Source organism: Sorex araneus, chromosome 5 (genome assembly GCF_027595985.1).
Source record: "Sorex araneus isolate mSorAra2 chromosome 5, mSorAra2.pri, whole genome shotgun sequence".
Lineage (NCBI taxonomy): Eukaryota > Metazoa > Chordata > Mammalia > Eulipotyphla > Soricidae > Sorex > Sorex araneus.
In genome coordinates, this window is record NC_073306.1 from 115,468,669 (window position 1) to 115,525,016 (window position 56,348).

A 56,348-nucleotide genomic window follows, 5' to 3' on the forward strand; every position below is an offset into this window, starting at 1 on the left:
GCTTTTTGGGTCACACCTGGCTGATGCACAGGGGTCACTCCTGGCTCTGCACTCAGGAATTACCCCTGGTGGTGCTCAGGGGACCATATGGGATGCTGGGAATCCAACCCGAGTTGGCCGCGTGCAAGGCAAATGCCCTACCCACTGTGCTATTGCTCCAGCCTCAAAAATTAAAATATTTTTACACTGAATACTACAGAGAAAAATTAAGAATTTCCAGGACAGTATCTTAGAGGAGAGGATTTAGAACATAATTGTGGGATTTTTTTTGTTTTGTTTTGTTTTTGGGTCACACCTGGCGATGCACAGGGATTATTCCTGGCTTTACATTCAGGAATTACTCCTGGCGGTGCCCAGGGGACCATATTCCCATGGGAATCGAACCTGGGTGGCCGCACGCAAGGCAAACGCCCTACCTGCTGTGCTATCACTCCAGCCCCAGTTTTTTTTTTTTTTTTTTTTTTAAGTAGGCAGTTTATACATCATTACAGGAGGGAGGCAAGTAAGTGGGTAAAATGATATGAAGTGTGAATTTGCTATTTTTTTGCCCCCCCTGTTGGGCAGGGGGGAGGCAACACCTGGCAGTATTTAGGATCTGCTCCCAACTCTGGGATCTGGGGATAAGGGGTGCAAGGTTTGGCTTCCTGCATGCAGAGATCTCAGACCCAAACACGAGAGCTTATAGATCCCCACAGTTTTCTTTTCTTTCCCTTTTTTTTGGGTGGTGGGGCAGTGGCACACCTGGCAGTGCTCAGACCTTACTCTTAGCTCAGTGCTCAGGGATTACTCCTGGCAGGGCTCAGGGAACCCCACACGGGGTGCCAGGGATTGAATCAGGGTGGCTTGCGTGCAAGACAAGCACAGTACCCGTGGCACTACCCCCCGGTCCTCTGATCCCAGTGGTTTTCTTCTGCATAGGAAGCAAAGTCATTAGCCAAGAGCGTGAATATATTTAAAAAAAAGAAAGAGGGGCTGGAGTGATAGCACAGCGGGTAGGGCGTTTGCCTTGCACGCGGCCGACCCGGGTTCAAATCCCAGCATCCCATATGGTCCCCTGAGCACCGCCAGGGGTGATTCCTGAGTGCATGAACCAAGAGTGACCCCTGTGCATTGCTGGGTGTGACCCAAAAAGCAAAAAAAAAAAAAAAATAAAAAAAAAAAATAAAAAAAAGAAAGGGGGGGGATAGGGATTCCAGAGAGGGATTATGAGCTGGGCAAAAGGGAGAGGGTATTTATTTATTTATTTGATGTTTTGTTTTGCTTTTTTAATTTTTTAAAAATTTTTAAATTTTTTTATAGTGAATCACCATGAGGTAGTTACAGACTTACAAACATTCGTGCTTGCATTTCAGCCATACAATGATCAAGTACTCATCCCTTCACCAGTGCCCATTCTCCACCACCAATGTTCCCCGCATCCCCCCCTCCCGCCCGCCTCCGCCTCTGTGGCAGGGCATTCCCTTTTGCTCTCTCTCTCCTTTTTGGTGCTGTGGTTTGCAACAGAGGTATTTTATGTGGCCATGGTGTTCGGTCTATAGGGGAGAGGGTATTTAAAAGCAAGTAGAGGGGCTGGAGAGATAGCACAGCGGGTAGGGTGTTTGCCTTGCACGCGGCCGACCAGGGTTCAAATCCCAGCATCCCATATGGTCCCCTGAGCACAGCCAGGGGTAATTCCTGAGTGCAGAGCCAGGAGTAACCCCTGTGCAGAGCCAGGTGTGACCCAAAAAAGCCAAAAAAAAAAAAAAAGAAAAGCAAGTAGAGAAGACAGCGAAAGTTACAGTTTGGCCCTCCAGGCGCTCGGTAGTCCGTGTCCGTTTCCTTGGAGACCCAGTCAAGAAAACAAGCTTCTAGTCTCCTTGGAAGTTTGGGGGTGGCCTAGGTGACCGCGGAGTTGACACTGCCAGGAAGCTGCAGAAGCCAAGGAGAGAGGCAGGGTTCCCTGGACTCACGACTCGAGACGCTTCTACTGTCTGCAATGCCGCACAGCATTCTGAAGTAGGTGAAAAAGGAGCATCGCGGGGTGGCAACGGCACAGGCGTGCTGCTGTCCCCGGGGCCCTTAAGATCCTCTCTGCACTGTTGTCCCCAGCGCCTCGGCCACGCCCCCTCCCGTCCAACTGTCCTGTAGGCCCGCCCCTACTGCACGCCCTCTGACTCACATCTGCATCTCTACTAGCTAGAAGGGAAAATCACTAACTTCCGTCATCCCCAATCCCCAAGGGATGCAGGTAAGAAACTGGCAACCCCAGATTCCAAGTTTCATGCAGAAGTTTATTTCCCAGTTATGGAAGTGTATGTTTGTGAATCTGTCAGGAGGTGGTAATTTTTCCCACCACTCTTCGCTTTCAAGTTCAAGACTCTAAGCCTCTTTCACGTTTCTTGTCTGCATCCCTTTGGGATTGGGGATGACAGGAGTTCTTTCTTTTCCCCAACTTTTTTTCAGAACTACCAGCTCTAAAGCTCGCTCCATAAACCTCAAGTTCCAGAATCTAGTAAGTCGGAGGGCTAGGGGGCCTTGGGTGGTGGGGGTGGTGGGGTGATACACTGCTCCTGCCCACCTTAGCTCCACCCTCACCTGTCCCGGTGAGATGTCTGGAGACCTGAATGAATACCACAGTCAGTGGAATTACACCTTTGCTGTGCATCCCGGAGCACATCTCTGAGCCTCAGTTTTCTCGACACTTTATCTATTTGGCTGCTCTCTGATCGCTGTTTAAGTTTTCTCCTGGGTCTTTTCCAGGCCTTCTGTTGCTCAGTTTCTAGCACCTCATAGCCTGACGTGCTAAGTCAATTTGGGCTGACTGATAAAAAACAGCGATAGTAACATTTTTGGGAGCCCTTATCGCATGCTTTATAAATATCTCAGGGGAGTCCCCTGCCAACACAGGAGGTGGGTTATAGTATTAAATGCAGTTTGCAGTTGAGACCATTGAGAGGTCTCAGCATTGAAAGTGCTTGTCCAGGGTAATAGATAATCAGTGCGGGAGGATATTAGGGTTTGAATCCACCAGGCTGTGTGTGACTGTGCTACGTCTGGTAGGATCGAATCCTCTGGCAACAGTTCAAGCAGAAAGCCAAACCACCTCTGACTCTGCCTCCAATCCCGCAAGCCAGCAGCCCCCGGAGGACCAGCAGGATGCCTTCCGGTGACATTCAGTCAGGTGGGCAGATGCCTCTGGGAGCTGGTGTGGGCATGAGGGACAGAATAGAGCGATCCCTCTGGGCCCCTGGTGACACCATGTGTATTTGGGTGGGGCCATGGAAAACCCCAGATTCCAAGTTTCATGCAGAACTTTCTTTCCCAGTTATGGGAGTGTATATTTGTGGATCTGTCAGGAGGAAGAAATTTTTCCCACCAGTCATTCAGGGATCCAGGCTGCTTCAATCTTGCTTCAATCTTGCTCTCTGACATTTTCTAAAATCTACTTTTAGGGATGGTGCTTAGAATATATTTCTGGCTCTGGGCTGAGGGATCATCCCCGGAGGGGCTCAGGGGGAGCTATATAGGGTGCTGGGGATCCAACCCAAGTCAGCCACATGCAAGGCAAGTATCCTATCCACTCTGACCCCTGTTAATAACAAAATTCCTGTAGAATTTATTTCATTATCCAGAAACAAAATTCATGGGTAATATAGCCTACCTATGAAATAACTACAAAAATAGTTAACTTAAGTCAGAATCTCCTGCCCCCTCGCCAGGCTGTCTTCACTGGGGGCCCCCTCAGAGGTGGGGGTAGGTTGAGTTTCCCTCCCCACCCCAAGCAGAGCCCCAGCAGCCGAAAACCTCTAGAACCCAGCCACAGCCATGCTCAAAGACATTCTTTCCTCCACACGCTCAGATAAACCCCACACATGAAGGAACCGATAGAGAAACCCAGGTATGCGGGACCTGTGGCTGAGATCTCCAAGCCTGCTGGGATCAGGACTGAACCTCCTCCACCCAGATCCCAAGTTTTCCAGTAGCCTGGCAGTCACACCCACAAACTGCCCTGCTTCCCCCCTTCCCTGCCATTTAACATTTAATCTTATCAACTGCCAAGATCCAGAGACTATAAAACAAAACTCCCGGAAGAGTTTTTCCTGGAGCATGCAACTGCGTTTGCGGCCACACAACCTCTTTTACTCTAGCCTACTGATGTACCTAAAGCAGCACACATGTATTTGGTTTTAACATACTTGCTTGTATTCTCTTATATACGGGCTTGAAGGGTCCCAGAATGAAATCAACAACCTTTGCACACTTCCCTCTTATTGTGGTGGGAAGATGCTTGCTGGTGGGGTGGGTGTTTGAATAGTATCTATAATGAACTATTGTGAAAATAAAATGTATAAAAATTGCAAAAAAAAAAGAGTCAACTTAAGGGCCAAAGGGACAGCTCAAAGGGATGGAGCTCATGCTTTAGAGGCCTGAGCTCCAGCCTGGCTTCTCAGAATCTCATGGTACCCCAGCACCAGTGGGTGCTTGCCTTGTGTGTGGCAGGCCACAGGCACTGAATATGATGCCCTGAGCATTGCTGGGGGTGGCCCCCAAATAGACAGACACACAGACAATGTAGCAATGCCTCGTTGCTACATGGTTAATGAAGTAGCATATTTTGACGTCTGTGCTCAGAAAGGGCTGGAGCGATGATAGCACAGCAGTAGGGCGTTCGCCTTTCACGCGGCCGACCTGTGTTCGATTCCTCCGCCCCTCTCGGAGAGCCCAGCAAACTATCGAGAGTATCCCGCCTGCCTGGCAGAGCCTGGCAAGCTACCCGTGGCGTATTGGATATGCCAAAAACAGTAACAATAAGTCTCTCAATGAGAGACATTACTGGTGCCCGCTCAAACAAATCGATAAGCAACGGGATGACAGTGACAGTGCTCAGAAAGGCCTATCCTAGAGAATGTGATCATCAGAAGCTCACTCCTAGGCTAGGCGCCTGGTGAGTGGGACAGTGGTAAATGCAGGGATGGCACCAGGAGACTCGGGTACATAGAGGAATTTCTCACTGTAGCCTTGGTGGGAAGTGGTGCTCACGTCTTGATCTCAACAGAACAAAGCACGGTCTTCCCATGATGGTAGCTGCTAGAAAAGTGTTCCCGTAAAACCCAACATGCCTTTGTGTTCATGGGTAAAACAGACAGATTCTGGGGGCAGGTCCTTTTTCCGGGTTGTTGTTTTTTGTGGGAATCACCCCTGACTCTGTGCCTCGGGGGCCCTATGCTGTGCTAATAGTCAAACCAGTGTTGGGGCCGCAGCCACATGCTAAACAAGTATCTTCGCCTTGTTTATTTGCTTGGCTTTGGTTTGGGTCCATACCCAGTGGTGCTCAGGGCTTCCCCTGGCCCTCAGCTCACTCCTGGTAGGACTTGGAGGACCATATGGGCTACCGGGTATCAAACCTGGGTTGACTAGATGCAAGGCAAGTGCCCTACCCACAGTCCTGTCTCTCTTGGCCCCATGCCTGTAGGTTTTTTTTTCTTTTTGGGTCACACCCGGTGATGCACAGGGGTTACTCCTGGCTCGGCACTCAGGAATTACTCCTGGCAGTGCTCAGGGGACCATATGGGATGCTGGGAATCGAACCCGGGTCGGCCGCATGCAAGGCAAATGCCTGTAGGCTTTTACTTCCCGCATCCACTTATGTCAGCAAGGCCCGGCGGGGATCAGAGCCTTTACCTTGACCCAGCTCCAAGGAGGCAGAGCAAACTTGGCTCTTTGGCATTCCGCTCCCCGTGCTGATTTGGCATGTCCGTGTTCCCTGGCAGACAGCTGTGCTTACATTCCCCACTTGGAGGTGATGAGGTGATGCAAACTAGGGCCCAGCCTTCTTGCACTGGAAGGTCTGGGCAGGGCCCCGGGCAGCGCTGAACTGCTGCCCTCTCCATCTGCAGAGACAGGCTGAGCCAACCCCCCCGCTCTTGCTGCGGGCTGAGCACGGACAGGCAGCTTCGTGCTGCATTGCAGCAGGACACTGAGTGCTAAAAAAAGAGGAAATAGGATCCAGTGAGATGTTGTAAAACCTTCAGGATACGGACACAATCACTCATCGGACAGAGAAGGAGGAGGACCGGAACACGAAGGAGAAACAGATGGATGCTAAGGCCTCCGATAAGACCTAAATAAACGGAGAGACACACTATGTTCATGGCTTGGAAGACTCAATATAGTAAATATGCTCGTTCTTCCCAACTCATCTGTATGCTTCATGTAATTCCTATAAAAATATCCCTCGGGTGGGGGGACGGTACAGTGGGCCAGACACTTGCCTTGCATAGAGCGAACTTGAGGTCAGTCCCTAGCACCCCATATCATTCCCCCAGCACTTCCATGAGTGACCCCTGAACAGAGAGCCAGGAGTAAGCTCTGAGCCCCTCTGGGTGTGACTGCCCCCCCAAACAAACAAGAATTCAGGGCTTGGGTACATACTTTACCCTGGTTCTTGCCTCAGTACTACGTGGCCCTTTCACGGTGCCATCATGTGTGACCCTGAAGTCCTCCAAGGACCGTTAGGGTGGCCCTGGGGATCCTCAGCACGACAGGGCCTGAGCAGCACCATATCTTCAGTCTCTAGCTTTGAATTTTGTCCTCGCTGGGCTAGAATCATCAGGAGTAGTCCTGGGACCCCCCCAAGCTCTGCTTAGAAGATGCCCACCCCCCAAAAAAAAATCCCAGGAAGGCTTTTAGATAGATATAGACAAGGTTATTAAAAATTTGATGTAGAGGGGCTGAAGAGATAGTATAGCAGGCAGGCTACTTGGCTTGCTTGCGGCTGACCTGGATTCGACCCCCAGCATCCCATATGGTGCCCCCAGCCCTGCCACTGCTGACCCCTGAGAGAAGATCCAGGAGTAAGGCCTGAGTACCACTGGGCGTAGCCCCCAAACAAAAAAATCCCAAACACATCACTAAAAATTTTTGGTTTTGTTTTAGGCCCACACGTGATGGTGCTCAGGGATTACTCCTGGAGGGGGTTGGGGGACCATGTAGGGTACTGGAGACCAAGCCTGGGTCTGCTGCATGCAAGACAAGTGCCTTATCCACTGTACTAGCTCTACAGCCCATGTTTTTGTTTTGGGCCACACCCAATGATGCTAAGGGCTTACTTTTGGCTCTGTGCTAAGGGATCACTCCTGGCAGGGCTTGGGGGACTATGTGGGGTACCAGGATTGAATCTGGGTTACCTGCATGCAAGGCGAGTGCCCTGCCCACTGTATTATCTCTCTGGCCCGTATTTCTTTCTTTCTTTCTTTTTTTTTTTTTTTGCTTTTTGTGTCACACCCGGCGATGCACAGGGGTTACTCCTGGCTCGGCACTCAGGAATCACTCTTGGCGGTGCTCAGGGGACCATATGGGATGCTGGGAATCGAACCCGGGTCAGCCGTGTGCAAGGCAAACGCCCTACCCGCTGTGCTATTGCTCTAGCCCCTCTTTCTTTTTCCTTTTTTTTTTAAACTTTTTGGGCCATACCCTGAGATGCACAGGAATTACTCTTGGCTGTGCTGGGGTCAGGGGCGGGGGGATGGGGGGGAGGGGGGTGGTCATATGGGATGCCGGGGATCGAACCTGGGACAGCCCCTTGCAAGGCAAGTGCCTTGCCTGCCTTACTATCGCTCCAGCTCCCTGGCCCATATTTCTTAAAACACTGTGTGAACCTGAACTTATCTCAAAATAAGTTTAATTGAAAACAAAAGAGATAATTAGCTACTATTAATAATGAAAATAAGTACTTATTATTAAAGCTACAAATAATCCTAAATTGTTTACGTTTGACTTACAAATCTTAGGATTTTTATAATCACTTGTAAGGGATATTTTGGAACTTGGTTAATTAAAGTTCCCTTAGCCTCTTAAACACATTAATACTTTTAATATAGTTTCATTTTAAAATAGTTCACTTGTCTGATTAAGAAAAACTATTCAGTATTTAAATAATTCTTGCTAATCTAATAAAGTTCTAAACCTGGGTGCTCTTAATGTTCCTTTACAAGTTTTGGAAATTCATACACATTTAATAAGAGTGGCTTCAATCTTTCCACTTATTTATGTATGTATTTACTTATTTTTGGGTTTTGAGCACTACCTGGCTGTGCTCAGGACTTGCTCCTGTCTCTGTGCTCAGGGATCACTCCTGGTGGGGCTCGGAGACATCATGCAACTTTGGGGATGGAACCTGGGTGAGGTCTCCATAGAGCAAGTACCTTAACCTCTGTATTATTTCTCCAGTCTTCAACCTTTCCATTCCAGACAAATCTAAATCAACCTCATTTTAAACATATTTAAAACTAGAATCACAGGGGCTGGAGTGATAGCACAGCGGGTAGGGCGTTTGCCTTGCACGCGGCCGACCTGGGTTCGATTCCCAGCATCCCATATGGTCCCCTGAGCACCGCCAGGAGTGATTCCTGAGTGCAGAGCCAGGAGTAACCCCTGTGCATCGCCGGGTGTGACCCCAAAAAAGCAAAACAAAACAAAACAAAAAAACCTAGAATCACAGATGAATCTATGAATCATGTCTCTTAATATAATTAATACCATATATACAGGCATTTCATCAATTTAACAGAATTATTTTGTCATCCTTATACTTAATACCAAAATTTCTCAAGGCTAAGGACATTAGTGCATTAAAAAATAATCCTTTTCTAGGGCTGGGGAGATGATTTACGTTTTATACATGCTTTGAGTATTGAATGTTCTTTTTTTGTGGGGGGGCCACACCTGGTGGTCCAGTGATGCTCAGGGGTTACTCCTGACTCTGCACTCAGGAATTACTGCTGGTGGTGCTCAGCAGACTATATGCCGGGTATCAAACCTGGGTTGTCCCTGTGCAAGGCAAGCGCCCTACCACTGAGCTATATCGCTTTGGCCCCTGCTTTGGGTATTGGAGTTCTGAGTTCCATCGCTGGCACCAATGAAACAGTTTGTTCCCTGAGTACTGCCAGGAGAGACCCTTAGGACATGGTGTGTGGAACTACTTCCCAAAAACACACACACATACACAACAGGATACACACACATACACAACAGGATACACACACAACAGGATACACACACATACACAACAGGATACACACACAACAGGATATACACACATACACAACAGGATACACACACAACAGGATACACACACATACACAACAGGATACACACACAACAGGATACACACACACGCATGCACACACACAAACAGGATACACACATGCACACACACGTGCTCACACACACACACTTAAACGGTATACACACATTTAAACAGAATAAGGATATTTTATTTTAGGCCTACATTTGGCGGTGCTCAGGGTTTACTCCTGGCTCAGCACTCAGGGGTCACTCCTTTGAGACTCACTGACCATATGGGGTGCTGGGGATCAGATCTGGGTCAGCCACGTGCAAGGCAAGCACTCTACCTGCTGTACCATCTCTTTGGTCCCCAAATGCATTGTCATATATATGTCAGGGTACAGATACCAGCAGCTTTCCAGGCCATTTGCCTTATGCAGGTACAAACATTCTAAGAATATGCCTTTCAGTGGCTTCATTTGGATCGGAATTATTTCCATTTACCTTTGTTTGCTTTTGGCCCATACCTGGTGGTGCTCAGGGCTTACCTCTGGCTCTGTGCTTAGGGATCCACTGGCATGACAGCCAAAGCGGGCCTTCCTGACTCGGGTTGAGTTGAGGCTGGGTGCCTGACCATCTTCCTTGCTGCCCCTTTCCCTCCTGCCCACACTCAAGCTCACTCTTTTTTTTTTTTTTTTTTTTTGCTTTTTGGGTCACACCCAGCGATGCTCAGGGGTTACTCCTGGCTCTGCACTCAGGAATTACTCCTGGCGGTGCTTGGGGGACCATATGGGATGCCGGGGATCGAACCCGGGTCGGCCGCATGCAAGGCAAACGCCCTACCCACTGTGCTGTGCTATCACTCCGGCCCCCTCAAGCTCACTCTTTTTCTTTTTATTAGTGAATCACCGTAAGACAAAATTACAGACTTACAGGTTTTCATACTTACATTTCATTCATACAATGATCAAGTACCCATCCCTCCACCAGTGCCCATTTTCCACCACCAATGGTCCCAGCATCCCTCCTACGCCCCCAACCCTGTCCCCTTCACCCCACCCTGCCTCTGTGGCAGGGCATTCCTACTTGCTTGCTCTCTCTTTTAGGGTGTTGTGGTTTGCTACAGAGGTATTGAGTGGCCATCATATTCGGTCTATAGTCTGTTTTCAGCCCGTATCTACCATCCCTAGTGGGCCGGCCTAGTGCCCTTTGCTTGGTGATCCCTTCTCTATCAGAACTGCTTCTTCACCTAGCGTGTGAGGTCAGCTTCCAAGCTGTGGAGTACTTCTCTTGGTACTTATCTATACTATTCTTGGGTGTTAGTCTCTCATTCTGTTACTTTATATTCCACAAATGAGTGCAATCTTTCTACTCAAGTTCACTCTTGCCCCTCTTCTCTCTCTTCTCTCAGGTGGGACTTGGTAGAGAGCGGATGGGTGTGACTTGCCTCCCAGGTTCACTGCTGTGTATTATGAGGCGTTGAATTGGTAGCCCTGAGGACAGGATGGGGTGGGGGTGTCTCTTATAAAGCATGAGTTCCCTGGGACCTTCCTCCAGGCCTGGCCTGGCTCTCACTCTCTTTGCTTCTTCCCTTCCCCTAGGGCTGCATTTCAAGCCCACTAAGTGGATAACAAAGACTCAACAGGAAGTAAACAGAGAGAAGTTGGACACGATCAAGATGCAAAGCAAATTCCGTTTAATTCGGGTACGAGGCACATCCTTTTATAGGCTCTGGGGCCCATGGGAGCAGGGAACTGGGGTGGGGCAGGGGTGGGTCGTTGTGGATCTGGCAATTTAGGATATACCAGGTGCTTCGCAAGTGTCAAATATTTCCTAGTCAGAGATGCTGTGGATCTACTCGTTGTTATCCCTAATTAGGGTGGAGGGAGAGGAATGATTTGTACCAGGTTACACAGGCAGAAAAATGATGGCACCAAAGATGGAAACCAGTTAAACAAAATGTTTGCCATTGTGTTTAAGACTCAGGAAAATGATCAGAATCACCGAAAAAAAGAAAACTCATTACATTAGGAATACAGTCTAGTGGATTGTTCATTTTTAAAACTTCCTGTAAAATAATATTTCACAGAGTACAGTGTACTGGAAGTGAGGCTTAGCAACTATTGTAGAAAATGAATTTTCTCACCATCCATTGTTTTTCTGACTTCTGTTATTATCTGAACAATGCTTCAAAGATCTGAAGGATCTTTGAAGAGAGGTCTTTAGCGTCCATTACAGATGTCTACACACACACTATAAATACCACAAGATACTACAGAAGAATTCTGGACTTCTTCAAGAAAGTTTTTAATAACCCAGTGAACAATGACTACTATATAAAGAGAAAGGGAAATGGATTTTCTTGGAAGCCTTTTTACTCCCCCTTCTGCAAACTCAGTTTTGCTAACGTGGATTAGAGACTGTCCCTGTATTCTTAAAGGAGAAACTCTCATTTCTGATGTTATTTTTGACTCTTGCTCTCCCATAGTTTCTGTGTTTTTGCTTGACACCGAATATGAGCTTGACCGTGTGACTTTGAAACCTATGCTCTTTTTCCTTCTTTTCTTTTTGGCTTTTTGGGTCACACCTGGTAGTTCTGGAGGGGCACAGTGGGAATCGTATGGGATGCTGGGGATCAAACCCGGGTCGGCTGGGTGCAAGGCAAATGCCCTACCCACTGTGCTATCCTTCTGGCCCCTAAGACCTATGCTTTTCATATTGTCTCTTTGGGGGCCGGAGCAATTGTACAGCGGGAAGGACACTTGCCTTGCATGTGGCCCACCTGGGTTCAATCCCTGGCATCCCATATGGTTCTCTGAGCACTGCCAGGAGTGATCCCTGAGTGCAAAACTAGGAGACAGTCTTGAGCCACACTGGGTATCCTTCCAAAACAAAACTAAAAGCAAAATGGGGCTGGAGCGATAGCACAGCGGGTAGGGCGTTTGCCTTGCACGCAGCTGACCGGGTTTGATTCCCAACATCCCATATTGTCTCCTGAGCACTGCCAGGAGTAATTCCTGAGTGCAGAACCAGGAGTGACCCCTGTGCATCACCAGGTGTGACCCAAAAAGCAAAAAAAAAAATACTGTTCCTTGGAATATTCATTTATTGAAGAGGTCAGCTTCTTCTTCTTCTCCCATCAACAAATACTTATAGCGTACTTGCTTTATGCCAGGCCCTGCTCTAAGCGTGAGTGTTCTCTCATGGTGAGGCCTCTGGACTTATTAGGGAGCTTTCATTCTGCTGGGGACACAGAGAAACCAGTATGTGATTTGTTCAGTGGTGGCAATGGGAGTCCTGAGGCATAAGGATTGTGTCACTGGCAAATCTGAGGAGTAGCTGGGATTAAATTTTTTTTTTTTAATTATTTTTGAGTCACTGTGAGATAGAGTTACAAAGCTGATCATGGTCAGGTTTCAGTCATACCGTATTCTAGGACTGTTTTGGATAAGGTGGTCAGGGAAGGTCACTAAGGTGGTGACCTCAGAAGGACATATGTTTGAGGCAGAGGAACTGCAAGTGCAAAGGTCCTGAGGTCAGTGTGGCTAAAGCAGTGATGAGGGGAATGGGGAATAGGTAGTGGGCAGTATTGTGATTCATGACTGGATTCTGGTTTTGTTTGTGTGTAATTTGGCCACACCCAGTGGTGCTGGGGGCTATTCCCCAGGTCCAGTGCAGGGGGGCTACTCTTGGGGACCCGTGAAGGGGGGCACATAGAACACAGGCCTCTCATATTCAAAGCCTGTGCTCCAGTGTCTAGTTTCTGTGTGTCTTTAATTTTTATTTTCTTTCTGTGCCATACGTGGCGATCAAGACTTGGTTCTCACTCTGTGCTCAAGGATCACTTATAGAGGGACCCTGTGGGGTGGCGGGGGCCAGGCTGGCTCTGCGCAAAACCAAGCTCCTGCATGCTGTTCTATGGCTCCCGCCATCGGCCTTGGTGGTTTTGTTTTGTTTTTGTTTGGGGGCCACATCCAGCAGTGCTCAGGAGTTACTCCTGGCGGTGCTCGGGGAACCCCCTGGAATGTGTAGGATTGAACCCAGGTTGGCCGCATGCCAGGCAGGTGCCCTACCTCCTACCGTACTCTCTCCCCAGCCCCATGGACTCAGGGTTTACTTCTGGCAGGCTCGGGGCCCAGTAGGGTGCCAGAGAGCGAACCCCCGTTGGCCCTCTGCAAGGCGAGCACCTTGTCGCTTTGGTTCCACCTTTGGGTTTCTCTGCTCCGCTTTTATGGGAGTCTTTGGGTTGTTGAACTGTGGGACAGGGCCAGCAGAGGTAGAGAGCAGAAACTACCAGTCAGTTCATGGGTTTTATATTTTGGGTTTTTTTTTTTTTTTGCTTTTTGGGTCACACCCGGCAATGCACAGGGGTTACTCCTGGCTCTTCACTCAGGAATTACTACTAGCGGGGCTCAGAGGACCATATGGGATGCTGGGATTCGAACCCGGTCGGCTGTGTGCAAGGCAAACACCCTACCCGTTGTGCTATTGCTCCACCCCCTGGGGGTTCTTCTAAGTGGTGCTCGGGAAGCCCCCGGGTCCTGCCTGGAGACTCCCATGCATGCCGGCCAACAGTTCAGAGTGAGGGCCCAATGGCGAGGTGCTGTTCGGGCCCTGTGGTGTTAGGGATTACCAGGGTCGCCCTGGCCCTGGCAATGCTCGAAGGCCCCCAGGGGTGCACCCAGCAATGCTTTCGGGGGGAGGGCATATGTGTGAGGGATCAAACCACCATGGACCGCAAGGCGTGAATCTTAATCCTGTGTTATCTTTCCAGCCCCAGTTGGTTTGTTTTGGGAGACCGAAGAGGATTCCCTCACTTAAGACAATGATTTTACAATTTGCAGCTCTTGAGAGAGGGCCGGCTATGTGCCAGGCACTACCCAGGCGTCAGGACGTGCCAGGAGCCTGGCATTCACCGTGTCTGCTCACACTTTGGAGGGGAAGCATAGAGTCCCATGTAGTTTATTCCCCATTCCTGTGTGTGGAGCACCAGGCCCTGGCCCTGCAGATGGGACAGGCCAGTGTCTCTGCCCTCCTGGCTGTGACATCCTAGTAAGGGAAGGAGATCAGGACCAATACAACCAGAAAAATGTCCGAGTGCCGGGAGGTTATAATAGGAGAAGAGGAAATTGGACCAAGGTGGCTGACGGGAGCAATAGTAAAACTGGTCGGGTGCTTGCCTTTGCATGCAGCTGACCCAGGTTCTACCCCCAGCATCCCCTGTGGTCCCCTGAGCACCACCAGGAGTGATTCCTGAGTGCAAAGCCAGGAGTAACTCCTGAGCATTGCTGGGTGTGTTCCCAAAACGAAAACAAAAAACAAACAAACAAAAAAGTTGGGAAATGGGGAGACCTACACTGCAGTTATGCAATGCAAACTTGAGTTCGGGTCAGGATGGACACAGCGGGCTTTCTCTGTTGGTGTCAGTGCCAGGGAAGGGCCTTTTATGGCGCACAGAGCATGTGTCCTCAGACCCTCGGGACAGTGTGCGTCGGGTAAGCAATCCAGAAAAGGACGGAGCTGTGCCAGCGCCGGCTTCCTGGGCCCACGCCTTGGAGATGGCCCTTGTCAGGCTCCCTGGCCCCTGGGCCTGTTTGGAGATACTCTGGTCTGGCGCGGTGGATGCAGGACAGTGGAGTGGTTAGCAGCCCAGATGGGCCAGGTCAGCAGTTCTGTTCTCGGTGACCTTGGCTGGGTTCTGAGTCTCCGAACCTTCTGCTTCTATAAAAGGGGGCTGGTGATAGTGTCGGGTGAGGCCGCTGATGCAGAGTTATGTTAGCACAATGCCCGGCACAGAATAATCATCTCACGTTTGCCTGTCAGCACATCTCTCAGAGTTTTTGGGCCACATCTGGCTGTGCTTAGGGCTTACTCCTGTCTCAGTGCTCAGGGATAACTTCGGGTGGGGCTAATTGGGATGCCGGGGCCTGATGAGCTCAAGTTGGCTGTGTGCAAGGCGCTTGCCTTACTCCTTGCACTAGCTCTCAAGGCCTGGGCCCATGTGTCGGTGCTCAGGGGCTACTCCTGGCTCGGTGTTTGAGGTTCGCTCCTGGCAGTGCTCAGGAGTACAGGGGGTTGAATCCGGGCCTCCTGACTGCAAAGTAAATGCTCTGCCCGTTGAACTGTCTCTCTCTTTTTTTTTAATGTGGGTTTCTCTTTATTTTATTTTAATTTTTTTTCTTTTTTGGGTCACACCCAGCAATGCACAGGGGTTACTCCTGGCTCTGCACTCAGGAATTATCCCTGGTGGTGCTCAGGGGACCATATGGGAAGCTGGGAATCGAACCCGGGTCAGCAGTGTGCAAGGCAAACTCCCTACCCGCTATGCTATCGCTCCAGCCCCTAAATGGTCTCTTTATCCCAAACTCTTTTTTTTTTTAAGTTATCAATCTTATTCTGTTTTGGGGGCCACACCCGTCTGTGCTGAGGGCTTCCTTCTTTGCCCTCAAGGGATTTCTCCTGATCACGCCTGGGTGACCGTGCGTGGGGATGCCAGAGATCAAACCCAGGTCGGCTGTTTGCAAGGGGAATGCCCTGCCTGCTGCACCGTTGCTCTAGCCCCTCAGTAGTTAATTTACCGAGGCAAAACAGTTCACTCATGTGTAAATGGGGGGAGGGGCTGGGGGTATAGCTCAGTGTAGTATAAAGCAGTGCGCTCAGAGTTCCTAGGGTTGAACTGGGTTTGCCGCGTGCAAGGCAACCCCCTCCCTGCCTTACTGTAGCTCTGGTACCAAGTACTGATGTGCGTTGGCCCGGTGTTGTGGTCCTGTAGAACACCAGGACCACATTGGTTGGTGCTGGGGCTTGAACTTGGGACCTTGCGCATGTGAGCGCATTCTCCCCCGCTTTGAGCTCTCTCCTGGACCCTGCTTTTTACTTCCTTATTTAGCTTTTGTGGGGGGGGCACACCTGGTGGTGCCAAGGGGTGACTCAGCGTGGGGCTCAGGTCACTCTCAGCCGTGCTCGGGGAGCCCTGTGATGCCCTGTGTTATATGAGCCATTTCCCGGGCCCCTGACTTGTTTTTATGCACAGGCTGTGGGACGTGGGAAAGGGTAGTTTCTGGCAGACAGGGAGGAAGTAGAGTTCAGCGCCGGCTAGCGGTCCTGAGGGCACAGGACGAGGGGAGCACTGCCCCCTAGTGGCTGGAGGGTGAGCGGAGGACCTGGATGGTGAATGCAGGGGTCTGTATGGCGAAGCCCTGGGCACTGGATGGTGAACTGCGGGGCTTTGGATGGTGAATCATGGGGGGCTGGAAGGCAAATGAGCTTGCTCAGGTTCCCTGCAGTGACAACTGGGATTTGAGCCGAGTCCTCAAAATCATGTCTTAATCACTCTGTCAGCCTCAGCCTTGCCTTGCAGTTCTTTCTTTCTTTCTTTCTTTCTTTCTTTCTTTCTTTCTTTCTTTCTTTCTTTCTTTCTTTCTTTCTTTCTTTCTTTCTTTCTTTCTTTCTTTCTTTCTTTCTTTCTTTCTTCCTTTCTTTCTTTCTTTCTTTCTTTCTTCCTTTCTTCCTTTCTTTCTTCCTTTCTTTCTTCCTTTCTTTCTTTCTTCCTTCCTTCCTTCCTTCCTTCCTTTCTTTCTTTCTTCCTTTCTTTCTTCCTTTCTTCCTTTCTTCCTTTCTTCCTTTCTTTCTTCCTTTCTTCCTTTCTTTCTTCCTTTCTTCCTTTCTTTCTTCCTTTCTTTCTTTCTTTCCTTGCCTTGCAGTTCTTTCTCTCTTCTTTCCTTCCTTCCTTCCTTCCTTCCTTCCTTCCTTCCTTCCTTCCTTCCTTCCTTCCTTCCTTCCTTCCTTCCTTCCTTCCTTCCTTCCTTCCTGGGTTGTTCCTGGCTCTGCACTCAGGAATCACTCCTGGCTGGGAATCGAACCCGGGTCGGCTGCGTGCAAGGCAAACGCCCTGCCAGCTGTGCTATCGCTCCAGCCCCCGCCTTGCCCCCCTTCAGGCCACTCATCCGTCCCTTGATTCAGTGTACGGGAAAGATAGGTGTCCTCGTCAGAAGCCTGCCTTCTTGTTCTGCCTCCACTTGCTGTGTGATTTGGGGGAAGGCACTTAACCTCTCTGGGTTTCCACCTGTCAGTTAAGTAGAGGGAGCCAACAGAGGAGTGTTGGTGGCCGAGGCTGGTGCCCTCTGCTGCAGGGGGGCTCCCAGCCTGGCACACAGAGGCCCTCAGCAGTGGTTACTGTTCTTATTGTCGATTTCATGCACCTGTCAGGGGTGACCTTTTGCAAGTCACTTGATCCCTCAGCTCCACAGAGGAAATTAGAGTACTCAGCTGAGCTGCCCGCTGAGACCTGGTTGTGAGGTTGGGATATTATTCCCTCTGCTTCTTGTTTTTCTTAGGGGGTGTGTGTGGGGGTGATATTCTGCTGTGCTCAGGGCTCACTCCTGGCGATGCTCGGGGGACCGTCTGGGATGCCGGGCATCAAACCCGGGTCAGCTGTGTGTAGCCCTCTTTCGTGGCTTTGGGCTGGGGGCGAGGGCTTTGAGCCACACCCTGCAGGCTCTCTGCTCAGCTGTGACACCTGGTGGTACTCACGAGACCAGGTGGTGCTGGGCACGGAGCAGGAGCCAGTGCGTTGCAAAGCAAGCACCTTACCCCTGTCCTGTCCCTCTGGCCTCCCGGTCCCCGGCACAGGGGGCCCGTCACTTGTGTCACTTCTAGCCAGCCTGGAGCACAGCATTCTCATTGTCCTGGTTCACTGGACCTAGGAAGCTGTTGCTGCAGATAGAGGCAGAGCTTTGTTGACTCACGCTGGTGAGCACCTTTATTCACCCACACATGGCTTTAGATAATTAAGCTGTGAAGCGCGACCCACGGCCAGATGCCTCCCCCCATCAGAGGTGTCAAAGATGAGGAGATGGACCTTGGGGGAGGGGTGGATAAAGAGTTGGCCCGCAGACAAAGGGGACCGCAGGCTCGCCGGGCCGCAGTTACCGGCGGGGGCCGCCAGGGGGCGGGCGTGCGGCACGAACGCCCGGTCCCGGGGCAGCGCCCGCGCTCACCCCGCCCTCGGCCCGCAGGCGCTGCTCCGGAACCGGCGGGCCGCGCTCTCGGAGTTCCGCGGCCAGGAGCACCTGCTCGCCCAGCTCGGCCGGGACCTGGTGCACAGTATCCGGGGTCTGGACGACAGCGCGGCCCGGAGAGTGCAGGCGATGCTGCAGCAGCAGCAAACCCTCTCGGTGAGACCCCCTCTCGGTGAGACCCCCTCTCGGTGAGACCCCCTCTCGGTGAGACCCCCTCACGGTGAGACCCCCCCCTCTCCGCCCCGCCCCGCCCCGCCCGCCGGCCCGGGCCTGGCTGCCTTGCGACGCACTGCCGCCTAGTGGCTTCATCGGGAATAGCATCTGTCTTCTCCTCCAGCAACAATTCCTTCCTTCCTTCCTTCCTTCCTTCCTTCCTTCCTTCCTTCCTTCCTTCCTTCCTTCCTTCCTTCCTTCCTTCCTTCCTTCCTTCCTTCCTTCCTTCCTTCCTTCCTTCCTTCCTTTTTCTCTTTTCTTTCTCCTCCCTTCCTTCCTCTTTCTTTTTTCCTTTCTTTTCTTTCTCCTTCCTCCCTTCCCCCCTTCCTCCCTTCCTCTCTCTCTTTCTTTCTTTCTTTCTTTCTTTCTTTCTTTCTTTCTTTCTTTCTTTCTTTCTTTCTTTCTTTCTTTCTTTCTTTCTTTCTCCTTCCTTTCCTTTTCCTTCCTTCGTTCCTTCGTTCCTTCGTTCCTTCCTTCCTCTCTCCTTCCATACACAGCGGTGCTCAGGGATCACTCCTAGAGGGGAACCATATGCTTGGGTCCCTCTGTTTACATATTTATTATTTTTTTTGTTTTGGGGCTAAATCCAGCATTGCTCAGGGGCTACTCCTGGCTCTGCGCTCAGGAAGAATCTCTCCTGGCAGTTCTCAGGGGACCATATGGGATGCCCGGGATGGAACGTGGGTCGGCCCGGCGCCCTCCCCTCTGTACTATCTCTCAGCGCCTTTACTTACATTTTAAAGGGAAGGGGATTAGAACTTAGATGTGGAGAGTGGATCGAGGGATGCCAGCTGGGCCTTCCCTCGTAGTGACATAATGCGCAATCAACAGTCACCTGCGCAATGAACACGGCCGTGTAGTACTTCAGACGGGAAGAGGAGGAGTAGAAAAAGACGGAGACGGGGGCCTCCTCGTGAGGCCCGTGGGGGAGAAACCTGTGCAGCGTGGGCCGGGCCGGCGAGGGGGGCTAGGAGCTGATGCCTGGGGGTGAGCTGGGGCTGGAGAGTGTGCTTGGGGGTGGGGCGCTTGGCGCGGGGCTCCGGGGGGCGAGCGCCGCAGAGGGCCCTCATGCCCACCCCCGGGCTTTGTGCCTGGTGGGTGGCAGCAGGGACTGGCGTGAGCCGACCCTCCGTCCGCAGACCATCATCGACGTCTTGGACTACGTGCATGAGAAGAAGCTGCAGGAGCTCCAGAGGGAGGCGCAGGAGTGGGAGGCCCAGGAGGACCGGAGGGTGCAGGGTAAGCAGGGCCGGGTGGGGGCCGGACCGGGCCTGGGCGGAGCCAGCGACCGACGCCCCTCCCCCTGCTCCTCGCTCCCTTCCCAGGCAGACGCCGCCGCTGGGGCCACAGCCCGGCCCAGTGCAGTTGCTGGGGGGGAGCCCCTGGGGGGGAGCCCCTGCTTACCGGGGTGCGCAGTGCCTCTCCGAGTCTGCACCCGTGAGGCAGGGCCGCTTCTCCCGTTTCACATGGGAGGAAACTGAGGCTGCAGGAGGGCTAGTCCCTGCTCAGGGTGCTGGGAACCAAAATCCTGCCCAAGCGCGCCTCGATTTCCTGCTGGGTGCTTCTGGGATTTGTGGCCGGGCCCCAGGTGTCCTGCCTCGATCCCTTCACCTGACGTTCCGTGGGACAGACTCAGACCTCTTCTGGGGAGGGCCCGGGCTGTCAGGCGGCCTCAGATGTTGGGGAATAGGGTGGGGGAAGGGGAACCAGTATCTTGCCGTGTGTATGTGCGCGCGCCCGTGTGTGTGTGTGTCTGTGTGCGCGCGCTCGTTCGTATCTGTGTGTATGGGTCTGTATGTGTATGTGCACGTGTGTGTATGTGCATGTGTATGTGTGTATATATGTGTATGTGTGCACGTGTGTATGTGTACACATATGTATATGTGTATGTGTGTATATGCATGTATGTGCACACGTATGTGTGTATGGGTCTGTATGTGTATGTGCATGTGTGTGTATGTGTATGCATGTATGTGTGTGTGTGTGTGTGTGTGTGTGTGTGTGTGTGTACCCCAGACAGCAGAGGGCGTGTGGGTGAGGCGTGTGCAGCATTGGGATCTTCCACCCATTTGCTTTTCTCTTTCTTTCCCTGTGTTCTCTTCATTTGGGAGGTGGGGGTCACACCAGCAGCGCTCTGGATTTACTCCTGGCTCTGCACTCAGGGATCACTCCTGGTGGGGGGTGTCTTAGGGGGACCATATGGGGTGTGGGGGATTGAACCGGGCTGGCCGTACCACTGTGCTCTCCGGCCCTTGTTTTGACTCTTGCACCTCGGGGCTCCAGGACTCTGTAGGGGCTTAACTTTCAGCCTCTTGCAGCCTCCCAGGGCCACGTTTGAGCCCAGAGCCCAAGAGATCCTGGCCTTCTGGCGACTGGGGGGCAGTCCTTCAGGCAGAGTCCTGAATCCTGGCCTTTCCAGGCCTGGAGAAGCAGATGGACCAGCTGCAGGCCCAGATCCAGAAGATGCACGAGCAGGTGAACTTCCTGAGCACCTACATGGACCACGAGTACCCGGTCAAGTCCATCCAGATTGCCACGCTGGGGCGCGAGCTGCAGCAGTTGAAGGACAGTCATCAGGTAGGTGGGTCCAGGCCCCGCCCCCCGGACCCCCGGGAAGAGAAGAGGCAGGGCTGGTGGCCCACACCCTTCTGCTGCCCCCAGGAGGAGCTGGAAGACCTCAGGGAGATACAGAGCAAGGTCCTGCAGTCTTTGCACGGCCGGCTGCAGAGGAAGAGGAAGAGCATCCTGCACTCGCTGGTGATGGTGAGGTGCCCGCTGCTGTGGTGGGGACCCGGCGCTACTGCCCCCTGCCGCCCCTCAGGCCCTGGGTCCTGCTGCCCGGAAAGAGGCCCCCGGGCACCAGACCTCTCCGCTCTCCCTAGAAAGCCTTGTACCCCCACCAAGAGGTTCTTCTCCAGAAGACCCGAGAGACCCGGGACTTGCTGAGATACAAGGAGAAGTTCGGAGGGGTAAGTGGGCAAGCGGGGAGTGTCTCGCTGTCGGGGGACAGGGCTGGGCGGTGCCCAGGACCCTGGGGGAGCCAGCTGGCCTGGGTGTGGTGCTCAGGGCATCCCTGCTGCAGCCTGGGGTCCAGCTCGGTGCCGGTGGAGGCCTTGCCTCTTTGAGCAGCATCCCTAGTCTTTTTTTTTTTTTTCTTTTTTGTCATACCCAGCAGTGCTCAGGGGTCACTCATGGCTCTGCACTCAGGGAGCACTCCTGGCAGTGCTGGGGGACCACATGGGATGCTGGGGATCGAACCCGGGTCCGGTATGTGCAAGACAAGCACCCTTCCTGCTGTGCTAGCCCTTCGGCCCCATCATCTGTGATCTCGAGACCCAGGAGTAGCCCCACGAGCCACCCCCCACTCAGCTACCTTTATCGCCCATTGACCGTCTTGTTCCTGCGCTGGGCCACACCCGGGCTGCTTCTCACCCCGCTCCCTCGTCAGGTGGCAGCGTGCGTCGCCTCTATCACCCACTGTCCCCAGTTCTTACCAGCAACCTGCCAGCTATTGCCACCTGACTCCATTCTCCACTGTTTCTTTCTTTCTTTCTTTCTTTCTTTCTTTCTTTCTTTCTTTCTTTCTTTCTTTCTTTCTTTCTTTCTTTCTTTCTTTCTTTCTTTCTTTCTTTCTTTCTCTTCCTTCATTTCTTTCTTTTTTTTTCTTTTGGTTTTTGGGTTATACCCGACGGTGCTCAGGGCTGACTCCTGCCTCTGTGCTCAGGGATCACGTGATCCCTGGCAGGCTCAGGGGACCATAAAGGTGCTGGGGATCGAACTGGAGTCAGCCGCATGCAAGGCAGGTGCCCTGCTCACTGTCCTATCCCTCCAGCCCTCCCCAACGTTTCCTGCCCTTTCTGACATTGTCACTGACTCCTGAGCCCACTGGCACCCCTCCCTGGGGTCTCCACTGTCCTGGCACCTGATCCCAGGCCATGTCCCTAAGCTCTTTTATTCTTTTTTTTCTTTTTGGGTGACACCCGGTGATGCACAGGGGTCACTCCTGGCTCTGCACTCAGGAATTACTCCTGGCAGTGCTCGGGGGACCATGTGGGATGCTGGGAATCGAACCCGGTCAGCCGCGTGCAAGGCAAATGCCCTCCCCGCTGTGCTGTCGCTCCAGCCCTACGCTGTCTTTCTACTCAACCAGTGTGTCCTTCTCTCCCTTTGGTAGGGGGACATGTGGCGTCTCACTGTCCCCTGCCCCCGGGCCTCTCCCCTCAGTACATCGCCCAGCTCGAGGAGGCGATGCCTGCGTTAAGGGCTGAGGTGAAACAGCTCCAGCAGCACGTCCAGGAGCCCCGGGAGGTTCTGTTCGCTGACATCCTGCTCCGGAGACCCAAGTACGTGAGGATGGTGCAGCTGCCCAGGCCGAGCTCTGCTCCGGGCACTCGGGGCTCAGCGGGCAGTGGGCGTGGCTGGCAGAGTCTGTGTGGGAGGGGGCAGGTGGGCCGGGTGTGGACAGGGCCACTGGGCATCTCTGGGCCTCAGTTTCCCCTCGGGGTCCAGCAGGTTAAGGTCGGGACCTCCCGGGCCCCTTCCTGTTCCCAGATTCTGGGTGTTGACCAGATGGGTGCTGCGCTGAGTGGCTGGGTGGCCCAGGAGATGGAGGTGGGTGGAACGGCCAGGAGTCACCCCTGCAGGGAGAGGAGGGTGGCTTTCGGGTCCCCAAGGAAGAGTCTCTTCTGAGACCAGTTCTCTGCCTGCCCTCCCTGGGGGCAAGGCCTGCTGAGGTCAGATGGGGGCCTCTGAGCAGCCAGGCCTCTCCGTGATGGCTTCAAAGGACCCCAGGACACCGCGATCTTCCCAGGCCCCCCTTGATTCGACCCCCCACTTATGGTCCCCTGAACTCCGCCAGGTGTATTGGCTCTGAGCACAGAACCAGGAGTAAGCCCTGAGCACCACTGGGTGTGACCCCAAAACCAAATCAAACCAAACCAAAACAAAACAAAACAAAACTGAGAAGGGTAAGGGAGACCTAGAACAGATTCCGACCTTTATTCTGTTAAAGCTGATTTTGTTTCCGTCTCCGGAGGGCTTCCCAAGCGAGGCTCAGTGGGTCCAGGGGTCACTCCTGGAGATTCTGGGCTCGCCACCCTGGACAAGGCAGTGCTCGGCCCAGGGATGTGGTGTAGCCCAGGCCCAGCGTCCTCTGGCTGTGCTCAGGGCTGTGCTTGGCAGGGCTGTGTGGTGCCGGGAGAGGGACTTGCCTGTTGCTCCCGTAAGGTTCACGTTCCTGCCTTTCAACTCCTGCTCCAGCCCTGGGAAAGCAGCTTTGATTCTATTTTGGCTTTTGAGCCACACCCAACTGAGCCTGGGGCCTCTTTCTGGCTCTCTGTGCTCAGGAATCACTCCGGGTGGTGCCGGGTACCATATGGGACGCCGGGGATCCGACCCAGGTCTGCTGTGTGCAGAGCAAATGCGCTCCCGGCTGTACGATGACGCCGGCCCCAGAAAGTGACTTTCGAGAATGTGGCTTAAAGCTGCAAGTCTCTTGGCTTCTGGATAGCGGATGCAGAATTTGGCGAGTGATATTCCCTTGTCCTGGGGAGAATGGCCCCTGGGGAGTGGCCCCTGGGAGGTGGCCCCTGGCTTCCTGGCTTTTGTACGGGGCTGGTGGTGGCCCTGCATCCAGGGACAGGACAGGCGGGCCGGGGGAAGGACGTACATGCAGGTAGGAGGTAAAAGCCGCACACGGTGGTGTGTTCAAGCTGATGTACCTTTATCTCTGCGTGGACCGAAGACGGGTGGTTGAGGATGTGCGTGCAGATCCTGCTCGGTCAGAAGCTGGGATTGGCGGGGATGGGACCTTGGGCCTCGGCCTATGCAGCCCCCCTCCCTCCCCTGTCCCCCACTGTCGGAAAGTATAACATTCTTAATCTGGTTTGATTTTTTTAAATTAGTTTTTTGTAGCCCGGCAAGCTACCGAGAGTATCCCGCCCGCATGGCAGAGCCTGGCAAGCTCCCCGTGGCATACCCGATATGCCAAAAACAATAACGACAAAGTCTCACAATGGAGACATTACTGGTGCCCGCTTGAGCAAATCGATGAACAACGGGACGACAGTGCTACAGTGCAATTTTTTGTTTTGTGTGTCACACCCAGGGATTCTCAGTGCTCCCTCCTGGCTCTGCTCTGAGGAATCACTCCTGGCGGTGCTCGGGGGACCCTATGGGACATTAGGGCTGGAACCTAGGGCGGGCACATGCACAGCAAGCTCCTTACCTATTGTACTATTTCTCCTGCCCCAATTTGGTATGCTTTGTACGTTCTTTTTATTTTCGGGGGGGGCACCGAATTGGGTAACACCCAGCAGTGCTCAGGGGCTGCTTCCAGCTCTACGCTTGGGAGTTGCTCCTGGCAGTGCTCAGGGACCATGTGGTGCCTGGGATCAAATAAGGGTTGATCGTGTGCAAGGCAAGTGCTTTATTTTTTTTTCTTTTTGGGTCACACCCAGCAATGCACAGAGGTTACTCCTGGCTCTGCACTCAGGAATCACCCCTGGCGGTGCTCAGGGGACCATATGGGATGCTGGGAATCGAACCTGGGTCAGCCGCGTGTAAGGCAGACGCCCTACCCGCTGTACTATCACTTCAGCCCCAAGTGCTTTTACCCCTGGAGTAAAACTCTTTGGCTCAGATTTAGCAAGGAATTATGGAGCTTTGAGAATGTCTCCAAATGCTTCCACCTATGTTTATGGGGACAGTCCCAGACCACCCCAGCTGTCTACCAAATCCTACCAGACACAGCTCTACATTTTTTTTTCTTTTTGGGTCACACCCGGCGGCAATTACTCCTGGCAGTGCTGGGGGCACTATATGGGATGCTGGGAATTGAACCTGGGTCAGCTGCATGCAAGCTACACTCAAACCCCGCTGTGCTATCACTCCAGTCCCCAGAACGCTACTTTTGCAGAGCAGGGGCCCGGTTTGGATGGCGCTCCCACCCCTTCCTTTCTGTCATTAAGAAAAAAAATTCAGTGACACAGAAAAGTAGAATATTTCGAAAGACCCACTTAGTTTTGTAGGTTTACAAGTTGCTGTGATTTCTTTTTTTTGGGGGGGTGGATGGGTGGGCACCCTTGGCAGTGTTGAGGGCTACTCCTAGGTCTGCACCTTATGGGGGCCCAGGGACAGAACTGGGTGGGCCGTGTGCAAGGCAGGTGCCTTCCCCGCCGGACTGTCTAGCCCCAGTTGCTGTGTCTGGGCTGAGGGTTCTGGTGCAGGTGTCCTGACATCACACGCCTCAGGGTTTCTGTGCACAGCAGACTGTGGACGGCAGAAGAGCGGAGAACTGGGGAGAGGGTGGCGAGAGTAATCCTGCCGCCGTGTCCCTGTGCGCGGGGCGGGGGCGGGGGGCACCTCACTGTCTTGCTACCTGGATGGGAAGCATGATGCCTGCCCCGACCAAGCCCTGGGCTGTGCCTTAGTCACATGAATCCTCTGCGGCCTCGGAGGCATGAGGCAGTACGGGATGGGCAGAGGCCCGTGTGGGGACCTTTCACCAGTGGCTGCAGGAACGGGGGCTCCGGGAGATGTCGTGTGCTCCCGTGACTGCATCCAAGTGTCTAACTCAGTCACCCTGACTTCAGGAAGACAGTGAGTGGCCCGCACGACAGGGCGGTGGGTCAGGGCGTTTGCCTTGCAGGTGGCACATCCTAGGGTCAACCCCGGCACTCCACGTGGTTCCCTGAGCTTCACCAGGAGGGATCCCTGAGCGCAGAGCCAGGAGTAAGCCCTGAGCACTGCGAGGTGTGGCCCCCACACCAACCTCCTGCCCCCAGACCCAAAAAAGTGTGTTTCCTGGGAAAGAGCGCTCAGGGACCGAGTGTGTGTGCCACGCCCAGGAGACGCCTCAGGGCGCCTTCTCATCCCACAGGGCTGGGTCACCACATCACTCCCCCGGGTGCTGCCCGGCTGGTCCCAGCAGGGCCCACCCGGGCTGATCCTCCTCAGAAGTGGCTCTCGGTCCCAGTTCCTTGTGAAGAGAAGAGCTCGTGTGTGAGACTGAGACTTTGGGAACATGCTCCCGCCCCCTCGCAGTCTCGGTCTTGGCCTCTCATCGTCGGGGGAACTCCCATCCCACCAAACCCGTTCCCGGTCTATCTTGATGTTTGTGGGCATGAGCCTGTGTGTGCATGCATGTGTGAGTGCGCTCGTGCGCACATGCCGGGACGTGTGCGCCTGTGTGTTCATGTGAGTACGTGTGTACACGGTTGCCTTTGAGTTCGGGGGGAGAGTTTTGGGCTGGAGCCGCTTAGTTCCTGTCCATTGGCCGCCTCTGCGGTTGGCCCCTAGTGTTCAGGAGAGTGGGGGGCCCGCAGGGGGCGGTGCTCCCTGCCCCTGCCCTGCTTGGCCTCTCACACCTGTCTCTGCTCTTCCCTCTAGGTGCCCCCCTGATATGGATGTCATCCTTGACATCCCCGTGGAAGAGGTGCTCCCCTTCTAGGTGACATGCTCTGCGCCCTCCCTCCGTGCTCCCCGCTCTTCCAGCAGCTGGAACTGAGCTCAGGTCACCTGCTTCTAGATTGCGGCCCGGGAAGGAAACAGCCCTCCCTCCCTCCCTCCTCCCTCCTCCCTCCTCCCTTCTCCCTTCCCTTCCCTTCCCTTCCCTCTCCTTCCCTCTCCTTCCCTTCCCTCTCCTTCCCTCTCCTTCCCTTCCCTCTTTCCTCTCTTCCTTCTCCCTAGCTTCCTTCCTTCCTTCTCACCCTCCCTCCCTTTCTTTTCCCTCTCTCCCTCCTTTCCATCTCTCCTCCTCTCCTGTCCCTCCTTTTCCTTCCTTGTACTATCGGGGATGCCCACCAAGGGGGCCATTCCTTTTTTTCAATAAAACACAGTTTTTACATTTGCTCTTGGCCCGTGTCTGGGAGTTCCCAGTGAACTCTTCTGCTAGAAGTGGTAGTAGGAATAGACTTTGTCTTCGGAGAAGGGGTGGGCGACGGTGCTGTTTGGGGGGCACACAACTTATTAACTTGGGGCCCAAGAGATAGAACAGGGGTGAAGGTGTGTTTGCCTTGCGTGTCCCTGACCTGGGTGTCGTCTCTGATACCACACGCGTTCCCCCAAGCACCGCTGGCAGTGGCCGCTGAACACAGAGCCAGAAGTGAGCCCCGAGCCCACTGGGTGTGGCCCCCAGATCAAACTAGCCAAACAGAACCCCCGGAAACGTACCATGTTGTGTCTGGGGATTGTGGCCGAGCAGCAGAGCCCTGGGTTCGCCCCAGCACTGCAGCCAACAAAGCTTCCTGAGTGGTGCTGGAGTGAAACCCGCTCAGTTCCTGTGCCACCTCGCCCCCGGTGGATTAGTTCCTTGGGTTTGAGACACGTAGGCGCTTGGAGACCGTTACAGCTGGTTTGCCATGTCTGCTGCCTCTACCCCAACTGCCTTTGGATATAAGCCCCAACCCATCCTGTGGGGCGCAGTTCCCTCACTGCAGACTCGCGGGGGGCATTGGTGACACCCGGGCCCTGTTCAGGCCGGACTCCAGACTCTGGTGTCCTTTAGGGTTTCCCCAGCTGCAGAGACTCTTAAGCCCCTCTCAATAGCCAGCAACTGTTTGGTGTGCAAGAATCAAAATCAGAGGTCCCTTTGGCCTATTGAGGGACCTCTCTGAAGAACTGTCCAGGGGGCCAGAGAGGTAGCACAGTGGGTAGGGCACTTGCACGCTTCTCGAGCTAGCATCCCATACGGCGCCTCAAGCCTGGCTGGGAGTGATCCCTGAGGGCAGACACAGGAGCAAGCCCTGAGCGCCACCGGGTGTGGTTCCCTCTCAAAAATAAGACTGCTCTGGCTGGGGGTGGTCCCCTAAAGCATCCACGGACGCCTGGGTCTGCGGGTGTCTTTGTCATTCCCAGGTGGGTCTGCCCCGTGAGGAGACCTGATCAAAAGCCTCCTGCAGATTATGAACTGGAGGCCAGGGGAGGAGCCGGAAGCCGTGAGTCCTGCGGGGGTGGGGTGGGGGTGTGGGGGGTGTGGGGGGAAGCAGGTTTGGGTCTGGCGCCCTTGAGAAGGAGCCTCAGGAGGAGCTTTGGCAAAGGGCCTTGACCATTTGCGTCCTCTAAATGGTTCCTGAAAGCGAGGCTGCGGGTTCGGGTTCGGGCCACTGGGAGTGGCCTTTTCACAAGGTCACCGGAGCACAGGTCCAGTCAGCCAAAGGCGTCTGCCCGCAGATGGGCCAGCAGTTCACCTGGCCAAGGACATCCCGGGTGGGGCGGGAGCGAGAGTACAGCAGTAGGTGCTGGCCTTGCACCTGGCCGACCTGCATTCAATCCCCAGCACCCCACACGGTCCCCTGAGCCCACCAGGAGCGATCCCTGAGCACTGTGGCCCTCTGTGGCCCCCAAACAAACAGGCAAGAAGCGTGGCTGCTTTCCTATTTCTGCTCTAGAGAATGGTCACAAGCTCATGGTAACAACCCACATTTATTCTCTTCAGCTCTGTCGTTCAGGTGTCTGGCCTTACACATCCCGGAATCAGGAGGAAGGCCTGGATTCTTTCTCAGAGACTCCAGAAGAGAATTTATTTGATTGTCTTTTCTTGGGGGCTGGAGCGATAGCACAGCCGGTAGGGCGTTCGCCTTGCACGAGGCTGACCTGGGTTTGACTCTTCCGCCCCTCTTGGAGAGCCCGGCAAGCTACCGAGAGTATCTCGCCCGCACGGCAGAGCCTGGCAGCTACCCGTGGTGTATTCAGTATGCCAGAAAAAACAAACAAACAGTAACAAGTCTCAAAATGGATACCTTACTGGTGCCTGCTCGAGCAAATCAATGAGCAATGGGATGACAGTGACAGTGACAGTCTTTTCTCGAGGCAGGAGGGGGTGCCCACAGGCTATCTCCAGAGTAACTGTGTCCAGGGAAAGTTGCTCAGTTATTTGGAGGTAGTTTCCTCTCACCTCTGGATGTCTTCCCGCCCTCCCTTTCTCCCTCCCCCCTCCTCTCTCTCTCTCTCTCTCTCTCTCTCTCTCTCTCTCTCTCTCTCTCTCTCTCTCTCTCTCTCTCTCTCCTCTCTCTCTGCCCGTTTTCTTTGGCTGGAGTCTTCAGTACAATGTGGCTATGACCTGGAGGCAGCAGATAGGTAAGGGAGAAAGAATAAACACTCCACCAGTTGGGAGTCATTCTTTTCCTCCTTAACTATTAGCTGCAGTTACTCTGGGTGTCACTCGGAGGGAAAAGTCACAGGCAAGATTCTGTGGGGGTTGAAGATCTCCCTGTTAGGGTGCAGAGAACCTGTGTAGGACCACAGGTTCCCACCACTGCACGGTCTTCTGAGCCCGGACCCTCTGGGAGTGACCCCAGAGCCTGCACTGGAGATGACAAAACTAATAAATATATAAACATTTTTATATTGGATTTGATTTTGTTATGTTTTGGGGCCACACCTGGCGGTGCTCAGGGCTTGCTCCTGGCTCTGCACTCAGGAATCACTCCTGGCTGTGCGTGGGAGACCTTATGGGATGCTGGAGATGGAACCTTCCTGCTGTACTGTCACTTTGGCCCCTCCATGTTAGATTTGAATCCACAGAAGGAAACACAGAACTCCCCACCGTACCGCCCTCAGAGGTGTCTTCAGTGATTCAAGTCCACGGGCAATGAAAACAAAAGCCAAGGAAAACAAATACTCCACATTGAAGCAAAAAGTTTCTGCTATGTGAAAAAGAAAATGACAGTAAAAATCTAATGGAATGAGAGAAAATATTTGTATCCCATACAACTGCCAAAGGCTTATTATCTAAGATAGAAAAAGGACTCATAATGATATTTTTGGGGCCCAGTGGTACTCGGGTTACTGCTAGGTCTGTGCTCAGGAATCACCCCTGGCGGTGCTCAGAGGACCATATGGGATGCTGGGGAATGAACCTGGGTTGGCTGCATACAAGGCAAGTGCCCCACCTGCTGTACTGTGGCTCTGGCCCAGGACCCACAAAACTTAAGGAAGAAGCAACCTTATAAAAAAAACCGGGGAGAAGAGCTAAGAAGACACTTCCTCAAAGCAGACATGCAGATGGCACGCGGGAAAGCATTCATCGTCTCTGATGATGCAAATCAACCCGAGAATGTCACCTCATGCCAGGGAGCACGGCCTGTATCAAGTCTGGATACAACCCATGTCAGAGGGGGTGGGCTGGAGGGTCCTTCGTTCACTGGCTGGAGGGACTGTCATCTGTTCAGCTTCTATGGAAAACGGAATATTAAAAATAGAACTCCCATATGGTCTAGCAGTTCTATTTCTCGGCATCTCTCTCAAGTACACAAAGACATGAATTAAACAAGATGGATGTAAGGAGCCAGCACTGAGGTCTAGAACGTGTGCTTTGCACAGGCTGGGGGTCTGCGTTGGCCCCCCTGGCACTCCAGGATTCCCTGAGCATTGTACTGGGAGCAAATCCTGAGGACCCCTGAGTTATTCACAGTGGCCAAGATCTGGAGATGATCAAAGTGTCAACAGAGCAATGGGAGGAGTTTAAAATGCAGCTCATAGGCACAGTGGGTTACCGCCCAGTGCTAAGAGGAAATCTTGGACTTGCGTCAGTGTGGAGGGGACCAGATAAAGGCGGTCATACTGTGAGAAACAAGCAAGCAAGAAGGAAGAGGCAAAACGATCACCCTCGTGTGTTATATAGAAAGAAATAATCTGTTGATGGCTTCAATAGAGGTTAAGTACTTTATTACCCAGCGATGCTCAAGGGTTACTCCGGAATCACTCCTGGTGGGCTCAGGGAACGATACGTGGTGCCAGGGATCGAACCCGGGCTGGCCAAGAGCAAGACAAGCACATCCTATCTTTCCGGCCCCTACTGCCCTGTATTCTTCATGGATTTTTTTTTTTTTTTTGGAGCCTCTGAAGCAGTGCTCCAGGGACCCCTCCTCTGATAGCAGTTCAGTGTGCGGGCTAGACCATGTCTGCTGGCTGGGTTCACGGTGCCATGGATCTAGCACCACCCCACGGGCTGGGGTTTTCAGGGATGGACCTGGAGGTGCTTGCAGGGGCGTGTGGTGTCTGGGATCTACCCGGGTGGGCTATCTCTCTGACCCCTGTATTTTCATTTTTATTTTTTGCAGTCCTGCAGTGCTGGGGATTGAACCCAGGGCTTCTTGCGTGCCGGGGTGGTGCCCTACTGCTCAACTCTTCTACATCCCAGGCTATAATTTTTAGTACTTTTGTATTGTCATTGTTTAGATATACTTACTTTTTTTTATTTTGAAATTTTTGTCTTTAGGAAATTTTCTCTTTGAAAATTTAATTTTATAAAATGGTTCACAGTGATTAACTACCTTCAATATTCCAACACCAATCCCACCACCATTACACCTTCCCACCACCATCATTTTCAGTTTCTCCAGCCATTTTTTTTGCCTTTTGGGTCACACTCTGCAATCGATGCTCAGGGGTTACTCCTGGCTCATGCACTCAGGAATTTCTCCTGGCGGTGCTTGGGGGGATCATATGGGATGCCGGGGATCGAACCTGGGTCGGTCTCGTGCAAGGCAAACGCCCTACCCGCTGTGCTATCGCTCCGGCCCCTGTATTTGTGTTTTGGGGCCACACCAGATGAGTTTTGCTCAGGGCTTCTGTTTGCAGGGATCCCCCTTGGAGGTGCTGGGGAATCCTCTGGGGTGCCAGGGGTCAAATCAGGGCCCCCACCCTGTTCAAGACGAGCACCTTACCTGCTTACCCTCTGCTATTTCTCCCCTCCCCTTATTTAGATTTTTAAAATTTAATTACCTTTTCTCTGAAAAAAAATTCTCTTTTAGTTTTAGTAGGGACAGTTTGAAAAGCTTATTCTGGGACTTCCGTGAGTCTTGCTAATCAGGTAAGTGAAGATGCACTGAGTTCCTGCTTCTGGGGGTCACATTGAGGTAAGCCGCTCCCGGAGTGTTCCTTAGCCCCCGAGAAGCCCTTGAGGCCACGGCGAGCACTTATGGAGCATGGCCAGCAGATGGCGGCATAGGGCCAACAAAATCAGCCCGGGGGCACTTGAAGGGCGAGCTGGAGGGCAAGGATTCAGCAGTAAATCACCATCGGCGCCTTTTCGTGCAGAGCTGGGCCCCCGGGGTGATCGATTGGGCCATTGGAGGGCGAGTGGCAGGCCTCGCGGTGCCAGCGATGCTACCAGGCCGGGCCGCCAGCTTCCTCGCACACCCCCTCGGGTTCCTTTTTCCTTCCTAATCGCCCGCCGGCCGCTGCCAGAGCCCTGCCTTCCAGCCCAGCTTTTGCACAGGCGGGGCTCCTGCTTTCGGCATTGCTCCCCGCGTCCTGCGGGGCTGGCTTGCGGGGCTCTCAACTCGGATTTCTTTTCCCACATAGCTCTTGCTCCTTCCTTCCTTCCTTCCTTCCTTCCTTCCTTCCTTCCTTCCTTCCTTCCTTCCTTCCTTCCTTCCTTCCTTCCTTCCTTCCTTCCTTCCTTCCTTCCTTCCTTCCTTCCTTCCTTCCTTCCTTCCTTCCTTTTCTTTCTTGTTTTACATTTAAAAAATATCGAATTATTATTTATTATTATTTGCCAGACCATTTCTAAAGGTGCTCCTCTCGTCCTTCCTCATCATTTTTGCATTTAAACCACTGTTTCCTTTCTTCTTCTTTTCTTGTTTTTGGGGCCACATTCCTTGTTGCTCACGGCTTTTTCCTGGTGCTGCACTCAGGGATCAGTTTTGGAGGTGCTCAGGAGACCGTCTTATGGGGTGCCATGGATCAAACCCTGGTCGCAGAGCTCCAGGCAAGAACGGGAATCCTCGGCTAAATTGCCATACCCCCTGTACTATCTCTCAGACCCTTTCTTTCTTTCTTTTTTTTTAATTTAATATACTTTTTTGGTTTTTTTTGGGTGATACCCGGCGATGCTCAGGGGTTTCTCCTGGCTCTGCACTCAGGAATCACTCCTGGAGGTGCTGGGGGGACCATCTGGGATGCCGGGAATCGAACCCTGATTAGCTCCATGCAAGGCAAGTACCCTACCCTCTGTGCTATGGCTCCGGCCTCGCTTACTTAATTTCCTTAAAGAGAAGCTACATTAAGAAATGTGCCCAGCTTTCCTCTTCGTCTTTCTCTCTTTTTTCATCATTTTCTGATTCTTGCAACCTTAATGTGAGTTCCTGAGGTTATGAGAGTAAATTTTCTGCTTCGTCGCGCCCCCTAGTGGTGGGAGCTTCTCCTGCCACATGGTGCTTAATAAATAGTGACTGAATAATGAAATTGGCTCTAGCTGTTGCAAGCAGCAGTGATAACTGGTGCCCCTCAGTGCCTTTCGCCACAGAAGTAAAGTGTACTTGTTACCATGCTAGACTCACTAAAGACCTTTTTTTTTTCTGTGAATGGTATTTATTTATTTATTTAATCACCATGAGAAAAGTTACAAAGCTTCCAGGATTAAGTCTCAGTCATACAATGATCAAACACTCATCCCTTCACCAGTGCACATCATGTTCCACCACCAAGAACCCCAGTATACCCCCCATCCAACCCCCACCCCCCCCCGCCGCCTGTGTGGCTCATGATTTTCACTTTACTTTCTCTTTACTTTGATTACATTCAGTATTTCAACAGAAACTCACTATTATTATTTGGAATTTCCACCCAATAGTCAGACCTGTTTTCCATTGCTGAGAATAAAAAGCATATGAGGACTTGCGGCCGCGCGGTTTTGGATTTCTGGTATCTTTGTAATTAAGTCCAGAGAAATTTCTGCAAGAAGTCACGTCACTGCAAGCTCGTACCTCTGTTTAGTGGGCTCTAAAAGATGGTGGTTGCCACACTGCCCCCACCACCAAAAGGAAAGGCCAAGAGAGAAAAACCTTTTCCCTCCTGGAGTGGCATGGGGCCGTAGCTCAGTTCATAGTCTAGAGGCATTTCTGCAAGAAGCTGCTGGGTGCCGAAATTAGTGGGCCTCTGGGATCATGGTCGTTCAGGAACCGTTAGTGTAGGGCCGCTCGGGGTCTCGTCTGGGCGGGGGCGGGCTTTTTTTTTCTTTTTTGGGTCACACCCAGCGATGCTCTGGGGTTACTCCTGGCTCTGCACTCAGGAATCACTCCTGCCAGTGCTCGGGGTGATGTAGGCAAGTAGACAGGGTAGGCCCCCTTCCAACGCAATGGCAAAAGTCAATCTTCCAGAAAACAGGAAAAACAGGAACTAAGGCCTGGTAAGACCCTCGCCTGGCACCAGCAACAGACCCCAAATAAGCTCCTGCAGGAACAAAAGGCCAGGAAAGGAATTTCAAAGAAGACCATCACCATTCCCAACCTCCCTGGTAACCTCCTTAAGCAACCGACTTTTACCTCGGTAGAAGCCCACATGGGGCAGGTTGGAGAAACCCTATAAAGGCCACCTTGAACAAAGGAAGGGCGCACATATGCTGCCCAAACCCGTGTGCTGACTGTGCCCATGTGGCTGAGCACATGTGGTGACTGAGCACATGTGGTGACTGAGCACATGTGTCGCCCGCATCTCCCCTAAGAGGTGTGTACTTTCATGCTTTCTTGTCTAATGCCAGGGTATGTGTAGGGGCTCTCTCTGCCCTTGGAGAAGCCCACGTTCTCTCTTGGATGCGTTACTCTCTCTGTCTCTCTCTCTGTCTTCTTCCCCCTCACTCACTCCCCCTCCACACCTTCAAAAACCTCCAAATAAAAAATCTGTTTTGCTTGACTGCTTGTCTACTCCTGAAATTTCTTTCTGTGAGTGAGACGAGAGCCCAGTAACCCTGGGTCCCGGTGGCAGAGACGGATTGGGAAAAGTGACCGTCTTTCTCCTCCCCACTCCACATGAGCCACCCGTGGGGTCCACTGACATCAGGGGGACATATGGGATGCCGGGAATCAAACCTGGGTTGGCTGCGTGCAAGGCAAACGCCCTAACTGCTGTACGATCGCTCCAGCTCCGTAGAAGACCGTCCTCGCCCTTTGACTTAGCCATGATGTACGGGTACTTGATCCTGCCCACAGTCCTCTCTCTACTGTGTGGGGGTAGAAACATTTGTGACTTGGAGCTTGTGTCTGTGTTAATATCGTGCAGGATCTTTTTTTTGTGAAGCTTCACCCCACCATCACCCTCTGATGGGCTGAACCTGCAAACTGTTTCCTGAGAATATAGCAGCCATTTGTCTTCCCCGCTGGCTTCCCCGCTAGCCCCTCCCCACTCTTACTTTTGCCTCTTGAGAAAGTTCATCTTCATTTCATTAGCTGAACTCATGAATGAGCCCTTATGCCCATGGGACTTGGCAAAGCTTCTGTCTTTGACAAATTAGGATTTTCATGAGAGTGAGAAATGGGAAGTAATAGAGGGTGGATGGTCAGCGTGCGCGCACGCACGCGCACACACACACACTACTTAATACAACGGTCTGGCTGTTAGTCAACATCTTAGGGCTGGCTGGATTATTATTAATTAGCTTTCTTTGGCCACGCCTGGAGGTATTCAGGGTTTTACTCTTGGCTCTGTGCTCAGGGGTCCTTCTGGAAGTGGTAGCAGGATCATATGTGGTGCTGGGGATTGAACCGGGGTCTTCCCGTGCAAGGACCTGCCCATTGTACTATCTCTCTCCCCCTCCCAGGAACAAAGGGTTATGATGAGGACATGATGGTGCACCACCAAAAGTTACAACCTCCCCCTGCCATCGCAGCAGGCTCTTATCTGTGCAGAAAGTCCCATATGGGAGCAGTTTGGGAGAAAACCTATGAAACCAACCTGCAGAGGTGAGGGGCTGCCTCTCCACTCTGGGCGTGGCTGCATCTCCCCCTGACGTGTGTGCTCTTAGCTCTCCCCTTTGGAGAAGACTCTGTTTTCCCTGGAACAGGTTAGTCTCTCTTTCCTCCCTCCCAATGTTGAAATAAAATCCTTTCACTTTATACTCCTTCCCTCCTGAAGTTCTTTTTTTTTTTTTTTTTTTGTGAGGCAGACCTGGAAAGCCTGGGTAAAAATGTATTTATTTATTTAGGGTCACACCTGGCGATGCACAGGGGTTATTCCTGGCTCTACACTCAGGAATGACCCCTGGCGGTGCTCAGGGGACCGTATGGGATGCTGGGAATCGAACCCGGGTTGGCCGCGTGCAAGGCAAACGCCCTACCCGCTGTGCTATTGCTCCAGCCCCAGCCTGGGTAAAAATTTAGAACTGACATTCCTTTCCTGCAAATAACAGTCCCGTGCTTCAGCCCGGGTCTCATGGCTCCCTGAGAAATCGGGTGGCAGGGATCATTTCCCCCGTTGGGCAGAATAAATGGAACGCAGCCAGGTGCAGTTTGATAACCTCTTCCGGGGGCTGGTGAGACATAGGGTCTGTAGTGATCAGTTCTGGATCTCCCCCGGCACTAGCCCCGGTGACAGGTGGCCGGAGAGGGAAGGGTAGACTCCCTCCTCGAGACTGCCCTTTCTCTTCTCTCCACTTCACATACATCACCTTGAACAAATTAAAGCATGCACTGGAATCACCCAGATTTTCTAAAATACAGATTACTGGGCCCCATCCCATTAATTGGTTATTTAGCAGGTCTGGAGTGCGCTAAGTACTCTCATTGCAGGGTGGAGTGATAGTATAGTGGGGAGGGCATTTGCCTTGAAAGCAGCCGATCCCAGGCACCACATAAGGTGACCTGAGTATTGCTAGGAGTAATTCCGGCATGCAGATGGAGGAGTAACTCCTGAGTACTGTCAAGTGTGGCCCTCCCAGATTAAAATAATAATAATAATAATAATAATAATAATAATAATAATAATAATAACAAAACTCACATTGCAAAAGAATCTCTAGGTGAAAGAAATTGATTCTGCTGAGTTGCTTTAGAGCCTTAGAGAACAGCTATTTCAACAAATGTTTTTTTTTTTTTGAGCAGGTGCGGCGGCAGGGTTGGGCTATAACCTGTGGTGTTCAGGGCTTACTCCTAGGATAATTCCTGGTGGGGTCAGGGTGCCTATGGGATGCTGGGGATTGAACCTGGGTCAGCTGTGTGCAAGGCCAGTGCCCCACCTGCTGTACTATTACTCTAGCCCTTAAGCTTACCTTTACTGGAGGATAGATTTTTTTCTTTTGGCTTTTTTAGGGCCACACCTGGAGATGCTCAGGGCTTACTCCTGGCTCTGTGCTCAAGAATTATGCTTGGCAGTGCTTGGGGGACCATATGGGATGCTGGGGTTGAACCAGGATTGGCCCCATGCAAGGCAAACGCCCTATCCACTGTGCTATCTCTCTGGCCCCAAGGGAGGATAGTCTTGTTAGGGTTTTTTTTATTATTTTGCTTTCTTCTACTTTTCTTTTCCTGGTGATCATGGGAATTCTTGCTCACAAGTTTTATGCATGACTACTTTTATTGGAGGTGGTGGTGGGGAGAAATGTAATTAAAATCAAAAGAGCCTCTCGATCCAAAAAGCCTCTCCACAAAGCAAAAGAGAAAGAAAAGTTTTATCACTGAGTAAGGATTATGCCAGAATTTCATGTGCATCACAAAAAATATGCTAAGAGACTCGAGATCAGAAAGAGTTCTTCAGGGTCGGAGTGACAGAATAGCGGGTAGGGCATTTGCCTTGCATGCAGGGTTCAATCCCCGGCATCCCATTTGGTCCCCCCAGCACTGCCAGAAGTAATTCCTGAGTGCAGAGCCAAGAGTAACCCCTGAGCATTGCTGGGTGTGACCCAAAAAGAAAAAAAAAGAGTTCTTTACCATTTAAAAAAATTATGGGGCTGCAGCATATTACAGTGGGTAGGGCATTTGCCTTGCATGTGGCCGACCTGGGGTCGATTCCCAGCATCCCATATGGTCTTCTGAGCACTGCCAGAAGTAACCCCTGAGCATCGCAGGGTGTGACCCAACAAACAAAATAAACCAACCAAACAAAAATTGGCAATAAAAAGGTGCAAATCCTTTCATACCTGCCAAAGAGATAATAAATAACTTATCCTCAGGTCAAAGGACTTGAAAGCACTGTGTGCCATCTGCAGCTCACCCTGGACTCACCTGATGACTGGAATTGATCATCTGTGTTTGTTAATTGGCTACAAGTAAAATGATCACAACCTTGTGTTAAATGTGAAGAACTCATTGGCTGCATTTAATGATTCACGAACTGGGCAGTCAATAGAACTAGTCAGTAGAGAAGTACTCCACAGGGCTGTACCAAATGGAAGGCTTTTCTAGACTGCAAAGGTTAAGACAAGGAAGAGAACTGTGGATAGAACAGAAGAGTAACAAAAGCCCAAGGGAAAGGAATTTAATGCTTGAGGGATTGGAACAGGCCTGGGGAGAGAGCAGTGGGGTGTGAGAACAGTACTCCCTGCCACACTTGTGGAGAACATCAGCTGTTGTTGGCTCTCAGATGACATAAAAGTTGAGCAGTGAACCAGTGATGAGGCCGATGTCAGTGTCATTGGGCAGATCTGGCCGGACGGCCTAATGGTCTACTACATAAATCTGAAAATCGATGTACTAGCTGCTGTTGCCAAGGCGAGGCAAATGAGGGCAAACCATGCCCCGCTCCTGTGAGTTCAGATGGACCCAACACAGCAGTGCTCATGGACATTTCATGTCTAAAACAGAATAAAATTAGGCTTGCCCTTTCACCCAGCATTAATGCTAGAGAATAAATGGAGAAGTTTGTGAAGCTGTAAGTACTGTACAGTTTTCTCCTCGTTCTTGAAAATCTGCTTTACACTACTTCACTTTTATGAAAGCTCTACATTGTTTTACCTGGGTATTATTGTTTTTCCTAATTGTAAGATATCCAGAGGGAGGGGATTTTTGCTTTTTTTTTTTAATCAATCTATTTATTTTTTTCTGGGGATGGCGTTATGGGATGCTTGGCTGCCGCTCCTGGTACCTTGTGGACCTTGGGAGTGCCATCCGGTGCCAGGCCTCTGGCATGCAAAGCATCTGCTTGAGAAAACTGAGCTATGTCCTGGCTGGATTTCTGATTTTTTTTTGGGCAAAAGATGAAAAGTGAAACAGCATTTAGCATTTGTTTTGTAGCAACTCTTCTAGAAGCAGCCTGACCTTGAACATAGTTGCACGGTGGGGTCCCTTCCCTGTGATGCAGGTGCTGACGTGGGTCTCGTTCATCCACAGTTCCCAGCTTCTTCAACATTTACATTGAATACTCAATGTAAAGGTTGAGCCATAAAGATGCCCACACACAGAGTTAGAAAATAGGCAAGTTCACTGGAGTGTCGAAGAGAAAGAAACTCCCCAACAGAGGAGGAACTTAGTGTAGGACTCAGTTAAGTATGGCTCATTTTTGTGGGAGTTTTCTAGGCAAACTGGGTCCTTGTGTTACTTATCAAGCAAGGTCTCCTTGGGTTCCCATTTGTTCCCCAGAGCTGTCTTGAAATTAAGGGCCCGCTTGGGCTGTGAAGAGAAGATTGACACCTCAGATTCCCACCGAGGCTGGTGGGGACTGTCTGAGTAAGACCTAGGTTCTATATTGCACCATAGGCCCAGGTATTGTCTCATTATCTCTTAGTCTCTTGTGATCCCAAGGTCTGGGGCAGAGTTTACTTATGGTCTTGGGAAACTAGAAACTTTCCTAGTCTCAGAAAGCGCTCAGGAATTTTCAGGAATACTTAAAATGTGGGCTGGGGACAGTCCAAATGAAGCTGCTTGCAGTAGCTGGCCAGGAGACGCCAACTTCCTCTTCCACCTGGGAAGCACTCACCAGGTACAGCCTGGCTATTTACCCACCAATATTGCTCTTCTTTTTTTCCCCTTTGGGCCACAACCAGCAGTGCACAGGGGTTATTCCTGGCTTTGAAGTCAGGAATAACTCCTGGCAGTGCTTGGGACCATTAGGATAAAGAAGATCAAACCTGGGTGGGCCGCATGCAACGCAAACGCCCTACCTACTCTACTATCTCTGTGTCTCTGTGGTTCCTTTTTTTTTTTTTTTTTTGCTTTTTGGGTCACACCCGGCGATGCACAGGGGTTACTCCTGGCTCATGCACTCAGGAATTTCTCCTGGTGGTGCTCGGGGACCATATGGGATGCTGGGAATCGAACCCGGGTCAGCCGCCCTGCCCACTGTGCTATCACTCCAGCCCCTGTGGCTCCTATCTTGCGCCTCTTTTCCTTCTTGTTGTTGCAGTGACCTGGGGCTGCACAGAGCCTGGCTCTAGAACCCCCACGTTTAGTTCAGCTGCTCACGGGAGGTGGCACACTGGGTTGCAGAGCTTATATCTTGCACACCAGGGTTGCAGTACTTAGTTGTGGTGCTTGCCGGGGTGCTCATGCATGTGTCCACTATTTCCTGATGGTGGTGCTCACTATATTTTAGTGGTGCTTTGTGGTGATCTACCACAGCACTGGATCGGCATCTTTGACCGCTATTTGTGGGGTCAAAGAATGAGACAGACAGACAGACTCTGTGGCACGACCAGGATGCAACTTAGCCTCAACTGGCCTGCACAGATGCACAGTCTGGCCAGTTATTGAACATGAATTCTGCACCCCTGCCCTGGCTCCTGGGCCCCAGATGCACGAGCTGTTGGGAGTCACTGTCTCTGTAAAACAGGTACATCGAGAATAGTTAGTAGAGGAGAAGCTAGAGTGGTAGCACAGTGGGTAGGGCATTTGCCTTGCAGGGGGCTGACCCAAGTTTGATCCCCGGAATCCCATTCCGTTTGGTCCTCTGAGTTCATTAGGAGTGATTCCTGAGTGCAGGTCCAGGAGTAAGCTCTGAGCACTGTCAGGCGTGAGTCTCCCAAAGCAAATAAACAAACAAAACCCAAAACAAATTAAAACGTTAAAGAAAAATGAATAGTTGGTAGATGAATTAAGAATAAAGCCTGGGGGGCTGGTGTGATAGCACAGCGGGTAGGGCGTTTGCCTTGCACGTTGCGGACCCGGGTTCGATTCCCAGCATCCCATATGGTCCCCTGAGCACGGCCAGGGGTAATTCCTGAGTGCAGAGCCAGGAGTGATCCCTGAGCATTGCTGGGTGTGACCCAAAAAGAAAAAAAAGAATAAAGCCTGGGATTTTTACATAGTATCTCTATTTCTGCCTGGACATTTGCCGTCTTCATTATATTTTACTCTTGCTTGGGTATGTTTGCTGCCCTCAATGTAAACTAACACAGACATCTCGACCTTGGGGGTTACTATTAAGGGGAGAGTTTCCCGCAGTGGTCAGTGGAGGCTGCATCCCTTTAGTTGCAGTGACCACACACACCGGGGTGAGCTTCACATGGGCCCCCAAGGTCACAGATGGTAGAGATGCTGGCTCAAACAGAGCTGTGGGTTTGAACTCAAATTAACCACTATACCTGGCATCATAAGGAACTATGAGAGGATCAATGAGGGAAACCCAAAGTCAACAGAAGAAAGGAAATAGTAACAATTAGACCAGAAATAAACAAAATGGTCCCAAAGACCTTACCAAAAACATCAATAAAACAAAGATCTCGTTTTTTTTTCTTTTTCTTTTTGGACCACACCCAGCGATGCTCAGGGGTTACTCCTGGCTCTGCACTCAGTATTACTCCTGGCGGTGCTGGTGGGACCATTTGGGATGTCAGGGATCGAACCCAGGTTGGCTGTATGCAAGGCAAACGCCCTCCCCGCTGTACTATCGCTCTGGCCCCAAAGATCTAGGTTTTTTTTTTTTTTTTTTTTTTTTGCTTTTTGGGTCACACCCAGCGATGCTCAGGGGTTACTCCTGGCTTTGCACTCAGGAATTACTCCTGGCGATGCTTGAGGGACCATATGGGATGCCAGGGATCGAACCCGGGTCGGCTGCGTGCAAGGCAAACGCCCTACCCGCTGTGCTATCGCTCCGGTCCCAAAGATCTAGTTTTTTAAAAACATAAACAAGATTGACAAAACTCTTAGCCTCACAAGAGAAAAGGAGGAAATCTAATAAATAGGACCAGAAGTGAAAGGAAAGAAATAAGAAGGGAAACCACAGAAATAAAAAGATCCTACGAAGGCCCAGAGAGATTGTCAGGGTGAAGGCACATCAGGCCTTGCACGCGGCAATCTGGCTCCATCCCTGCAACATCTGGTCCACTGAGCATCACAGGGTGCAGCCTTCGAAGTCCCTGAGCACTGCTGGGGGTGGCTCTGGATGTCCCTGATCACCACTAGGGTGGCCCAAGTAATCCCTAGCCCTGCAGGGCCCTACACGCACCTTTTCCTCAGACCCTCCCATAGAAATGCCCAGCTGGTCAGTGGAGAATCCCTGGGCAGGACGTCCAGGCTTCCTGAGCACAGCTTGGGGGTCCCCCACTAAAAACAAACAAACAAACAAACAAACATATAAGACTACTAGGAACAACTTTATGCCACTGAATTTGCAAGTTTAGAAGAAATGGTTGACTTTTAGGAAATTTATGACCTCCAAGATTAAGTCAGGAGGAAATTGAAAAACCTGAACAGGCCAATTATAAGCAAGAAAATGGAAAAATGGAAACAGTAACCAAAAGTACTCCTTTCTCCCTTCTCTGTCCCCCAGCCAAGACTCAGATGGGTTTAGTATGGTGTTCTGCCAAGTATTCAAAGATTACCTATTGGGGCTGAAGCGATAGCACAGTGGGGAGGGCGTTTTCCTTGCACGTGGCCGAACTGGGTTCGATTCCCAGCATCCCATATGGTCCCCTGAGCACCGCCAGGACTAATTCCTGAGTGCAGAGCCAGGAGTAACCCCTGTGCATTGCCGGGTGTGACCCAAAAAGCAAAAAAAACCCAAACAACAAACAAAAAACAAAGATAATCTATTCCCTATGTTCTCAAGATTTTCTAAAACATTGAAGAACTAAGAAGAAGTTTTTTTTTTTTTTTTTGAGGGGAAGAGACCCCAGCTGTGCTCAGAGCTTGCTCCTGGCCCTGCATTCAAGGGATCATTCCTGGCCAGCCTGGGGAATCACACTGGTGCCGGGAATCAAATCCAGGTTACTCGTATGCAAAAATGAGCACCTGACTTTAGTACTATATTTACAGCCCAAGAAAGAAGAATATTTCTAAATAGTTCTTTTTTTAATTAATTTTTTTTATTGAGCCACCGTGAGATACAGTTACAAAGTTTTCAGTTTGATATTCAGCTACACAATGATTGATCACCCATCCCTCCACCAGTGCCAACTTCCCACCACCTATATCCCCATTATCCCCTCCACCCCCACCCCAGTCCTCACCCTGCCTCTGTGGCAGTTGCTCAGATACTCTCTCTCTAGTTTGGGGCATTATATTTTGCTCGGATATTCCCGCCACCATTCAAGCCTGCCTTCCAGGGGCAGATGCTGGATCCTTTATTTTCTGTTGTTCACTTTGCATATCAAGAAAGGTTGCGTGGCTGGGGCCGCACGCTTCAGGGGAATAGTCCTGATACCCACACACCGGAGCCTTGCTTGTAGAAGCTCATGGTCACGGGGATTCCATCTGGAGAAGGCGGGGGACTGCACCTGCTCCATCTGGGGGTCCTGGTGATATTGACTTGCCATGGGGCCCGGAGAATTCCCCGGTGTTGCGGTGCCTGCTGGAACTCTTAACTGAGGTGTCTAAATAGTTTCTGAGGCAAATATTACTTTGATATCAAAAATAGAGATATCACTGAAAAAGGGAAATTGTAGCTTTTTGTTTCTGATGAACATAGATACAGATGCGCTCTATAAATTCATAGCAAACCAAATTCAAAAGTGCACCAAAGGTGATTGTTCATACTCAGCTGAAGGGATTATATATGTTATATCAGGAATCACTCCTGATAGTGCTCAGGGGGCCACCCGGGTGCCTGGGTCAGCCATGTGTAAGGAAAATGACCAACCCACTGTACTAGTTCTCCAGCCCCTATACTCCTAAATTCTAAACTACTGTATTATATATATGTATATATATGCATACATATAATATATATGTATGTGTGTGCATGTGTGTATGTGTATTCTGGACACTCTCTCTAGTACCCAACCTTTAAAGTATAGTTTTGTGGGGCTGGAGCGATAGCACAGTGGGCAGGGCGTTTGCCTTGCATGCGTCTGACCTGGGTTTGATTCCTAGCATCCCATATGGTCCTCTGAGCACTGACAGGAGTAATTCCTAAGTACAGGAGCCAGGAGGAAGCCCTGTGCATCGCTGGGTGTGACCCAAAAAGCAAAAAAAAATATATATATAGTTTTGTTTAGCACTCTCTCTCCACATCATCTTAGGTTATTTCCAGGCCAACTAAATTTATATTAGACTCATAATAGAGTTAACTTTACTGTGTTTAATATGAAAATTCCTGTTCATAAGTACTTTGCTAGAAGTAGCTATGAACTTGAATTTGGGTGACAATAAGTAATCCAGATAGTAAAGTGAGAATATTTTTTAAAAAGTCAGGAATCTCCCTCAAGTCTTCCTTTCCTCATAATCCAACGATGCAAACCACGCATCATTCTGCTTGAGACTAACTTGCTACCTGGCAGAAGGACTTGGCTTCCCTGAGAGTTGAAGGCACGACTGCGGTTCATTTATTCATCATGGACGACTCACTTCGAGAACTATAGAAGTCGTGCTGGATAGTTGAGTATTCATGGACTTCTCATCTTTTGCAAAGTTAAAAAATTCAGTTACGCTTTCTGAGGCTCTGCAGAGATCCCGGCAGGCCAAGGACATTGGCTTCCGGCCCTCCCCAGAAGAAACCCCCCTTCACACACCCTCGGTGGAAAAAAGCTTTCATTTCTGCCCCCTCCCCAAATTCAGTTACCCATCCCCCAGTGGTTTGGGGGCTGCATTGGGCTTCCCAGGGAGAATCTTTTTTATCTGTTACTTTTATTATTTCCGTTGTACCTTAGTGTGATACGAATAATGTTTTATTTTGTTTTGCTTTTGGTTTTGCAGGGCTTGGGGGTTTGGGCCACACTCAGAGGTGCTTAGTGGTCATTCCTGATGGTGCTCAGGAAACCATATGTGGTAACAAAGATTGAATGCAAGGAAAGTGCGTTATCCCCTGTACTCTCTCCAGCTTGGTTACAATAATGTTAATGTTCATGGTTTTGATATATTCCTATTTTTTTTGTTTGCTCCTGGCAATGCTCAGGGGTTACTCCTGGTTATGTGTTCAGGAACCACTCCTGATAGTGCTCAGGGGACCATATAGAGTGCCAGGGATTGAACCTGGGTCAGCCGTGTGCAAGGCAAGCGCCCTACACTCTGTACTGGTTCTCCAACCCTTATACTCCAAAATTCTAGACTACAACCTTTTTTTTTTCTTTTCAATTTTCAACAGTTTGTTTTATTTTTTTTGTTTCTGTTTTAAAAAAAAATTTTTTTTTTATTATCGAGTCATCATGAGGATAGTTACAGATTTACACATTTTCGTGCTTGTGTTTCCATCATACAATGTTCGAGAACCATCCCTCCACCAGTGCCCATTTTCCACCATCAATGAACCCAGTATCCCTCCCATCCCCCAATCCCATCCCCCCCCACCCCACCCTGCCTCTGTGGCCGGGCATTCCCTTTTGTTCTCTCTCTCCTTTTGGGTGTTGTGGTTTGCAGTAGAGGTATTGAGTGGTCATCATGTTCAATCTATATAGACTACAACCTTAAGTATGGCTCTCTTCCCTGGCTGAGCAATACTCACTTTTGTAACTTCAAAACTCTCTGACCTCTCTTATCCAATATGACAGCTATAGCGGAATATTGGGCAGTGGAAATGTGACTGGCACAATCTGAAACATGCTCTAACAGAATACATATACGGGATTCCCAAGGGCCAGACTGTAACATAATGACCTTGGTGGAAGGGATTGGGCACCCCAGTGGTGAGTATGAGGACGGTGATTATCATAAACATTACTTCTATTGTAAACATATGAATTATGGAGAAAAACCAGAACTCAGTCTGGGGAGAGAGCTCAGAGGCTGGGTGCATGTCTGGCGTGCACAATGAATCAGGTCTAATGTCCCAAGATCTCCTGAGCACTGCAGAGGGGAGACCCAATGACAAATGCCCCTGTTTCAAAAATAAAAACAAGACAAAATAACCCAACCAAACCCAAACCCAAACCAACCAATGCAAAAATTCTAGAAAAGAAAACACAAGAAAAGAATGTAAACTTAAAATAATTTTTTATTTTGGCTTTTTGGGTCATACCTGGTGATGCACAGGGGTTACTCCTGGCTCTGCACTCAGGAATTACTCCTAGCCATGCTTGGGGGACCTTATGGGATGCTGGGAATCGAACCCAGGTCAGCCACGCCACGTGCAAGGCAAACACCCTGCTCGCTGTGCTATCACTCCAGCCCCTTAAAATAATTTTTATACCATTTATATATTGAAATAATATTTAAGATTTATTATATTAGTGTATGGGCTGGAGCGATAGTACAGCAGGTAGGGCATTTGCCTTGCACGTGGCTGACCCAGGTTCGATTCCTCCACCCTTCTCAGAGAGCCCGGCAAGCTACCGAGAGTATCCCTCCCGTATGGCAGAGCCTGGCAAGCTCCCTGTGGCATATTTGAAATGCCAAAAACAGTAACAAGAAGTCTCACAATGGAGACATTACTGGTGCCCGCTCAAGCAAATCGATGAACAACGGGATGACAGTGCTACAGATATTAGTGTATATCTTTTTTTCTTTTTTGCTTTTTGGGTCACACCCAGCGATGTTCAGGGGTTACTCCTGGCTTTGCACTCAGGAATTACTCCTGGCGGTGCTTGGGGGACCATATGGGATGCCGGGGATTGAAGCCGGGTTGGCCGCATGCAAGGCAAACACCCTACCCGCTGTGCTATCGCTCCGGCCCCTATTAGTGTATATCTTTTTTTTTTTTTTCTTTTTGGGTCACACCCGGTGATGCACAGGGGTCACTCCTGGCTCATGCACTCAGGAATCACCCCTGGCGGTGCTCAGGGGACCATATGGGATGCTGGGATTCGAACCTGGGTTGGCCGCGTGCAAGGCAAACGCCCTACCCGCTGTGCTATCGCTCCAGCCCCTATTAGTGTATATCTTAATATTCATTTATCTGTTTCTTTCTCTTTCTTTCTTTCTTTCTTTCTTTCTTTCTTTCTTTCTTTCTTTCTTTCTTTCTTTCTTTCTTTCTTTCTTTCTTTCTTTTTTTTTATTTAATTTTTATTATATCACCATGTGGAAAGTTACAAAGTTTTCAGGTTTATGTCTCAGTTATACAATATTCAAACACCATCCCTTCACCAGTGCCCATATTCCACTACCAAAATCCCCAGTATACTCCCCGCCACAGCCCCCCCAACTGTATAACTGATGAATTTCACTTCATTTTCTCTCTACCTTGCTTACATTCCATATTGCAAAACAAAACTCACTATTGTTGTTGGAGTTTCCCCCCAATGAAGACAGCCCTACTAAGGAAGCATTTGATAATTGGTTTGTCATTAAAAGATTGTATGTTTTCAGTTTTTAGAAAAGGTTGCGCGGCCGCGTCAGCGGCCGCGCGGCTGGGATGTGTTCCAGTCCCGCAACCCGGAGCCGTGTTAGTTGCTTCTCAGTGTCACCAGGGCTCCATCCGGAGAAGGGGTGCCAGCTGTACCTCCTCCGTCTGGATCCCTGGTGTTGTTGGCCCGGATTCGGGTCCAGAGCATTTCTCCGGCCGCGTTGCTCACCAGACTGCCTCTCTTTCTTTCTTTCTTGGTCACACCCGGCAATGCGTAGGGATTGCTCCTGGCTCTGCACTCAGGAATTACTCCTGGTGGTGCTCAGGGGACCATATGGGATGCTGGGAATCGAATCCGGGTTGGCTGCGTGCAAGGCAAATGTCCTACCCCCTGTGCTATCACTCCAGCCCTATCTGTTTCTTTTTTTTTTAAACTTTTTATTAAATCACCATGTGGAAAGTTACAAAGTTCTCAGGTTTATATGTCAGTTATACAATATTCAAACACCCATCCCTTCACCAGTGCCCATATTCCACCACCAGAAACCCCAGTATACCCCCCGCCCCCTACCCCCTACTGTATAACTAATGAATTTCACTTCATTTTTTCTTTACCTTGATTACATTCCATAATTCAACACAAAACTCACTATAGTTGTTGGAGTTTCCAACCAAGAGACAGACCTACTACATTTGATAATTAGTTTTTCATTGCTGGAAATGAAGAGATTTGTAGCCCCACTGCTACAAGTACATAACTCTCTCTCTCTTTTTTTTTCCTTTTTCCTTTTCCCTTTTTTTTTTTTCTTTTTCCCCCTCATCCCCCTTCCCGCGCCTCATAGTATGGTGTACGCCACGCCGCGTCGGCCAGCGTGGGGCTTTTGCTTAGTTCACAGTCCAGAGAGGTGGCTGCTACGTTAAAAACCTTCAAAATTTCAACAAAAACTTACTGTTATTATTTGGAGTTTCCCACCCAAGTCAGACCTGTTCAAAAGGAACCGTTTCACATTGCTGACAATTATAAATGTTAAGTCGCGCGGACGAGGCCGCGTCTGCACGGTTTTGGATTTCTGTATAAAGTCCAAGGAAAATTCTGCCAGAAATTACATAGCCCAGCTCACAGTCCCAGTGCATTGCTGTAAGAAGTCTCTGAATTCAAAGTCTTTAGGCGCAGAGTGTCCGATTCGCGCTCAGCGGCTCCGGATTTATCTGGGCCGAGGGCGTGCCGGTTACGCCCCCTTCCCATGAGTTCCTGGGAGCCCCAAAAGTAAAAACCGAATACCTCTGGGTTTGGAGTCACAGAAGATGGTGCCTGCCACGTGGGTGCCGCCAGGCCGCTGCTTTCCGTGCAGGAAGACAGGGTGGGGAGGAAAAAAATCCACCCCCGGCAGCACAGAGTTGTAGCCCAGTTTGCAGTCCCAGTGCATTGCTATCGGATGCTGCGCTGGATGCCCGAATGTGTTACATCTCTGGAATCAAAGTCTTTAGGCGCAGAGGGTCCGATTCGCGCTCAGAGGCTCCGGATTTATCTGGGCCGAGGGCGCCTATCTGTTTCTTTTTAACTTAAAAAATTGGGCTGGAGTGATAGCACAGCGGGTGGGGCATTTGCCTTGCACTCGGCCGACCCGGGTTCAGATCCCAGCATCCCATATGGTCCCCTGAGCCCTGCCAGGAGTAATTCCTGAGTGCAAAACCAGGAGTAACCCCTGTGCATAGCCAGGAGTGACCCAAAAACCAAAAAAAAAAAAATTGACAACTAAAAAGTTCAATATTAGGGCAGAAGGGTTGGAGAGACAGGTAGGGCACCTGCCTTGCATGAGACTGACCTGGGCTCAATCTCTAGCACCACATATGGTTCCTTGAACACCCCCCAGGAGTGATTCCTGAGTGCAGAGCCAGGAGTAAGCCTTGAGAACTCCTGGGTGTGTCCCCAAAGCAAAAACAAGCAAACAAACAAAAATGAGGGCCAGCGAGAGATAATAAATACAGTGGCAGAGCATTTGCCTTGCATGCAGCCCACATGGGTTGGATCCCGGGCATCCCGTATGGTCCCCAAGCACCACCATGAATAATTCCTAGCTGCAGACCCATGAGTAAGCACTAAGCACTGTCAGGTGTGGCTCCAAAACAAACAAAAAACAACAAAAAAAGAGGGAATAAAATTTAAAATTATCGTCATGAAATACAGATGCTTCAACCCAACTTGACTTTTAACATATCCTATGTTGGCATCATCTTTCTCTCTAATGGCATTTATATCTAATATGAAAACATATATTTTCAATCCCTACAATTTATCTGAAATAACGATCACTTTATTTTTTCTTTAAAAAAAAAAGGCAAAGGGGCTGAAGCGATAGCACAGCAGGTAGGGCATTTGCCTTGCATGTGGCCAACCCGGGTTCAATTCCCAGCATCCCATATGGTCTCCCTAGTACTGCCAGGAGTAATTCCTGAGTGCATGAGCCAGGAGTAACCGCTGTGCATTGCCGGGTGTGACCCAAAAACAAAACAAAAACAAAAAAAAAATTTAAAAAAAAGCAAATTATTTTCATGGTTTTGCATGTGTGATCTGCACTCATTGCTTTATCTATGGCCTGTTGTCTCTAAAACATTTTTAACTTTTTAAAAAAAATTTTGTTTTTGGGGGGTCACACCCGGCAATGCACAGGGGCTACTCCTGGCTCTGCACTCAGGAATAACCCCTGGCGGTACTCAGGGGACCATATGGAATTCTAGGAATTGAACCCAGGTCAGCCGTGTGCAAGGCAAATGCCCTACCCGCTGTGCTATTGATCCAGCCCCAACATTTTTAACTTTTGATTTTTATGTTATTGCAGTTTTTTTGTTTTTTGCTTTTTGGGTCACACCTGGCAATGCACAGGGGTTACTCCTGGCTCTGCACTTAGGAATTGCTCCTGGCGGTGCTCAGGGGACCATATGGGATGCTGGGAATCGAACCCGGGTTGGCCGCGTGCAAGGCAAACGCCCTACCCACTGTGCTATTGCTCCAGCCCCCTATTGCAGTTTAGATAATAGGGTTACAATAATGTTCAAGTTTCTCATATTGAGGTTCAAAGTTACTGCCCTCTCCTGTCCCCCAAAGCCCATGACCCTTCCCATCCCTATGTCCCCTCCAGTCCAATGTTCCTTCCCCCAAACCATTACCCCATTATTTATTGGTCATGAGTTATGGGTTTTGTGTATGCTGTTATCTCCCTTCTTAGCACCCACAAGCTTCAAACCCTCCAGTTCTGTTCCCATTTTGCTTCCTGGAAGCCTATTTGCAACCCGCCTCCTCTCCCCTCCCCTCTCCAACCCACCCTGGCACTCTCGGATCTGTTCTCTAGTTTCCAAGGTTTATCACGGGTTGATATTGCCTTATTGGGAAGCTTGCTGAAAGTGCCTGGCCCACATTTCTACACCTACTCTATGATCTACTGTTCTTACCCCTCCTTACGGGGAGAAGATAATTTTGGTCTCCCCTCATTCTATTTTGCAGCTGGACCATTTCACAAAAGTCAAAAAAGAGAAATACTTTAATTTTTGTCTTGTGGCAATGCTCAGGGGTTACTCCTGGCTCTGCACACAGGGATAATTTGGGGTGCTGGGGATAGAACCTGGGTTGGCCTCCTGCAAGGACAAGTGTCTGACCCCCGTGTTATCTTCTCTACAGGCCTAAAAGAGAAATATTTTGGAGCTGGAGATAGTACAGTGGGTAGGGCACTTGCTTTGCACGCAGCTGACGGGTTTGATCGCCAGCATCCCTATGGCCTGGGGAACCCTGTCAGGAATGATTCTTGGGTATAAAGCCAGGAGTAAGCCCTGAGCACTGCCTGCTGTGGACTGAAAGACAAGAATTTTTTTCTTGACCTTTTCCTTCTTATCACACTCTCTCTCCCAAGCACACCATATGAAGCCTTAAATCTTTGTTGCAGAGGCTGAATCTGACCAATGGCACAGGCCAAATACAACGCTACTGCTATTCTTCACACTTTCTCCTGGGCATGAAAATGAAAAAAAAATTTTTTTTTAGCTCTATCTCTGTTATAAAGCTCTTCCAAAAATGATCAGATTCTATAGACTGTAGGTGCTGAAGCAGAATTTATTGAAGACTGATGACAAAAGAAACAGCACTATGTATCATTTAACAGATAGTAAAGCTAGAGAGGAACTCGGTGCTTTAAGGGAAAGACCCACATCCCTGCTTCCTCCAGCTCCCAGCCTGGGTTGATCATACCTATGGGGGCGGGGAGGGAAGTGGGGAGTCCATGGCCGAGTCTCTTTTTGTTTTGGAGTCCTTGTTGGTCGAAGTATCGATGTATATCATAGGTTCTGAGGTCTCGGGGTTGGTGGTAGAAAAGGTCATCAAGCTGGAATTTGGGGTGATGATGTTTAAAGAGGGGACGCTTCTGATCTGGGAAAGCTGGCTTATCACAGACCTTTTTTTCTCCACACTGTCATTCTTGCCAGCAGGGAGCAGACTCTGGGATTCCTCTTCCAATGAGTGAGACAATTCATTTTGAAGATAGTCTTTGATCATTTGAATCACTTTGGGCTCCACGCAGCATTTCTTCCTCTTGCATTTCTGCACCTCTCTTTCATCCACCTCACATTGGGCTTTGCATTTCCCAAAGCCCATCAAACATTTTCTCCAGCCGAGGATCTCTGCACAAAAGAAAGAGATTGTGATTGACCTAGGGCTAATAACTAGACATGATGTCAAAATGGCTGAAGGGAGAGGAGTAAAGACAGAAGGAATTTGTTAGGGCTAAATCTTAGATTATTTGCTTCAGGATAGGAATTTACATACCAAACACAGTAACAACGATGGCCCTCATTCCCCTGATCCTGAAAGAACCCCTGATATACCATCAGGCTACACTAGCACGCGACAGGGATAGAGACGTTACTGGCGCCCGCTCGAGCAAATAGATGAACAACGGGATGACAGTGATACAGTGATAATCTTAACCTCATTTGTAATGAGATAACTCCCACACTGCTACCTATAATTCTAAATTAACTGCTAAACTTAATACCTTATCTCCCAAATGTCTCACTTTCCCCCTCTCCCTCATTAATTTTAACATTCTACTGGTTTTACATAAGTAGCTAGAGATTTTTGTAGGTTGCAATGTTTGCATACGTTCCAATAGTCTTACAATAGTCTTACTAAAGACAAAACAGTAAAATTCTTGTGTTTCAATGTTGATTAGTCTTGCTATGGTATAGTCCTGTGGGATTTGTGGCACAATGGCTAAGTGGCTTGACCCGAGACAACACAACCATACTTGCATATGTTGTTATCATTTTCCTAGGGTCCTGAGGTAAAATTAATTCCAATATCTTTGACCCTATTTTCTGACCTGAGTCAATTATTCTAAATACCTAAATACTTTTTTTTTTGGGTCACACCCGGCGATGCACAGGGCTTATTCCTGGCTCTGTACTCAGGAATTACTCCTGGCGGTGCTCAGGGGACCATATGGGATGCTGGGAATCGAACCCGGGTTGGCTGTGTGCAAGGCAAACACCCTACCCGCTGTGCTATCACTCCAGCCCCTAAATACTTTTTTCTTTTTAAAACAATTGAGGGGTGGCTGGAGAGATAGTACAGCAGGTAGGGTGCTTGCCTTGCACATGGTCGACCTGGTTCTATTCCTGGTACCACTAGGAGCGATCCCGAGTGTAGACTGTGAGTAAGCCCTGAACACCATCCTGTGTGGCCCCCAGACAAAACAAACCAAAAATTCTCACAAAAAAGACCCCACAATTGTCAATCCAATGACTATACTGCATTTCTAAATACTCTTATGAGAAAACAATGGGGGTTCCCAAGAAATAAGACAGAGAGAAGGAACTGTAAAAAACTTACTAAGTTGAGCTGGAAAACATAAATCTGTGTTTTGGATCACAAGAGGGTTTTCTTTAAGCATAAAAATGACTTCCTCCTTCTACCAACATACAAAATGATAGGGATTTTTCCTTCAAATGATGGTTTAAATTAGAAACAGAGTAAAAATGAGCTAGACCTGTACTGAGTTTCAGATAATAATTGCGTAGAGAGCAGGAAAGTTTATACCCTAATTTCTTTTTCTCCCTACTCCATTTTTCTTTCTCCTACTCCCCTGTATCCTAATTTTTGAGTGTGTTCTCTCTCTCTCTCTCTCTCTCTCTCTCTCTCTCTCTCTCCCTCCTAGTTCTCTTCAGCTCCCTATGTGTCCCCATCAAATACAATCTGGGTTTGGGCTTTATAGGGATACGTAGGAGATGGTGTCTGACTGAAGCAGTAAACGCCTAAGCCATCTCTTGGGGCCTCTCCTTTCTCAGCGTCTCTTTGGGTTTCCATTGTCCTAGACTGTCAGCCCCCTACTTCTGTTCAAACTAGAATTACCATTTACCTGTGTTCACCTGGTACTGTAGCATGAGGCTGGCGAAGAGAGGGAAAAGGAGCTTCATGGTGTGTGCGGAGAGGAAGCCTTGTATTGGGGTTGGTGTGCTCGAGCACCAGGCTTTATTGACCCTTTCATGGCCTTAGGCTGGAAGCAATGAAGTGCAGCCAAAATGCACAATTGTGTTTTCTTGATTTGAGAGCAGGCTTTGGAGAATACCTCTATGCAGTGAATTCCCTGCTCTTGATATTTGGGCACTGGGTTCTAAGAATAGAAGATATAAAAGATACTAGTGTAAGATCTTTCTGATTCTCATGAATGTTTGAGCTGGACAAGAGTTATATGTTTGCTTCAGTATGTTTCTGCCCTCTTATGCCTGAGGCTGTTAGTGTGTGGAAATCAGGAGAGGAAAAATTCCTAGAACTATAGGTTCCTAACAGATAGAGGTTGTCTTATTTATTTATACTTTTGGCTTTTGGACCCTACCCGCAGTGCTCAGGGCTTCCCTTTGACCCTGTACTCAGTGATCACTCCTGTTAAGGATTGGGAATCAGGCCTGGGTCTTCTGTGTGCAAGGTAAATGCCCTTCCTGTGCTACTATCTCTTCAGTCCATCTTTTTAATTTTTACTTATTTAATTTAAATTAAGTTTAATTAATTAATTTATTTTGCTTTTTGGGTCACAGCTGGCGATGCACAGGGCTTATTCCTGGCTCTGTACTCAGGAATTACTCCTGGCGGTGCTCGGGGGACCATATGAGATGCTGAAAATTGAATCCGGGTCAGCCATGTGCAAGGCAAATGCCCTCCTTGCCTGTTGTACTATCGCTCCAGCCCCTTATTTAATTTTTAAGGTGATACCTGTGATGTTCAGTCGCGGCATTGTGGACCTGATAAGTCAGTGCTGCAGCCTCTTGGGACCTTCTGGCACTGGAGCCACCAAAGTCACACCCTGAGGTGCCTGGAGATTACTCAGTGCTGAGGACTGAACGCAGCACTGCTGGATACAGGCTTCAGCATTTTGACCTATATTCCCAGCCTTTCTCTATATATTGCTTTTTGGGTCACACCCGGCGATGCACAGGGGTTACTCCTGGCTCATGCATTCAGGAATTACTCCTGGTGGTGCTCAGGGGACCATATGGGATGCTGGGAATTGAACCCGGGTTGGCTGTGTGCAAGGCAAATGCCCTACCCGCTGTGCTATCGCTCCAGCCCCACCTATATATTTTTTTGCTGTTGTTCTGGGCTCTCTAATACTCAGCAGCGATACTGAATCAACATAAGAACTCATGTTTGTTAAATAAGTTTGTGGAAGAAAATCCTGGTACAGCTTTAATGCCTTAAAAAACTTAAGATATTGGGGGCTGGAGCGATAGCACAGCAGGTAGGGCGTTTGCCTGGGTTTGATTCCCAGCATCCCATATGGTCCCCTGAGCACCGCCAGGAGTAATTCCTGAGTGCAGAGCCAGGAGTAACCCCTGTGCATCGCCAGGTGTGACCCAAATAACAACAACAACAAAAAATACCCAAAAACTTAAGATATAATTGCTTATAACGTTTATCAGTTTCAGATGTATAGCCTAATGATTAATCTCTATCTATATTATAAAGAGATTCCCCACAATAAGTCTACTTAAAATTACTCACCACACACAATTATAATTTTTTTCTTGATGAGAAACTTTAACATCTGTTCTCTTCAAAACTTTCAAATATACAACATAGTACTGTAGTCACCATATTATACATTTTATATTTGGACTGATTTAATTACAACTGGATGCATCCTGGGACCAATTTAGTTATGACTGAATGTACGTTTGGCCACATTCACCCATTTTGTCCTTTTTAAACTGTCCTCTCGTAAACACTATCTATTATTCTTTGTAATGCGCTGCTATTTATTTAAAATTATTTTTTATTAAGGCACTGTGACATTAAAAATTATTCATAATTGAGGTCCAGGCATGCAATATTTCAACAATAACCCCATCACCAGTGCCAACTTCCCTCCTCCAGTGTCCCCAGTTTCCCTTCCCCATCTCATCCTCTCCCCTCCCCCTCAGCTCCCACCAGCCTGCCTCCTTGACTAGAACTTTCTTTTTTTTTGCTTTTTCGGTCACACCTGGCGATGCACAGGGATTACTCTTGGCTCTGCACTCAGGAATTACTCCTGGTGGTGCTCAGGGGACCATATGGGATGCTGGGAATCGAACCCGGGTCGGTCGCGTGCAAGGCAAACGCCCTACCTGCTATATTATCACTCCAGCCCTGACTAGAACATTTTTAAGTTCGGTTGTTCTACTTTGGATCTCATACTCTTGACGCTGTGGTTTAGATACGTCCATCGATCACACCTCTCCCCCACCAAT

General features: G+C 50.1%; 2 protein-coding genes and 1 long non-coding RNA gene across 3 annotated transcripts; 2 read left to right on the forward strand and 1 right to left on the reverse strand.

Moving 5' to 3' along the window:
- Window positions 1-1,886: 1,886 nt before the first annotated feature.
- LOC129404837 (uncharacterized) lies at window positions 1,887-3,135 on the forward strand. The gene is made up of 3 exons (XR_008630173.1): window positions 1,887-1,995; window positions 2,443-2,491; window positions 3,040-3,135. It is a non-coding gene; the product is annotated as an uncharacterized LOC129404837 (long non-coding RNA).
- A 7,342-nt stretch (window positions 3,136-10,477) lies between these two features.
- Window positions 10,478-27,120, forward strand: C5H20orf96 (chromosome 5 C20orf96 homolog). The gene is made up of 9 exons (XM_055139934.1): window positions 10,478-10,481; window positions 10,647-10,750; window positions 18,063-18,221; window positions 19,418-19,517; window positions 20,698-20,855; window positions 20,940-21,041; window positions 21,161-21,247; window positions 22,503-22,621; window positions 26,667-27,120. Exons 1-9 carry the CDS (start codon window positions 10,478-10,480, stop codon window positions 26,725-26,727), a joined length of 894 nt encoding a protein of 297 aa, XP_054995909.1. The 3' UTR covers window positions 26,728-27,120.
- Window positions 27,121-51,819: 24,699 nt separating this feature from the next.
- DEFB129 (defensin beta 129) lies at window positions 51,820-54,041 on the reverse strand. Its single transcript, XM_004612672.1, has 2 exons — window positions 53,984-54,041; window positions 51,820-52,247 (listed from the first exon to the last, which is right to left on the reverse strand). The coding sequence occupies exons 1-2, from the start codon at window positions 54,039-54,041 to the stop codon at window positions 51,820-51,822; spliced, it is 486 nt and encodes a 161-aa protein (XP_004612729.1).
- Window positions 54,042-56,348: the final 2,307 nt, after the last annotated feature.

What these genes read in the sequence shown, in the direction of transcription:
- C5H20orf96 (XM_055139934.1), top strand. An exon ending in GCAAATTCCGTTTAATTCGG is followed by an intron (nt 10,751 to 18,062) that starts GTACGAGGCACA and finishes CTCGGCCCGCAG; the next exon opens with GCGCTGCTCCGGAACCGGCG. An exon ending in AGCAGCAGCAAACCCTCTCG is followed by an intron (nt 18,222 to 19,417) that starts GTGAGACCCCCT and finishes CTCCGTCCGCAG; the next exon opens with ACCATCATCGACGTCTTGGA.
- DEFB129 (XM_004612672.1), bottom strand. Translation starts at nt 54,041, where the DNA reads ATGAAGCTCCTTTTCCCTCTCTTCGCCAGCCTCATGCTACAGTACCAG. An exon ending in ACAGTACCAGGTGAACACAG is followed by an intron (nt 52,248 to 53,983) that starts GTAAATGGTAAT and finishes TCTTTTGTGCAG; the next exon opens with AGATCCTCGGCTGGAGAAAA.